General features: G+C 42.8%; 4 protein-coding genes across 4 annotated transcripts in view; 1 reads left to right on the plus strand and 3 right to left on the minus strand.

Annotated features, from left to right (window-relative positions):
- The window catches only part of reep1 (receptor accessory protein 1), a 15365-nt gene extending 9104 nt beyond the window's left edge, over window positions 1-6261 (plus strand). The window contains exons 5-7 of the mRNA XM_084311003.1: window positions 242-355; window positions 670-832; window positions 3836-6261. Coding sequence (XP_084167129.1) covers window positions 242-355; window positions 670-832; window positions 3836-3846 — 288 coding nt within the window. The 3' untranslated portion in view covers window positions 3847-6261. The remainder of the gene's footprint in view (window positions 1-241; window positions 356-669; window positions 833-3835) is intronic.
- A 409-nt stretch (window positions 6262-6670) lies between these two features.
- On the minus strand, window positions 6671-14021 carry mrpl35 (mitochondrial ribosomal protein L35). The gene is made up of 4 exons (XM_084309785.1): window positions 13957-14021; window positions 9412-9577; window positions 7204-7348; window positions 6671-7027 (listed from the first exon to the last, which is right to left on the minus strand). Exons 1-4 carry the CDS (start codon window positions 13985-13987, stop codon window positions 6839-6841), a joined length of 531 nt encoding a protein of 176 aa, XP_084165911.1. The 5' UTR covers window positions 13988-14021; the 3' UTR covers window positions 6671-6838.
- A 5030-nt stretch (window positions 14022-19051) lies between these two features.
- LOC311224810 (uncharacterized protein) lies at window positions 19052-29860 on the minus strand. Its single transcript, XM_084309936.1, has 9 exons — window positions 29678-29860; window positions 28501-28665; window positions 26638-26776; window positions 25437-25525; window positions 24666-24729; window positions 23350-23438; window positions 22703-22815; window positions 22413-22569; window positions 19052-20777 (listed from the first exon to the last, which is right to left on the minus strand). Exons 1-9 carry the CDS (start codon window positions 29724-29726, stop codon window positions 20617-20619), a joined length of 1026 nt encoding a protein of 341 aa, XP_084166062.1. The 5' UTR covers window positions 29727-29860; the 3' UTR covers window positions 19052-20616.
- Window positions 29861-31322: 1462 nt separating this feature from the next.
- cfap99 (cilia and flagella associated protein 99) lies at window positions 31323-60117 on the minus strand (the record flags this gene model as incomplete). Its single annotated transcript, XM_084311175.1, has 14 exons — window positions 31323-31400; window positions 33792-33984; window positions 41978-42183; window positions 42592-42743; window positions 42837-42978; window positions 46700-46904; window positions 47618-47706; window positions 48172-48258; window positions 48717-48797; window positions 49008-49185; window positions 58995-59107; window positions 59377-59471; window positions 59753-59897; window positions 59998-60117. The coding sequence occupies 14 exons, from the start codon at window positions 60115-60117 to the stop codon at window positions 31323-31325; spliced, it is 1884 nt and encodes a 627-aa protein (XP_084167301.1).
- Window positions 60118-60948: the final 831 nt, after the last annotated feature.

Here is a 60948-nt window from a genome sequence, read left to right on the forward strand (position 1 = left end):
CAGAGTTGAACGTTTCACCAGCCAACACACAGTTATCTGATGAAAGATGTAAACAATGCCGATTCATAAACACTGTCCACAGGTGAACTCTTTTACATGTGGAATTTGGAAAACAATGTATAGTCACATGTTTATCTGTCCCATTACAAAACATGGCATTGTCTTAACAATGGGTTTGTCTTTCCTGAAACCTGTCGAGAGTCGGAAGGTGAACATGTATGATTTTCCTCCTCTCTGCCAGGACATCGATGACTATCTCTGCCAAGCCAAGGACAAAAGCTATGACACCCTGGTGCATTTTGGGAGGAAAGGGCTCAATGTTGCAGCCACAGCTGCGGTCATGGCCGCGACAAAGGTAGTGCTGACTTTGAACATTTGATTGGTTCTGACCTGTGGGGGTCCGGCAGAGTGATGTTTTTCTGCCTTTTACATTGTGAAGAATTCAGCTTTTACTCTCTGTAGAGGATGTGTATGATCCAGTGTGTAGTATGTAGTAGTATGATATTTAGAAATTGTAGAATGTAAAAAATGTAAAAAAAAAGAATACACATATATTCTTTTATAGTTAGCTAAATTATTAATTGGTAAATTTGATAATTACCCAATTTTGGATGTGCTTTCCTTTTGACCTTGAAACTAAATTGAATGCCCGACATGATCCCATTCCAGAGCCAGGGAGTCCTGACCGACAGACTGAGGAGCTTCAGTATGCAGGACCTGTCTTCCTACCAGTCTGACCCCATAGACACCGACTCCGTCACCACTCAGCCTGCAGCAACGCAGCACCGGTCCAGACCCATGATGCGCAGCAAGTCCGAGGGTTACAGCAAGGGTGAGACTGTTGTAGAGATACACCACGCTGTACTACTAGACAGCAAAGCATAGGAAGTCACAACGGGGGGTCAGTTCATTATTGAACAGGATATCTTTCAAGGTTAATAAATGTTTTTGTTTGTTGCATTGTTCATTTTGGTGACTTTGTAAAGTGCCTGTGTCCTTTACATAAGCAACACTATTATATATGTTTCTGCCTTCCCGTTTAACGCCAGTACCTTCATTTTCCTCCCAACCCCTAATCTGCCTTCCTGTTTGGGACAGTCTCTAGCTGCAGGTCGGGCCCCACAGTCTGCCTTCCTGTTTGTCACAGTCTCTAGCTGCAGGTCAGACCCCACATGGCAGACAGGCAGACTGAGTTATAACCATTATTTACAAGTTCCACTGGTAGAAAGAATGGTTTTCAGGAAACTGTTTTCAAAACTATTAATTTGTGTCAAGATTAGTAATCCCCCCCCAAAAAAAGAAAGAAAGAAAGAAAGAAAGAAAGAAAGAAAGAAAGAAAGAAAGAAAGAAAGAAAGAAAGAAAGAAAGAAAGAAAGAAAGAAAGAAAGAAAGAAAGAAAGAAAGAAAGAAAGAAAGAAAGAAAGAAAGAAAGAAAGAAAGAAATGGAATTGTTCTTTACATCATATTTTGTTGATGATGCACTTATCCTTGACATAGCACCACTTTTACATTTGATAGAAACCTCTCTAGGAGATGAGGTATGGCATTATCATTATTATTAGTATTATTATTTATCATTTAAAAAGGAACACAATTTTCTGAGTGGATATATGTGGTGTTTATGTTACAACATAGTGGAAATGGATTCAGCGATCAGCTTCCCAACACTCTAAAGAAGAACAGTACTAAGATTTATGGAAGGCCCTTTGATCATGATGTTGTGTTTTGGCTTCGGTTTTGCATGGCGTATTCTGCACGAGACGGTGATGCAGTCGAGTGGACGTAATAGAGCAGACTGACGAGGGGCACGCGAGATCAGACCGTGGGGCTTGTTTGTGTTTTGAGAGAGGGGGGTCTTGTTTGGGGGCGAGGCTAGCCTTTATCTTCCTCGTCAGATGGTCTGCTCTGTGCAATGATCGGGCTTCTATGAGACATGAACGTCCATAACCCTGCAGAGACTTAAATCAGTAGCAGCATTTCAGCAATTACGGTAATATATTTGGCTGTGGTTTTCAGTGGAGTTGGCCAAGAATGGTATTCGTGTGTGCAAGCCTGTTTCTTCATTCCTCCGTGCCATCCCTTCTCACGGTGCAGGGCAGGACTTTGACATGACTGACTATGAAGTGTTGGCTGTGGACCGTTGTGCCATAGAGGAGCTGCTGTCCCAGCCTCTTTTGCCTTCCGAGTCCCTGACGGAGTATACAGTCCTCTCACTCTCCCCGACCCCCGAGCCCTCTCCATCATCCACACCTTCTCCGCCCTCCACACCTTCTCCTCCGCCCTCCGCACCACCCTCCACACCACCCCCCTCACCCCCAGCTACCCCAGAGCAACCCGAGGAGGTGGAGAAAGGGGTGCTTAAAGCATCGTGCTCACCACAGCTCAGGCTGATTAAGAGGAAAGCTCCTGAGGTACTGCCTGTAAATATGGCTGCTTCTAACTGCCTCTGTGGTGTGGTGATTAACACTCTGAGTCACTAATGGTAGTGATGTAGGCTACATTTAACTGACTCATCATCATGGACTCGATGCCATTAACGGGGCAAATTTCTTTATTTTTGGGGGGCAGTAGCAACTTAAAATTTGCATATGTAGAATGGAAAATGTGTGCAATGAATTCATGCTTTTGATTTGGATCCCTGTTGCATGTTTGCAGTGTTTGGCAATGAGGTTGTGAGGAGGACATGTATAATGAATGTCAGAAGGGGATACATGTATGGATATTTCTCATTGCATGTCACAGTTAACATGACCTGACTCTTTAACACATTCAAAGTAAGGATATTGCTCAATTTCCAGTTCTGTTTTCTCTACCATGCACGTTGGCAAATATTTCTAAATTCCATGTCAATTTATTTGGCATGTTAAATTTTGCACATAATTTCACACACATCCAAAAACTCTGAACAGTCTTGCACACATTCAGTTATTGAGAGTCAATTAGTTTGAATATGGCCACCAGTGATGTCATTGGGGACATTGAATAAAAAATGAATAATTACAACTCAATGAAATCAAGGTATTGCTATTTTTTCATAAACATAATTTCTTGGAGCTGTAATTAACATAACAAGGATTCAATGTCCCCGATGACATCACTGGTGGCCATATTCAAAATGAATTTACTCTCTTCTTTTTTTGATCCACTTTTTCTCCCATTTTCTATATTTTCTCCCATCCCAATTTCGTATCATCCAATTCAACCCTCCCCTGTCACGGACGCTGTTTCTTGCCTCCCACAAGCCGGCTGCAATGTGGACTAAGTCATACATAGCACAAGTCCCCTCCGGTACTTGAGGTAACAGCAGTCGCATCTTTTCACCTGCGCAGCTCGATCTCTCAGTGGCGAGGAGTAACGCGTGGGAGAGGCTCACGCTGCCCCCGACACTTCCTGATTCTACTGCACAGGCGCACCAACCGACCTGTAGGAGTCGCTGTCCACAACGCCCGATCCCCACCCATCAGTTTCCCACCCCCTAATACGGCCAATGTGTATTAGTATTAACGACCAGCTAAACTGAAAGCAAATGTGGAGCGCTGGGCTCGAACTGACGAGCCCACCGTCTCCAGCATTTCGTGGCGAGCGCCTTGCCCACTACGCCACGTAGCCGCCCAAAAAATGAATTTACTCTCAATAACTGTCAAATAAATGAATGTGTGCAAAACTGTTTATAGAGCTTTTGGATGTGTGTGAGATTATGTGCATGAAGTGCCCCTTTAATTTAAAACTGCATTCCAAAATAAATCAACTAGCATAGTCTCATCGATGCACTATGCAGCTAACTAACCCCCACCGTCTTTCTTTTGTCTCTCCCTCTGTCCCTCCCTCCTCCTAGCCTCCTCCTAGAGTCTTGAGGTCTCTCACAAGATCCAGGCGTGTCATTTCCTCAAACAATGAAGCCATGTGAAACAGTGTCCTCCAAGACTATACTTCAGCTGCCTTCGCTGCCAGGAAAAGAAGATGGGATGAAAAGAAAAAATACAGTATGGCCAAAAGCTTGTATGTATAAAGCAGCCTTGTTTTAGAATAAGGTATAACCAAAGTGACTTATGACGCCTCTATATATACACATATATGGCACATGATGAAAATAGTAGGTTATGGCTGGCTGGTGACACAGTAGTAGCAGGACACAAGAGTGAATGGGGTCCATGCTGACTGACCTTTTGAGTTTAATTCGTGGGGATTTCTTTTTTTTTTAATCATGTTTTTGGTAGATTTGATTGTTTTTACTACCGGGCAGTCCGGTAGAGAGAGAGAGAGAGAGAGAGAGAGAACGGGAGACAGAGCAGGGGGAAGACATTCAGCAAAGGACGCCGGGTCCGGGAATCGAACCCAGGTCGGCCGTGCCGCAACCCAGCACGTTACATGGTTCGCCACTTGAGCGCCGATTCGCGGGGATTATTGAATATGTTTTGTATTTATGTACAGTTTGTGTGGTTGTCATTTGACTGCTTTTATATCATGTTATTTTGGGAGACCATCGCATGTACGTATGTTTCTCCAGTCATTAGTCTACTGGCATTTTATTAAACAGAATGTATTGTTGTGACTGAATATTGTGGCTGGCATTGTCAGTGACATAGTCGTCGTCATCGGGGGAATGTGTTGCAAAGCCAAGGATCAAAAGTAAAGACTGCATGTAACCCCTTCTCTCACTCTGGTCTGTAGAGCTCTGAGCTAATGCAATCTGCACCGACAATTTCTCACTAGTACATAGTATTCAGATATATGTTCAGTCAAGTAATTAGTCCAGAACATAATCTAATGAGGTTACTTACTACCCTGTTGGCAATGGAAAAAGTCAGCAGTATGATAGAATTGTATATTGTCTTTACCTCTGCAGAAAAGCCTTAAAGAAAAATATTGGGGGGAAAACATCACACATTATATTTCCACAGGTAACCATACTGTATATGTACGTATGACTAATGCCAGGCTAACACAACTTTATTCTTTATTTTTTACACTTTGCACTATTAAAATGACAGTTACTGCCCTCAGTACACAGAAATGGCCAAAAACTATAACAATTTCCAACTGAATATAATCATGACTGATTTAACTTCATTGTTGTCTATCTTCTGTGTGATATCAATTGGTGTGTGTGCAATTATTACATCATTAAAATGTTATCACAAAGAAGGAAGATACAGCAACAGAATTATTCTTAGTGGAATAGAGTTATTTTGACAATCTAATGTCCTGTCGCGATTTAAGGCCTACAGCATATCAAGTGTGTTATTTCATTCATATTCAAAATAATCACATTAGGAACATGTTACTTTCAGGTGACAGCACACACTACGTGTTTAAAAGTAGGCTGTTGATCAATTTATTAGATATAAGATATAAAAACAGTTATTTTTCCATGTGTGAAATCACTGTGTAAATATTCTGCTGTCATCGGAGAGACTCTAGACCCAAGGTTCTTACTTTCTACTAGCTTCCTGGGTTTTTAATGCAAAAATATGTAAGTGACTGCATCATGTTTAAAATCTTACATGTAGTTATTGAGAGGTGTTTTGCCAAAAGCAAGAGGTTGATACACTTGTGTCTTTGTACGTTATGTACAGTATATTCACTGAGCCTGAAATCTTCTCTGCAACATTTTTACACAATGTATCACTGTGTCTGGGTGGTTGGCATTTGAGCAGCAGAATTTTAGCTGTCTGTATTAAATATATATATATACAGAAGTCTGAGGTTTGAAATGAAAGCTTCTCAGGTACTACAATCGTATTGTTTACACATCATTCACTCTAATGTTGTAGATACACTTGTTATGCACATGAGATGTCCTTTTAATGGGTGAAGGACAAAAAGAAGAGCAGAAAAATGCCTGCCTGTGGTAATCTGTGTTGCAACATTACTGGTTTCAGTGTTCGTGTTGAAATGTGATTTCCTTCTGTTCGAATACTATACGAAGTAAAACTGAGAAATATACAATATGATGTTCCTATGTAGCAGAGAGACGCATCATTGCATGATGTTTATTAGTTTGTATGAACAGGACTTTTTTTTTGTGTGAAGCAGTTCTTGGACTTATTGGATGCGTTGGTGATTTCTTTTTTTGTCTTATTATGCAAATACAAGAGTCCATTCACAAGATATCATTGATATTGATAATGATGGCAGGCCAGAATCTCAACAAACATTCAACCTTATTGATTGTGAACTAAGCAAAAAAAAAGAAAAAAACTGAAGGAGTGATGTGATTAAACAACTGATTATCAGATCATCTTGGTCTTTACATTTCAGTCAAGTACCTTTGTTGGTAAGTTGACAGAGGGCCATTAAATATGAAGTAAACTTTGACACTTGTTTGTATGTTTGTCTCTACACACTCACTTCAAAGACCAGTTCAAACTTCAAAGCATGCCATACGTACATACTAGGATATTTCTTATTGTGAAGACAAAGTGACAACCCACAACATTTACAGCAGCCAACAGTTATTATAAGGTGCAGTATATTTGCACTCACAAGTCTAATACAAATAAACTTACAGCCTTGTATTAAAGGGATAGTTCAGATCTTTGGAACCCGAGCCATATTTCTGACTTACAAATGATGATGTTAACCAGTAGAGTCCTTTCTCAGCACAATCCATGTTATTCTTCATACTAGGTCTAGCTAATTAGCCACAAACTAATGCAAATTCAATGGGGTCAAGCTCCTGTCTGTACAAGCCGACTAAAGCCCACTTGAATTTCCTTTGTGGAGTAAATTTCCCCAATTTAAAATCGAAACAATTGAGACATCCTTTTTCAGAGACATATAACTTTTATTACATGTTTCTCCAACAAAACATAAATTACCACACATAAATCAGCAACTACAGTTTTAAGTTCACCCGATCGTGGTACTTCAGGTAGGGGTCATTGAGGTACCAGTTTCTCCTCTTCCAGAATGAAGTTGTCATTTTATCCAAGAGCTTGCTCTGTGTCTTATTACAAATCACATGCTCCCTCAGGCGCTTCTTGCGTGCCGGCATCTTCTTCCATAGTTTCTTCTTGTATCCAGCCTGTGTGTAAAATCCAAGAAGGAATAACAAAGTCAAACCCCACTGTCATCAACACCAGAACACTTGGTTTTACAACGGCACCAAGACACATAACCGTACTAATAAGGATGACATGATGATGTATCGGCACTTAGATGTGTCATCTAAACTAGAGGAATGACTGGAGACTTTAGTACCATGCGTCTGACCCAGAGGCCGCAGTGCAGCCTCAGGAACCTGTCCGTCACCGATTTGATGGACTTCCTCTTGCCCTTCTTTATACTGTAATACGTGAGGTTCCTCCTCGGCTGCTGAACCAGGCCGGGAAGAAGCGGAGAGATGCTGCAAGAAAACAAGACGTTTAAGACACAACATTTGACGTTTATTAAGGTATACGTTTCAAGAATGTCCTCGACTAATCTTTCAGAGTGCATTCGAAAGAATCTTTCAGAGGACAGGACATTAATTGACCCATCTTCTCAAAACCCGCCTCTCTTTTCTTGATTCTCCAATCGCAACTGTTGCTTTGTTTTGTCAAAGGGAAGCAACGATTGTGATTGGAGGATCAAGAAAAGAGGGCGAGGCTCGAGATGGAATCAACCAAACAGGACGCCAGGGGACATGCTGCTCCACCCCTAGCAACTCTCTTCCCATTTCAACCGATCGAAGAAAAATTGCTATCAGGGAATGCACCTGTTTGTATAAATGCGCTACTAATAAAAAAAATAATGGTGGCTTGCTCGTAAATGTTCTCTTTTTCACCTAAAGCGTTTACTAAATTATGTTTCGGACAACATTTTATGTGAGAAATATGCAATGCCACTGCTGGAGCTTGTTTCATTACGCAGAACAATTTTTTTTACCCCCATCCAGACTCACCGCAACACTACCCACACACTGCACGTCTGCTTCTCCTACTCTCTACAGGAAAATAATAGAAAGCTGTCTCCGGATCTGGCGAACCATATGAGATGAGGATTCAGGGGGGTAGCTGTGGCCCTATGGTTAGAGGAGGACACTCTCGGGACGAGCAGGAAAATCTGGGCCAGAGTAGCAACACTCGTACCCTCCTCAAACCCTGCCCTCTGTCCTCCAGTCACAACTGTTCAATTACGACGGAGCTGCTCAGCGGCCGACACAATACCAGACTGTAGTCGTACTGGGCAGCTCCCCAAGTCTCAATATGTAACAGTGAGTGTGTGTGTCTGTGTGTGTGTGTGTGAAGCAGGGTAGTGCTGTAGAAAAACATAATGTTCAACAACAACAACAACAACAACAACAACTAAAAACATCACATGGAAAGAGACAAACTTCAGGCACTCTTGCGTGGATGAGGAACAACAATACCTAGATTTGAGTTTAAAAAAACAACAACTGTATTCTAACGTGGGAGGTTGTGTACAACGGTTAAAAAATAAAACAACCTTTTGGTTCCAGGGTACAAATGAAGGAATAATCATCAAGCAGACGCTTTAGAAACGTGACTGGAGGCGTCTTGATTGGTGAGTTAATACAGGTGGGGGACAACAATGGATTGCAATGCGAAACCACGTTAATGTCGGCACGCCTCACCGTTAGCGCCGCCTGATACCACGTTTCTGAAGGATCTTGTTGTAAACAGAAGTGGGAATCCATTCTAGATAAATGTTGCATGGACTTGATGGTGTCGCTCATTGTGGAAAGCAAGAAACAGAGGGAGGAGTTGAAAAGTCAACTTGAGACTCTAGGCCTGCCTTGTCCACCTCAAACACTTGTGAGCAACGACTCCCTTCTGAAGAGGAATTGACAACTGATCCGACACAAACTGGAAAACACAATCAAGTGAGGTAACTTTTTTTTTTTAATCCACTTTTTCTCCTTATTTTCTATTTTCCTCCCATCCCAATTTCGTGTTTCCAATTCTCCCCTCCCCTGTCTTGAACGTTGCTCGCATATGCCCCCCACTGGTCGGTTGTAGGGAGGATAGAAGCCTTGCATCACGTGTCCCCTCCGGTACACGAGGAGGCAGCCTGTCACATCTTTTCACCTGCCAGCGCGGACTCTCATTGGCGAGGTGTAACGTGTGGGAGGCTCACACTACCCCCGCCATTTCCTGTCTCTGCTGTGCAGGCGTCCCCCAACCGACCTGTAGGAGTCGCTGTCCACAAAGAGTCAGACACTATTATGCTGCTTACTTGCTCCCTTCAGTGAGTAAAGGCGTTGCTGCCTGGCATGGTGAAGCGCAGTCCTTCAAAAGCATTGTATAATGCGGAGCTACTCCACTAAAAAGACCCACACCTCTGGGTCTACAAAATACAAACCGTGAAAAGAGGTAGTGATGCTCGAGGGACTGCTTTGAAGGACTGTGTATCGCTACTTCTTCTCACAGTTTAAAAAAACAAATACTCCAATATGTAGATGCTTACCGCTGTAAGATACTCTGTTGGAGTGGCTGACACACTTGAGCAGACAGAGACGCCCAGGCGGGGGCTGCTGCAGTGGTTCTCTGGACAGTTTGAGGACGATGACTGATGGCAGAAAACGTACGGATCTTTACTGCCCTGGTGCAGAGAGCGAGTGGCCTCAGCAGCCCTGTTCAATAACACACAATAAAAAAAACATATTTAACTACATTACATTACATTTAGTAATTTAGCTGATGACTTACAAGTTCTGTACAACAAGTCAGCAGGAAGGGTACAACTCTGGCAGCGAAGGGTAAGTAACATTGTTCGACAAACAGTGTTGAACATGGGTGCTACAGTGCATAGTAGTATAGATAGACATATTAGCATAGTGGCTAGTAATATAGGCAAGGTAGATTCCTTAGTTAGCAAAGTAAATGATAGTAAAAGACTGTACGAATTCATAGTGAATTCTACACAGCCTACATAGTGAATTCTACATACACTGCACATGAGCATAATGTAATGTAAAGAAAGGAAGAGGAAGAGCAGGGAAAAGCAATACAGACACAATCAATCCTCAGGAGAACCTTCCGGGCCAAGCGGTGACACACAGTAATCACAACATCACATCTGTTATCATCAGATCTCACCAGTCATATTGAAATGACAAGTAGGCCTATAACCCACAAGATCCAGCTATAGTATAGATGTGAAATTACTTGTGTGTTGAGCATCACTTTAGAAAAGTGGAATCATGAGGATGGGATAGCAAACATATTCTGAATTCACAATCTGTCACATGAATTCACAAACATGACACCATAAGTTATTCCGACTGTCAAGTCCACAATGCTAAATTATGTTTCTTGTAATCTAACCTGTGTCGAATGGTCATGGTGTGGAACCATGGTAATGTCTAGGAGACTTGATTGATTGATTGAACATTTTATTAACAGATTGCAGAATGGGTACAATACAGTACAGCTCAATACACACAATTGTTAAGGGGATGCAGACCAGAGAAAGACTTTTTTACATCAGGGTCCCCCATTTTCAATTCATCATAACATATATGACATACATGACATACAGATACAGTACTGCTACATCTATACATTTATGATACCAGATTTACAAATACAGTATTGTTTGTGATACAAAAAGAGTTTAAAAAAGAGAGTATATACATTTGACGAAGAAACTGTACATTGGATGAGGTGGGGGGGGTGGGTAGGTGGGGTGGGGTGGGGTGGGTCGGGGGGACTGTACATAGGAGGTGGTTGGGTGTGTGGGGTGGGGTGGGTGGGTAGGCGGGGTGGGGGGTAACTGTACATTGGATTATCGACGAAACCTTACTTGTTCCCAAGAAGAGGGTCTCGTGTATTATTGGGTTATGACATTTACAGGGGCCAGTTTCGAATTGCAGTCTCCCGTAGGTGCTCCTTGAGAGTGGTTTTAAAAGTGGGTAGTGATTCACATTCCTTTACAGCTGTGGGTCGTTCCACATTGATGTGGCATAATTGCAAAACGTGTTTAGTCCCTTGTTTGAGCCGAATCTGGGTTTAGCATGATTTGTGGTGTGGAGCTCCCTCTGGTGTTGTGGTCGTGGTATTCACTGACCTTTGGGAAGTATTTTGACATGTACATGGGTACCTTAGTCGTGTAGTGTATCTTGTAGACCAGGCGATTCGAATGAATGATTTAGGACGATTTTGAAAAATTAAAATCGATTTAAAAAAATAAAATAAAAGAATTTTAGTCACCTTTTATTTTACAAAAGGTGATGTTTGGTGAAAGTTAGATTTGCACATTATTATTTTTGTATCCACTTTTGGATATTTCGTGTTTCCAATTCTCCCCTCCCATCTTGAGCGTTGCTCGCATATGCCCCCCACAGGCCGGTTGTAGGGAGGATAGAAGCCTTGCATCACGTGTCCCCTCCGATACACGAGAAGGCAGCCTGTCACATCTTTTCACCTGCCAGCGCGGACTCTCATTGGCGAGGTGTAACGTGTGGGAGGCTCACACTACCCCCGCCATTTCCTGTCTCTGCTGTGCAGGCGTCCCCCAACCGACCTGTAGGAGTCGCTGTCCACAATGTCCAGATTACCACCCATCAACTTCCACCCGCTAACTCTGCCAATTGAATTAGTATGACGGCCGGCCCAAGCCGGAGACAATGCCGACAGCCGGATTCGAACCCGGTGTCTCTTGCGTTGGTGACGAGCGCAATGTCCGCTGCGCCACCCAGCCGCCCTAGATTTGCACATTATTAATCCCAATAGGTTTATAGGGAGTAACCTTTTATATATATATTTTTTTAAGTGAAGATTGGTGAAAGTTAGGTTTGCACTTCAATCCCAATAGGGAAATTCATTTGTTTGATACATTTTTTTTGTCAAATAAAAGAGAGAAAAAAGAGAAAACAATCTATTAAAATCGTAAATGGTATTTTCTTTTTTTTCATCTGAGATATTTTTTTAGGCCATATCGCCCAGCCCTAACTCTAAGCCATCCTAGGTTGTCAAAGTGGGCAGGGGTGAGGTGGGTTCTACCGTTCTAGGAGTAAGGTCAAGCAGTAGTCTGACCAGTTTGTTTTGTGATGTTTGTAATTTTGTTTTTAGCGCCTTTGAGGTGCTTTGGTACCATGAGCATGAGGTGCAAGCATAGTCGTAGTACCCTTGAATGAGTGCTCCTGTTAGAGTCTTCAGGGTATTCTTGTTTACCAGAGGGGAGATCCGGTACAAGAATCTAGTTCGTTGGTTGAGTTTTTTTATTACATTGGATGCCATTTTGTCACAGGAAAGATTAGCCTCTAGGATGGCACCTAGGTATGTAATTGCATCTTTCTTTGTGACAATATTGTCACCCACTGTAACTGAGAAGCCGTCGGACTTGCTGAGTTTGTTATTTGAACCGAAGAGAATGGACTCTGTTTTACCCAGGTGTAATGATAGTTTGTTGCAGATTTTGCCTAGTTCCGAGCTGAGGGTTTTTTCAACCTGTAACTTGTTCTTGTCAGAGACCAGCAGGGCTGAGTCGTCTGCGAACAGGAACAAGTTGCAGTCACAAGCTGACGACATGTCATTTGCATAAATTAGGAACAGTAGCGGTCCTAGTATGCTTCCTTGTGGAACACCACAGCTCACTGGGAGGGGGGGGGGGGGGGGTAGGGTACCGTTTACCTCCACCATTAGTTCTCTCCCCTCCAGGTAGGATTGCATCCAGCTCACTGATAAGACTATCAAAACCAATTGCTTTTAGCTTGTCAATCAGAATGGAGTGATTGACAGTGTCAAAGGCCTTTTGTAGGTCCAGCATGACCATGCCGCAGTATTTGCCCATGTCCACCTCTTGTTTGATGTGGTCGTTCAAATAGAGAAGGCATGCGTCAGTGGAGTTGGATGTTCTGAAGCCAGATTGGAATTTGAAGATTAGATTTTTTCCGCAAGGTACTTACCAGAGCAAAATGTACTATACAATTAATTTAATACATAATTTGTAGCCTTTATGGTTGATACATTTACATTTATTTTGTCACATTTGCAGTGGCCTCTTGTCTCAGGACAGTGTATTCAAACTATGAGTTTGTGATCATACAAGTATCTAAAAAAAAAAAGATTGTCAAATAGAAATGTAGGCCTAATTTTGATTAATCAAGATATCTTCAATAATTCCTAACAAAGTCATCTGTGATCAACTTTCAAAATCAATTGTGGACAATAGTATCTCGCATTGCAGCCTTATTTAGAGGAAAATCCACAGACGGGCAACAAATCATATAAAAAGGGGAGAAATTATACAGATGAAGAGGATCCGTTAACTTTTTGTTGTTGTTCCCTATTAGAACAATTAGACGTTTTTTTTTTATTACAATTCCAGTGTGATTTTAAGCACGTTTTATATACTTTGGAAAATATTATTCATCATTATATCTTTAATAAATGGCTCTAAATGTCTGTCTTCCTAGGTGGAGATAGGTAGGATTAAAGCACTGATATTGAAGGTTTTGGTCATCTTGAAGTCTGAATCTGGATTGCTTTGAAATACCAGGACAAGGGTTGTCTGATCCTGCATCACAAAAGATGGGATTTATAAATCTGATACGATCAGACAGGGATTCAAAGTTATGAACTACAACTGGGCCCTGGGGTACATAGACATCATATCGCTTTTGTGAGCTCGTCAGTGAAGATCGACATTAACTCAAGTTATTGACTTCAAAATAACACTATAATTCCAGTTATAATTAGATGTATTAGGCGTTGTGTCCAGAGGCCGGATTATCATAACAACGTGGACAACGTAAGAGAGAGATCTCTCAGGTCGGATGCTCCACAATGTTGTTGTATGTTAGCACTAGACTGTATCTGAAGGGCAGCCTTGAATTCTTGCTTAGCTCGGTCGTTAGTAATGATAGCAGCACAGCTCTGATGAGCACAGCCTCATGCACGTGATATCGTCTGTCTATTTAAATATGCTACGAGTAGTTAAGTTATCACTGAATGAAGAAATAGAGCAAATATATCGAAATATGACATTTTAGCTAAATCACATACATACCAGGGATATTCCTTGCCATGGCGGCAGCCATGTTTCCTCTATCGCTAAACTACGGGGCACAGTTAGGACAATCAACACGAAATTGCGATTTTGGAATTGAGTGTAGCACTGCCAGTGACTAACTAGCAATCAATTTATTGACACATTTTATTGATTGAGTTTGAATATTGCCAATGAAAAATGCCTTAGGTGAGATTGTAAAAAAAAATGGAAGTGAAAATATCACTTGGCATGGTGGACAAACTTTAAACGCTCAATCCGAAATTGCAGTGACAGTGGCCCCACTACTGGCTGAATGAATGAATGAATGAAAACTTTATTTAACAGATTGCAGAATGGGTACAATACAGTACGGCTCAATACATACAATTGTTAAGGGGATGCAGACCTGAGAAAGACGTTTGTCTTGTTTCCATCAGGGTCCCCCATTTTCAATTCATATAGACATATATGACATACATGACATACAGATAGTCAGTACTGCTACATCTATACATTTATGACATACCAGATTTGCAAATACAGTACTGTTTGTGATACAGAAGGAGTCAAGAAAAGGGAGTATATACATTTGACGTAGAAACTGTACATTGGAGGTTGGGTGGGGTGGGTTGGGTACATTGGGATATTGACAACCATACTGGGTCATTTACATTGGAGGTGGTTGGGGGGGGGGGGGGCGGGGGGCACACTGTATAAACAAGTAACACTGTACATTGAGGGGGGGGGGGAGGAGACACTGTACAAACAAACACAATTGTACATTGAACTATTGACAAAACCATACTAGGTAAATGACTGTACATTGGAGGGGGTTGGAATGATTGGGTTAGGATATTTACAGGGGCCAGTGTTGAATTGCAGTCTCCCGTAGGTGTCCCTTGAGAGAGGTTTTGAAAGTGGGTAGTGATCCACATTCCTTTACAGCTTTGGGTAGGGCGTTCCACATTGATGTGGCATAATTGCGAAACGTGTTTAGTCCCTTATTTGAGCCGAATCTGGGTTTGACATGATTTGTGGAGCTCCCTCTGGTGTTGTGATCGTGGTATTCACTGACCTTTGGGAAGTATTTTGACATGTACATGGGTACCTTGGTCGTGTAGTGTATCTTGTAGACCAGGCCCATTGCAAGTTGTTGTACTCTGTCGTCTACTCTAAGCCATCCTAGGTTGTCGAAGTGGGCAGGGGTGAGGTGGGTTCTAGGAGTAAGGTCAAGCAGTAGTCTGACCAGTTTGTTTTGAGATGTTTGTAATTTTGTTTTTAGCGCCTTTGAGGTGCTTTGGTACCATGAGGTGCAAGCATAGTCGTAGTACCCCTGAATGAGTGCTCCTGCCAGAGTCTTCAGGGTGTTCTTGTTTACCAGAGAGGAGATCCGGTACAAGAATCGAGTTCGTTGGTTGACTTTTTTTATTACATTGGATGCCATTTTGTCACAGGAGAGATTAGCCTCTAGGATGGACCCCAGGTAGGTAATTTCATCTTTCCTTGTGACAATATTGTCACCCACTGTAACTGAGAAGCCGTCGGTCTTGCTGAGTTTGTTATTTGAACCGAAGAGAATGGACTCTGTTTTGCCCATGTGTAATGATAGTTTGTTATCAGCGAGCCATATGCAGATTCTGCCTAGTTCCGAGCTGAGGGTTTTTTCAACCTGTAACTTGTTCTTGTCAGAGACCAGCAGGGCTGAGTCGTCCGCAAACAGGAACAAGTTGCAGTCACAAGCTGACGACATGTCATTTGCATAAATTAGGAACAGTAGCGGTCCTAGTATGCTTCCTTGTGGAACACCACAGCTCACTGTGAGGGGGGGGGATAGGGTACCGTTTACCTCCACCATCTGTTCCCTCCCCTCAAGGTAGGATTGCATCCAGCTCACTGATAGACTATCAAAGCCAATTGCTTTTAGCTTGTCAATCAGAATGGAGTGATTGACCGTGTCAAAGGCCTTTTGTAGGTCCAGCATGACCATGCCGCAGTATTTGCCTGCGTCCACCTCTTGTTTGATGTGGTCATTCAAATAGAGAAGGCATGTGTCAGTGGAGTGGGATGTTCTGAAGCCAGATTGGAATTCGTAGATTAGATTTTTTTCCGCTAGGTACTTTTCGACCTGTTCGTAGACAATTTTTTCCATGACTTTCGAGATGGAGGTGAGAATAGAAACAGGGCGGTAGTTGCCTGGGTCTAATTTGCTGCCCTTTTTGTGCAGAGGGGTCACCCTCGCAATTTTGAAGTCCTTGGGGACGTGTCCCTGTTTTATGGAGAGGTTTATTATGTGTGTGATGATTGGTGTGATGGCGGCTGCTGAGTCTCTGAGGAATTTGGAGGGGATGTTGTCATGGCCAGTGGCCTTGTTAGGTTGGAGGGCGCTCAGTTTATTGAGTACCTCATCTGTTGTTACCATTTCCAGCTTGAAGTCGTCCTTGCGGACCCCTAGGTTTTTGTAGAAAGCTACTATGTGTTCTACCCCATAAAGCCCTGAGTGGGAGGGTAGTTTGTTTACCAGTGTTGTGGCTATGTTTGTGAAGAAAATGTTTAAGTAATTGGCTACATCCAGCTTGTCTGTGATGAGCGTGTTGTCAGTTTTTATGTTTATGTTTGAGAATCTGGTTTTAAGTTTTTTACTGCATCCTAGTTGATTATTGAGTAATTTCCAAAGTTCACGTGGTTTGTTTTTGTTTTCCTCAGTTTTGTCATTGATGAAATTCTTTTTTGCAGTTTTGATCATGGAGTTTACGTCGTTTCTTAGTCTGTTTCTTTCTAGTTTGAGTTCAGTCACGTGGGCTTGGAGTTCACTGCTCGTGCTTTTAGTAAGCTTTGACTGACTTTTACGAAACTCAGAGCATTTTTTGTCTCTGGTTTTCATAGCGGCCAGTATTTCGGAGTGCATCCACGGCTCAGCGCGATTTTTTACCCTGGTGGTTCTTAGGGGGGCCATGTCGTTTAGTATTGCTGAGAATTTGGTTTTGAAACCAAGCCATGTTTCGTCAACCAGTGTACCATTGAGTTCATCTGACCAGTCCAGACTCTCCAGTTCAAGGTTGAAGGCCTCGCTAGAGTAGGTTTTGAGGTCTCTAGATGTGACTGTTTTGTGGCAGCCAGCCTTTTGTTTTAGTTTTTTTCGGGTACAGAATATCATATAATGATCACTTAACCCACATGCTATAACCCCTTTATTTGAGATCTTGGACTTGTCGGAGGTCAGAATGAACTGGCTTTCTTTATTCTATTGATTACTGAATCATCTATCTATTACGGCTAAACATTCATTTTGAGGCTGTAAAATGCAGTGTTTGTAAACATAGGAGTAAAACCGATCTTTTGAGTTATGATGCTGCCCCCCTGTGGGTCAAGTTTAAACAGGCTAGCTTTCATAAACTCCGGTTGCTTAATGATTGCCTGGGGATTCTGCTGAGGAAGCCTAGGACTAGTACGCTGCAGCCTGCAGCGCCAGCGAAATGTTTTGTGGTGCTGGATTTAACTCCTTCCATGCTCTGCTGAGATTATGTACAAATGTATCTGTTGTCTGAATGTGTCTCAGAACAGGATCATCCTGTTGCTGACTCAACCTAATCTCAGTGACATCAAGTTCCAGTCCTGTATCTGGAAATATTGGTACAGTGCCCTGTTGTAGAGCTGCTATTGGTTTATGTTTTTTATTTATTGTGATATAATTTATTGATTATGTTTGTGTTTTTTACTCTGTGGACCCTGTCTGTTAATAAAGATTATTGATTGATTTATTGATTGATGGGCTATCAATTTTCTGTATATGATTATTATACCAAAAATATATACATGGTAATATAAACCCATCTCAGCTGTTTTTTGTTTGTTTTGTGACCACACTTGGGAGTTCCTTTGAGTTCATAGTTTGGTGATTGAGATATTGGAAGCATTTGTCAACATGTATTTGCAATACCAATTCAAGTCAATGGGGCTCCAGGGGCTGAAAACCATATTCTAAATATTCTGTCAGTAAAATAGCCCCTGTAAAAGGTTATTCTGTATATTTAAAGTTGTGTAACATTTAGGAAACTGGTTGAAAGTCCATCTGGGATTTGCAGGATTTGAGAAGAATTGCTTTACAGCACACATAGGCCTACTTACAACATCCAATATTTCAACAATCAAAACAATTTAAGTAGTTTTTGGGTCATGGACTGGACTCCTATGATAAATCGGATAATCTTCTTTAAACATTAAATATCCCTTTAACAGATGTAATGACCACTGATCTGGGTGCATTCAGGGTTTTCCATTGTTTATGCGCAGTGGGGTCTAAGGTACAGTAGGATGAAGAGGAATGTTATCCCCTTGTTTTGCACAATTATTAAATGCCTCCCTCTTGCCACAGAATTTAGAGGAAAACACAGAAAATAAAAATGTACCAATCCACCACTGGCCTTGTTAAATTGACCTATCTCAAACCCGGCCCTCCAATCACAACTGTGGCCTTCCTCAACGAGATTGGAGAATCAAGAAAAGAGGGCAGGGATTGAGGTCAATTTGAACAAATCAGCTACACCACTAGGGCATTGACTTTAAAGGTAGAATCTGTAATGCCATCAAATAGTGACCTTTAGGCAAAAGAGCCCTTTTTGTCTTGGTCTGATGTTTGGGTTGGAGTTGAGTGGGGATAGGGGAGGAGTTATGATGCTTGGCCGGGTAAAGGCCAAGGAGCCTACCCGCGTGGCCTATGTGCGGCTCGTCAAAAATTTAACTGCGCGTCGGTCGCATAGGTGTGATAGTCTAGCTTTTGCAGATAGACTGACGTTGAAGTCTAATTCAGCCTTCAGTCTCTGCCAAGACAGGTCTGGAGACATTCACAGTATAATAAGGTACTAAATTCCAACCAACACATCAGACCAAAACTAAATAATTTAAACAAACAAATATGTCAGAGCCTTTGCACATTCTCTTAAAAATGGCTAGGACTTCTAATTTTATACTGAAAGTACTAAATAGGGGTATGGTGCATGTTTACATTCAAGTTTGCATTGGTGAAAACAACCTCTCTTCATGGATGAAGAGAAACTACTCTACTACTAAACTACTAAACTTACAATTCCTTGAAGAAGTGAATTAAAGGTTAGGGCCAGGATGATACTTTTTATTAGTTTTTCTCTTAAAAACATACACATATCCTTTTAAATAACAGCTGACAAACACAGGCACTGATGAAACTACAAGTACCTTATCAAACACATAAAAACACTTGGTACAGTAACAATCTCATTTTGTTGTCAGTGTAAAGACAAAGAATTATAAAGCATAACAAAAGCACCCGCCAATCTACCAGGACATTGGGGGCAAAATAAATCAATTACATACAAACAAAAGTGCTTTTCATGAGACAGAAGTTCCCAGCGGGTCCTCAGAATAGAGCCATACCTCCATTAATCCATTGACCTACTTTACAGGAGGAATGTTTCTCTAGATAGAATGGCAGCAGTGTCAGTCAACAACAATTCACAAAACATAGACAATTATTATCTCTGCTCATCAATAAAGTATTTAAAAAAATGTACCACATAGGGATCCACTGATACGTTTGAGAAGGTCGGGGGTCCATTTGTAGAATACTTGGAAGGAGAGGCTGGGCATCCCAGTTGTCTGTCTGTCGTCAGTTTTTTCTTTTGATTGTTTTCTTTTTTTGTATTATTTCTTTTCTTTTCAATGTCACTGTTTTTAGTTGTTAAAAACATTTTTAATTTCCATAAAAATATTGTGGAAAAAAGGAAAGTACCACATAATAGATCTAGTGGCTTATCAAAAAGCCATTTACTTATAAACCAAGGCTTTGTCTCAGGATTTTACAGTCAGCCTTTCTTAAACAGTCCATTAGTCCATGTAGATTAAACAGTACATTACGCAGATGTAGATTTCACTTTGTTTTGTTTTGTTTTACCAGAAGTCATTAAGGCATAATAAATGGAGGGCTATATAATGGGACTTATATAGCGTTTTTCTAGAACTCAAAATTGGGCGATGGTTGTGAGAAACTGACAAACATGACACAAACACACAGAGAGGGGGGGGACTAAGAGAAGGCCATGGAGAAGAGATGGGTCTTTAGGCAGGATTGGAAAACTCTAATGTCTTGGGGGAGGCAGAAGGCTGTCCCCAAAACTGTGAAGGTTGGACTTGGGATCTTTTAGGACTGGGAGAGGATGTAGCTTATGAAAAGGAGTGGGCCAAGTACGGAACCCTGGGGAACACTTTGTGTGACTGTGAAATTAAGTGTGTTCTGTTGGAGAGGTAGGATCGAAGCCAGCTGAGCGTGGTGCCTTCAATACAGAGGTATTCAAGTCTAGTGAGCAGGATGTTGTGGCTCACAGTATCGTATAAGACTGAACTCAGGTCAAGGAGGATGAGGATGTTAAGGACTCCGGTGTCAGCAGAGGTGAGGAGGTCATCGAGTACTTTGAGGAGTGCAGTTTCTGTGCTGTGGAGTGGGCAAAAAGGGGAGATTGGAGATTGACCGGTAGTGGTTAAGGCAGGATGGATCAAGATCAAGTTTTTTGAGGATTGGGGTGACAGCGACAGTTTTGAAGGTGGCGGGGACAGTTCCATGGGACAGTGAGGAATTGAAGAGGTTGGTGAGGTAGGGGCATAGGACAGGGAGGCATATCTTCCGCAGGGAGGCGATCTACAGTATGTTCACCAGCCTGCGTATACAGGTTCTGCATCACATGGAATCCCGTAGTAGCGACAGTGGGGTCGTGCTTTGACTAACAGCGGAGCTCGAGCTAAAGACATCTCGTCACTATCGCGGTCTCTCTTTCGACGCAGCACCATCAGAATTATAAAGAGTAAGCCCACTGGGAAAGAGAGAGGGGGGGGGGCACAAGATTTTTTTAAACAGCATGCCAGTAAATACCATTTTATTACATGAGTAGGCAAAAAAACACAATCTAATCTTTTAATATTTATATTGTGAACCTTTTGACCTTTTGTTGCTTTTCCTGTCCAATGCCAGAAGAATAATGTGCAGAAAATATGAAACGTATTAAAATATTTATTATAATACCAAAATTGTACCACAAAATTTAAATGTTAGTAAGGTTGTGTTTTTGTTGACAAATGCTGCTGAAAACGCTGGAATTTCAGATTAATGTGTGCACCGAAATAAATAACAAAATCTGCACTGCATGTATGAAACACCTGAAACGACTATGGGCATTGCTTGTGATGAATAATGAAAAATAACCCGTTATGCATTAACACAAAGAATGTATGCAATGCACTGATGGTATACTTCACTTTAAAGTAAAAAAAAACGACATTATATTCAACATGTAAGTTTGATCTTTAAAGGGATATTTCACTTTAGTAGAACTTGTCAAAATCCATTAATCTTACCTCTATCTAAGGTACGAGTAAGCTAGCGACCACTGATGTCCCTGTCATCTGTTGTCAACACCTACGTGGCTTTCAAAGGGGCCCTCCAGCACAGAGACACGAGGTAGATGTTAAAAGACAGAGCAGAAGGAAGTAGCTGTCATAACAGAGGCTCTATCCTATGTGTGTGTGTGTGTATGGCAGATTTAACCTGTGCAGATTTTTACCTTGACCCAGGGCAGGTGTGGCTGCTTAAATCAGCCATCCCCCACACCACAACCACCATTCCTTCCAGGTGGCAGGCTCCACATTCGCTTCCATTTACTTTGAGGACAAAGTCTAACTATCATACTTCTGAAGTACTTTTATAGAGGTAAGCTTGCTGAAACTTGACACAAGTTAGACTAAAGTGAAATATCCCTTTTAAAGAATGCTTGCTATCAAGTAAGCAGGGTAGTTAGGTGCCAATTGGGTGCATCAATAACTGGACTGAACGGGAGCCTGTTCCCACATTAATATCCCACCAGGGCACTTCTTCTTATGCTTCAGTAATAGGGAGGTGTAGTGGTTATGTCATTGCTGTTTCCCGCACGGTCCACCCCTCTTGAAATGGCCATGTATTTCCAATGGACCCATTTCTAAATCGTCTCGTTTAAAACAAATAAACCATGAACATTGGCATGGTACCTTTCTGTGTGTATTCATCCACAATCTATAGCTCAACATGAAAAAAATTGCAATTAATCGTAAAGGTAGCAAAATAACAACGTTTATGTTTTCGTTCACTGAGGAACTACACTTGTCTCTGGCGCTGCTGACGGCGACAGCACTGAATGACAGGCGTTCTACTGGTAAGTGTAGTTATTTTTTAACGACAAATTAAAAACCTACCTTTACTACAACCAAAAATGCTTAAACAATAATAGTGATAGAAGGGAACTCATTTTGTGCAAAAATGGAAAGCTTGCCAATGTTCATGAGGCAGAATTGTTACAATAGCCGATAATCCATTTTCCTAATGATGAATCCCTATACGGGTGGACTGCGCGGGAAACTAAAGTGACGTCAGACTACACCTCCCTATAAAGTTTACTTCTTCCAACAATGACACCCACCTCCTCCTCCAATGACCAGCAGGGCAATAGTGACAGGGGCCAGTTCACAGGTTTCCCCTGCCTTGCGGAAGAATGTCTCCATGCAGTAGCCCGGAGCCGTGCTTCCCTCTGGACAGAAAGCATCACTCGGACACTGGATGGGGTTCACGTCTGGACTCTAGAGAAAAGGATATCATCCCCTGTTGTCAAACAGAAAATCCCTCAAAAGGGTACATGGAGCTACTATCTGCAAGGGAAGCATTCTGATTCCACCCCAGACAAATTTCCCCAGGAGGGAATGCGTCACTCACAGGACAGTAGTGGTTCTCGGGGCAGACGTCGCAGTCCTCCTGGCCCCAGTGGATCTGGAAGGAGCCACTGCCACATATTTGACACATACTCTGCTGGGGAGCCTTGAACATTCCTGTTCAAACAAACAAACAAACGTCGTTGGTATGGATGTATCTTGCATCCTATACTCTCTATCATTGTACACTATAGTATTCACAAAGAAATTGTATGTTGAAAGGGATGCCAACAGTATCAAGACTACTCAAATAGTAAGCTTCTAAGGCCCATTAGCTTTAGTTAAAGGAACACTCCAAAATGATGGGAAATGTGCTTACCGCCTTCTCCAGAGTCAGACAAGAAGATGGATACCAATTTTCTCTCTGTGCATTCAGACCGTCCGCAAGCTAGCCTATGTTAGCACAAATTAATGGAAGGGGATGTGAAGTGGCTAATCTATCTTAAAACTCTGGGAGATGTGTTTTGGGCCAACACCTAGGCTAGCCACTATGCATCTGCTTCCATTCATTTGTACTAAGCTAAGCTAGCTTGTAGCCGGATAACTTTCTACTGTACGCACAGAGAGGAAATTGGTATTTGTCTGACTGGAGAAGATGGTGAGGGCATTTCCCATAATGTTGGCATGTTGCTTTAAGAACATGTCAGTTACCTGGTCGGCATGGTGTGCACTCTCTGGCAGCAACCTGGAGAGACTCTGTGCCCCCTGGACAGGCCTGGCACTGGGCACAGCTAGTGGTGCTGGTAAAAGGGAAAGCTACTTGTTTAGGGACCAGTATAAGACCTGTAGAACTTGTAGATAACTTAATTTGAATCGGAGGAATATCCTATCCTATCCTATTATATCCTAACTTCAAAATGGCCAATGAGTTTCATTCATTCAAAGCACACAATTCCCTGGAATCATTAGTCGAATCGATTCTCATTTCAAAACAAACCACTCCGAGGTTCACTTGGAAGTGACCTGAGAACAGGTCTTTCAGGCAAACAAAGGAGTGGTTGTTTTGGTGCACGTTGCATATTCATTCTCACCTCCTTGACAAACTAACCAATCTAACACTCTAGAGTTAAAGGGGTACTTTGCCAAAAAAATCTATACTGATTTATTTTTCACATAATCCCTATAACACGAGGTATTGCACATTTTTCATTTACATCATTTCATGGAACTGTAATTGACACAACAAAGGATTCAATGTCCCCAATGACGTCACTGGTGGTCATATTTCAAACTGATTTATTACCAATAACTGTCAAACTAAATTAATGTATGCAAAACTGTTTAGTGTGTGGATGAATGGATGAATCGTTTATTTTTTAACAATATAAAATAATCAAATAACAATGAATAAATGCAAAGAATTGGCTGTGATTCTTTTAATAGGAATAGGAAGAAGCAAGATGCTTATCAGGTCCTACCCCTTAATACAATAAACCCTTAACAATATACAGTATATAAAAGATATATGAACCACTTAGTCTGCACTAAAATAACTTTTCAGCAGGGGTAACTCAAAATAACTTTCATAAACAAGGGTTTAAGAGAGTGGTGTTATAATGATTTTGAGGAAGACTGATTCTCCATGTTTGAGGGTGTGTGTCTAAGTTTGTGTACATGAGTGTGCACGTGTTTGCACATCTGTATGCTGGTGTGAGAGAGCAAGAGCATGTATATATGTGTGCGGGCCAGCATGCATGTGTGTGTGTGTGTGTGTGTGTGTGTGTGTGTGTGTGTGTGTGTGTGTGTGTGTGTGTGTGTGTGTGTGTGTGTGTGTGTGTGTGTGTGCGCGTGCGTGCGTGTGTGGTTGTAAACAGAACCATGAGATAGGAGCATGTGATGTTAGATCTTTACACAAGCAACAGGGCAATCGGAGGCAGGATTATGAAAGTTCTTACACACAGTAAGCTACATAGATCCCAGTACAAACAACAACAGAGAGGGCTGCCAGGCTGCTCAGGGCAACTTACTTGCAGAAGCTTCCCTGTGGACATGGATTGCATGACGTGGCATTCTGCTTCGATGAAAAGAACCCTGGAAATGGGAGACACAATTCAACTCAACACTTTCGGTCTATATTAGTAACACTTGTGAGAACAGAGTGGACACTTAAAAGTGTGTTGCACATAAAAGAACATTTTATGAACAAAATATTTGTATTGTTAATATAAACAACACCATAATAATGTAATCCCAAATGCATAAGATGGACATTCTTGACAGGGTTGTCGGCCAGTCCTTTGTGCCAACCGTGGGCATGGAGTGCTGCCAATAGTTGAACTAACGGCTGAACAACTTGAAAACTGCCTGACTCTTGATTACTAAACACTGCACGGACTCTGGCGCAGTGTGCTGCTACTATGTATACTACTATTATTTATAGAATATACTGCCATTCTACTATTATCATTATGTTCTACTCTTATCATTATTACTATTTCTGTGATTATCATGTACCTAACATGTACCTCCCCTCTCCCATGCTGCTATGACACCTGAATTTCCCCAAGGGGATTAATAAAGGAACACTTGACTTGACCTGATACCCATCTACTAGTAACTAGGTAATCAGGTCAAGTCAAGTGTTCCTTTATATAATATAATTAATTCAATAAACTATCCAACCTATCGATACAGTATATATAATTTCCTCAGCCTGTGGGTATGAAAAGGAAAAACGATGCAGTGCTATCTATTATGATATATTTTCCGTTTACAAGATGGCCACTGAATGAACATACCTGGGGAGCAACTTCTGCAGGTGTCTGCACCAGTGCTGTTGCCGAAGGACCCAGGAAGGCAGGACTGACACGCGGAGCTACCGGTGAAACTGGAAGTGGTAGATAGAAGACACATTTTCTAAGGTCTGTCTACAATTGCCCTACACTGTAATCATAATAATCTTAAATACCCACCTATAGTCTACCCATATACTCTGTTTGATAGAATGTACAACACTGCTGTATATACCGCATATACTCTGTATGATAGCATGTACAACACTGCTGTATATACCGCATTATATTAATATTTACCATATATATATATGGTAAATATTAATATAATGCGGTATATACAGCAGTGTTGAACATGCTATCATACAGAGTATATGCGGTATATACAGCAGTGTTGTACATACACATATATATATATATATATATATATATATATATATATATATATATATATATATATATATATATATATATATATATATATATATATATATCCATATCTGTAGATACTATATCTGTACATATCCCTTACCTACTCTTACTAGTTACACTGCTGGTCAGTATGACTAGGACCATACGGTCTTTATACCTGTATCACTGTACGTATTGGTATTACAACTCTGTACATACATCCAATTAGCACTACATCCACTAGTACTAATTAGTATATTTTATACCCAGTTTAATCACCTGTACATTGTATATTACTACTGTACTTTACTGTTACATTTGCACTCTGGTTGGATGCCAAACTTCTTTTCATTGTACTGCTGTATAATGACAATACATTTTAATCTAATCTAGACAGGATATGGTGTTTATATGCATCTACTGTACGTTCCAATCAACAGTATCCCTGTATACATGAGTTAATGGAAATATTATGATGGAAATTCATTGTACACACATCGCAAAACACACCGGTAAATGAGCTCAGGTGTTTACATGCCTCATGTCTCTCAGTTAATATCAGCATTATCCCAGCAATCATACAGTAGTATGGTTTCTCAGTCGTGAATGGAAATGCAGTGTATTCCGGCAGTTCTAAATGGGATATGAAGTTCACACGCCAGTTAAGGGATGGAATACTCAAATAACATTTGAGATGATCAACGCAATATGGAAGGTGAGAGAAATCCTTTTTGTAACGTTTTGCAAACGTTAAAAGCATTACGGCAGAATGGGTGCTTGCTCGACATGAGCTCACTTGTTGTAGAAGCCCTGGTTGCAGGGCAAACAACGTTGCTGTCCGGCCAGAGGTTGGTAGGACCCTATGGAGCACGGGAGGCAGGCCCCGGGGAACAGACACTGCCCCGAGACGGGGCAGCAGGAGCACAGCAGGGTTTCTGAGGAGGACCAGAAGAAGATCATGAAATACTACTTCTCTTTTTGCCTTCATAATACATATATAATACATATACATATATAATCTGCAGATCTAATCTATTATCTATAATATTAATCATGTTTGTAATGTAGCCCAAGATAATAACATAAATCAAACTGCTCTTATTTGATATAATTTCTTCATTTTACCCTCTGAAATAGCTTCTACTTGAACGTCCATTCTTACATTATTACAATGAGCAATGTCCTAATACTACCAGTCGTTAAAGATGAGAAAATTGTTACCATTAACATGCAATAAGCTACAACCTATAATTAAGTAGGACACAACTGTGTCTACTTAACATTCCACGGGGGTCAAACGTTCTCCTGGTTAAAAAAAGATTTATCCTAAAAATAGTTACTCCTAGATGTGGAGTAACAACAATGGCAACTACTACTACTACTACTGCATTATATCGCTAGATATAGATAACATTAGAGTGACGTGAAATAATTATCAAGTATAATAAGTGAGTCAAAGGAGCTGCTGCACGTCAAATAGAGCAGAGCATGTGTGTAACATTGTAACACACTAGCCTACTGCCCAGTCCCAGCCACAATATCTGCCACTTTAGTCGATTATCAGTCGGTTTGGTCTTGTCAACCAAGAGGTTGTTAGTCTATTAGCCGTCTTTAATATAAAGTTAAGTCTTATTCCTGAAAAACAATGAGCAGATGGTGAGCACTAGAATTAAAGGGGTCTTTCTGCATGATTGCATGTGGGGAAACAAAATGTGTTGATTATAAATGAACTACTTGATTAGTCGACAAAGTCCTATAACTTTCGACTCTCTGTAGTTGTGGATGGCTATCTGGACCTTGACAACCTAGGATGGCTTAGAGTAGAAGACAGAGTACAGCAACTTGCAATGGGCCTGGTCTACAAGATACACTACACGACTAAGATACCATGTACATGTCAAAATACTTCCCAAAGGTCAGTGAATACCACGACCACAACACCAGAGGGAGCTCCACAAATCATGTTAAACCCAGATTCGGCTCAAACAAGGGACTAAACACGTTTCGCAATTATGCCACATCAATGTGGAACGCCCTACCCAAAGCTGTAAAGGAATGTGAATCACTACCCACTTTCAAAACCACTCTCAAAGAACACCTACGGGAGACTGCAATTCGAAACTGGCCCCTGTAAATGTCCTAACCCAACCCCCTCCAATGTACAGTAAATGACCTAACCCAAGAATACACGAGACCCTCCTCTTGGAACCAAGTATGGTTTCGTCGATATTCCAATGTACAGTTTTGCTTGTACAATTGTACAGTTTCCCCCACCCCGCCTACCCAACCCCCCCACCCACCCAACCACCTCCAATGTACAGTCCCCCCCCCCAACCTACCCAACCTCCTCCAATGTTAGACAGTTTCTATACGTCAAATGTATATACTCCCTTTTTTAGACTCTTTTTGTATCACAAACAGAAACAGTACTGTATTTGCAAATCTGGTATGTCATAAATGTATAGATGTAGCAGTATCTATGTCGTGTATGTCATGTTATGATTAATTGAAAATGGGGGACCCTGATGTAAACAAGACGAAAGTCTTTCTCTGGTCTGCATCCCCATTAACAATTGTGTGTATTGAGCTGTACTGTACTGTTTACTGTACCCATTCTGCAATCTGTTAATAAAGTTTACAATCAATCAATCAAACTCACCTATGTCATAAGCAGACCCTGCGCCACAGGGCTCGCAGGTGGAGGTATTGAGTGCGATGCAGCCAGGGGACATGGTGGTGGGGATTGTGGGAGTTACAGTCACATTCCCACTGACTGTGCCGTTCGCCACAGCGGGGGCGACTGTGGTCTGGCTCGCCACGATGCCTGGGACAGAAGGGCCAACATTTAACTTTGACAAATTACAGTTTGAGGACTGACGGGGGGAGGTGACCGTTTCAAATCGGGAACAGTGGTGTTCAGTGTACTATACTCGGTGGATAATTGATTTGACCAGATAGTTATCAGAGATCACATGGCGGCTGACCCTGTAGCACAGGTCATGATCTTCTAGCACGAGGAGGTTCTGTTAGTCAGAAGTCAACAAACATGAATCACAAAAACAAGAATTTCCAGCAATTACAAAACACAAGGGATGGGTATAGTTTCCTGGCTCCACTTGATCTTGTGATACCTCATACCTTCCACCATAACATCATCTTGAATGACCATTTACTTAGGTATCAAAGTGCCTAACCTGACAGCAAGTTGGAGAAACATTCACAGGCACATCAGTTAAACAAAGTCCAAATTGTGTCTGTAATCATATTAGCCATGTGCTATCTGCTTTGCTGAATAAGTGACACCCTCTTCAAAAAATGCAATTAGAAAGCAGGTCATATGATTTCTCTGTTTGTCTCCAAGTGCTTTGGGCTGGCAACTTCTCCCTGAACCCAAAGCCACCATCCTCAATCATACTATCAGCTAATTACACTTTTGTTTTTTGTAAATCATAGGGTTGAGAAATCAAACCAATGACCATTCTCAAACTCACAGAAGGTATGGCAGTTTTAAAAACAAAACCGGCTCACCCATAATAGTCTGAAGCAAACCGTCTACAACGGACCCAGCAAACTAAACATGTTATGGGTTATGTGATTAAACTGTATTAATTCGTTTACGATACATTATACTTTCAAATGTCATCAGGCTCGATTCAAATTGAATCATTCTATTTAATATTGTAGCGCTTGAATCGTAAAGATGTGTCAACAATCAACATAACCTACATAGCCCAACGTGTATTTATTACCGACATTTTTTTGTTTAGTGCATTTTCACAGTAATGCAATTTCACCGGCTTCTTTTTTAAACCAGACAGTATACCTTCGGGGCTTACCTATAAGACAGGCGGCAGTAAGCGCAGGCAAAATTCCCCAACAGTCCATGCTCCAGCTGTTATAAATAAGTACTAATATCACCAAACTAACTTATATAATTTCATCCATGACAACTTGTCAAGTTGTCTTTGATTTTAGAGAAGTCGTCTGAGGATCATAGCTTGCTCCGGGTCCAGTCTTCTCTCACCAGTGTCATATGACAAAATACAAATCATGTGATTTTACTTATTGCAGAGCAGTGAGCTGAATGGGCTGGACCGACGACGACTTACTCATTTGTTTACGTGACACAACCTGTGGGGGGAGCTGGTGTTCGCAGTAATATGGCAAGCAGTTTTCTTTTCCAATAAAAGTTATGCAAAAGTAAAAATAGAATTAAATACATGTGACTGAATATACCTTTGACTATATTCCTATACAGACAAACGGCACAACATATCTTATATGTGTAAACATGTCACATTCCAATTAGATATGATTAAAGACCTATAAAATGGTAATAAATCACAACAATACATCTATATATTTATTTTTATTCAACTGAATGATTCATATTAAAAATGTACGGTTTAGCAACACTATTTTCTCAAACACACATACACATGACATTATGAACTTTCTAAACACAATATCTGGTATAGAGGAGGATAGTCTGATTGATTGAATTGATTGAAAACTTTATTAACAGATTGCAGAATGGGTACAGTACAGTACAGCTCAATACATACAATTGTTAAGGGGATGCAGACCAGAGAAAGACTTTCGTCTTGTTTACATCAGGGTCCCCCATTTTCAATTCATCGTAACATATATGACATACATGACATACAGATAGACAGTACTGCTACATCTATACATTTATGACATACCAGATTTGGAATTACAGTACTGTTTGTGATACAAAAAGAGTCCAGAAAAAAAGAGTATATACATTTGACGTAGAAACTGTACATTGGATTGGGTAGGTGGGGGTGGGGGGGGGACTGTACATTGGAGGTGGTTGGGTGGGGGGGGGGGGGGGGGGGTTGGGTAGGAGTGGGGGGGGGGGGGGATTGGGTAGGAGGGGTGGGGGGGGGGACTGTACAACTGTACAAACAAAACTGTACATTGGATTATTGACAAGACCATACTTGGTAATTTACTGTACATTGGAGGGGGTTGTGTTCGGACATTTACAGGGGCCAGTTTCGAGTTGCAGTCTCCCTTAGGTGTTTTTTGAGAGTGTTTTTGAAAGTGGGTAGTGATTCACATTCCTTTACAGCTTTGGGTAGGGCGTTCCACATTGATGTGGCATAATTGCGAAACGTGTTTAGTCCCTTGTTTGAGCCGAATCTGGGTTTAACATGATTTGTGGAGCTCCCTCTGGTGTTGTGATCGTGGTATTCACTGACCTTTCGGAAGTATTTTGACATGTACATGGGTACCTTGGTCGTGTAGTGTATCTTGTAGACCAGGCCCATTGCAAGTTGCTGTACTCTGTCGTCTACTCTAAGCCATCTTAGGTTGTCAAAGTGGGCAGGGGTGAGGTGGGTTCTAGGAGTAAGGTCAAGCAGTAGTCTGACCAGTTTGTTTTGAGATGTTTGTAATTTTGTTTTTAGCGCCTTTGAGGTGCTTTGGTACCATATACATCTATACATTTCTAAGTTATTCTCTGAGCAACAGAGACGCCAAGCATCGCTCCAATTCTCCCCATGTGTCTTGCGGCTGCTCCTCCAGGGTTTTCTGGTAACACACAGGTAGAATTTTCTGAAAAGAGTTTTAAAGAGTGTTAAATCTGACATTACAAAAAATCTATCAAAATCTATGTTGTTGCTAATCATTGACACATGCCTAGCCTGTAATAATCCCCCCCAGAAAAATGTACTTTGCATTTGATATATTGAAAATATTTTACTTTTTGTGTGTTTTTTTTAACAATAATTTGTGATGCCATCACACAAACTGGCATTTAAAGGGTACATTCAAAAATGTATTGAATATGTGTTTTCTTTTATTTTTTACAATAATTTGTGATGCCCATCACAAACACTGGCATTTAAAGGGTAAACATTCAAAAATGCCTGCACCAGAATGCAGGAAATTAAGTTTTTGTAACAAAATAATTGTGTGTGTGTGTGTGTGTGTGTGTGTGTGTGTGTGTGTGTGTGTGTGTGTGTGTGTGTGTGTGTGTGTGTGTGTGTGTGTGTGTGTGTGTGTGTGTGTGTGTGTGTGTGTGTGTGTGTGTGTGTGTGTGTGTGTGTGTGAGAGAATGAAGGACAATTGCTTGCTGTGTGAGAGAGAGAGAGATAGAGAGAGAATTAAGTACATTTGCTGAAATACAGTTGTTCTTAATTTTCTCACTTGCTATGTGAGAATGTTAGTTATTATGTTCTCAATGCCCCTTGCATTGTATGAGTTGTGTGGAAGAGTTTGCTAGTTCTAAATAATGCTATCCCTTTGTACATTGTGGCTGTGTCTGACAAAAGTTAACAATAAATAATGGTATTAGGAATACATTTGCCTCCTGCATGAACTGTGCATAGCTGAATACTGTATTTTAACACCAGTCATATGGTGGTACTTGGAAAGCCAGCTACGTTCTCAGGTGGTACTTGGTGTAAAAAGTTTGAGAACCACTGGGTTAAGGTTAGTTTGTCTTAGAGCATGGCGATAGAACGCCAGGTAGTTTGCAGGCTGTTTGACGTGGAAATGGGCAAAGACACAGCTCGTCACGCGATTGGGCAAACGCGTCAGTGGCCAATCAGAGAGCGTCAGTCAGTGCCAATCAGAGAGCGTCTGCCAGAAATGCGGCTAGGTTTAGAAATCACGCCACGCTGCCCCCATTACTTCCTAATTCTGCTGTACAGGCACAACGTCCAATCTCCACCCACCAGCTTTCCCACCCCTAACACTGCCAATTGTGTTAGTATGAACGACCAGCCAAGCTGGTAGCAACGCCAAGAGCTGGGCTCGAACCCAGCATCCCCTGCGTTAGTGGCGAGCGCCTTGCCCACTGCACCACTTAGCCGCCCCCATTCCAACAGTTTTGAGATGTAAGAGGGAAGTTTACAAATAAACAAATATTGTACCAATGACGGTTACGCCTTTCAACCAGCGAAGGCCATCCACACTTTTCATAAAGGACACAGTGGTGGATATCATATCTGTCACCAGTAATAAATCTGAGGGCAGAATGATGGACGAGTCCAGCGGTTTAAGAGTTGAAGCCGCAGCATGCCTATAAATCACATCACCATAGATGAAAAAAACGGCTTCAACAATCCTCTTTCTACTAATCACGGCAAAGCTATGGATCTATTTCTGTACAGGAAGCCAATTTTCTGTCGCAGCTTGGAAGCAAGAATATCCACATGGAACTTAAATGAAAATCAAGCCACAAACCAAGATATTTATACTCTGTGACTCTCTCAATGTTAGAACCGCTTACAGTAGATATATGTACTTCATCATAATCAACATTTCTGGCCCTGGAGAACGGCATACATTTAGTTTTACTACAGTAGCATTGAGGACTAATTTAAGATTGATAAAAGCTTCCTGAACATTAAAAGAAAGCAAGTTATCAGTGGCCAACTGAACAGTGTCAGCAATACAGTACACAATAGTATCGTATGTATATCGCATACAAATGGGCATGAGTCATTAAAATAAGAAACAATATTAATATAGATGGTAAAAAGGACAGGACCCAGCACTGAACCTTGCGGCACATCATTAGTTATGGACAAGAATTCCGATTGAGCAGGGCCCGATTTCACACAGACGTCTAGAAGATGGATAATCCTGAAACCAATTACATGCACCCCTATCCATGCCAATACTAGATCACCTTTTTAAAAGCAGGTTATCAACTGTATCAAAGGTTTTTGACAGATCTATAAAGGGAGCAGCAGTGTTTCCTATTATCTACAGCTGAAATGATGTCACAGGCTGTGGTACACCTTCACAAGTAACCACTGCACTCAGGGCACCAAAAACAGGCAACACCTGTGTGTTACGATGACTTGTGAAAATGAAGAAGACAGACGGAATAAAGAACAAGCTTATGACACACTTACCTATAGAACCCTTGTTTCTGAGTCATCAGTTAGGTACAGTATATTCCATACTCACTTTTTGCTGTTGGCAACTTTTGAGGTGCTGTTTAGTGATTTCTTGGGCTACTTCAGCCTTGTTCCTGTCATCCTGCCTCAGCCTCCGTCTCTCCTGCTGTTTCTCCTCCAGCTGCTTCTGTAGAGCCAACACCCTCTCATCCACAGTTACCATCTGCTGCCGCACAGCCAGCCTGGTTCTCTCATCCTCTTTCCTGCCACACACCCAAGTTTCAAGTTCAAGTTTGCTTTTATTTGTCATGTATAAAGTACATGTACATTACAGTGAAATGCTTGGTTCTGTATGAGCCCCTGAGAATGTGCTTCATACAGTAAAAAAAAAAAGTAAGTAAAAGGGGAATGAAGTCCCAACACTATACAAACTAAAGTAAAAACCAAAGTACAATGAAGTAAAAATGCAGACAACGAGGTACAAAAAAGCAAACTTAAAAAAAAGATATGCTAAATGCAGAAATGAGGTATGGATGTAGTGCAAATCTCTGTAATAAATAGATCAAATATGGTGTAGTGTTAAAGTGAGAGTTAAGGTGAGTAGAGTGTTTGTTTAAAGTGAGTGTGTGTGCAATGAGTGTAGATGCATTTCACTGTATGCTTGTATGCCGTGACAAATAAAACTCTTGACTCTTGACTTGGATGGGTTGATGTTACATAGTCATTGAGCATCCTGATGGCCTGGGGATAAAAGCTCCTTCTGAGTCTTTCTGTACTGGCCATGAGACTCCGGTAGCACTTGTCTGACTGCAGCAGTGCAAAGAGTCAGTTGTTTGGGTGACTAGTATTTTTTTTTTTATTATTATTATCTTTTCCCCCCTCCTTTTTCCATTTTTCTCCCATCCCAATGTTAGTCGTTATGCCAATTCCCAATCCCCTTCCTGGTCGTTGCGCACTCTACCCCCTACCGTCGGTCTGGGAGGGCGGAGACTATCACATGCTTCCTCCGACACATGTGTAGCCAGCCCACCGCTTCTTTTCACCTGGCAGCGCAGACTCTCACTGGGGGAGTGTAATGTGTGGAATGATCACACTATCTTCCAGATCCTTCCCTCGTTGTGCAGGCGCCCCGACCGAACTGTAGGAGTCGCTGTTTACAACGACCAGGACCCACCCCACTGGCTTTCCCACCCGCTGACACTGCCATTTGTGTCAGTATGGACGGTCGACCAAGCCGGAGGTACCGCAGCTGGATTCGATCCCACTGTCTTGCTTAGTCCGCTGCGCTACCCGGCCGCCCGCGGGGGTGACTAGAGTCTTTGACTATTCTTAGCCTTGGCCCTGCAACACTTGTAAATGTCCTGGAGATTGGGAAGCCCACTTCCAATTGTGCGTTCGCCTGATCGGGCCACCCTCTGCAGTTACCAGTTAGGATGCATGAAAGGGGGGGGGGGTCGTTTCTGATTAATTGATTGTCAATAACGGCATTCGTTATTACAACATACGCTGATCAGGGTGATGGCTATGAAAACAAGGCACAATCAAGCTGAAATTGACGTTAAATTTCTCTTAGCTGTGGCCGGTGGGATTCCAAAAAGAATATTCCAATTATTTGATTGTCATCTGGTAGATCGTATGTCCATTTGGCCCACGACATAACCCACCACAGCATAATGAATCTGGGGTCCAGAAAACGATTCAATGCGATCGGGTGAAGCCCTAGGTTCAGGTTAGCGCCTGGAGTGTTTAGCGTGTGGCACAGCCCAATACACAAGGTTTCAAATGGTGCTCGATACCGCCGCCTGGTAGGATGCGGCCAGTATTGCACTTTAGCGATCTCAGACTCAGCCCCATGATAACACCAGGCTCCCTGGATGGATAATGAATGGAAATATCGAATAAAAGAAATAACGAGCAAATAACGAGTATACTCGTTGTTGGCGTTCAATGATTGGTGGCCAATAACGAGTTTAATCGTTGTTGGCAGTGAATGAGTTAAGGATCTTCTGACTCACTTTAAACTTCCTTAAGCGCCTAAGAAAGTAGAGGCGCTGCCGTGTCTTCTTGTCAATGTGGTCCATGTAAAGTCCTCTGATATGTGGACTCCGAGGTACTTGAAACTGTTCACTCTCTCGACCGGTGCCCCATAGATGCTGAGACCTCCTAAAATCCATAATGATTTCTTTGGTTTAGCTGACGTTCAGGAAGAGGCTGTTCTCCTGGCACCACAGTGCCAGGTTATCTACCTCTCCCAGGTAGGCCCTCTCGTCGTGCAGAGATCAGGCCCACCACAGCTGTGTCGTCAGCAAACGTAATGATTGTGTTCAGGGCTCAAAATTGCGACCGAAATTGTATCTGTGCCACCTCAAAATATAATTGGGAGCATTCGTGCAAGTGAAAATAATTGTTCTGGTGCGAATTTTACTCAGGGTATTGTTTAAGCCAGTGGACAATATTTTCACGGACAGATGGCGGCGAACCTACGTAAATACAAATACGCCGGACCGGCCTCCAGTAGGCCCGACAAAGCCTCGACTTCCAGTCCCATTTCCAAGCCGCCGCTAACCACATCGCCATGGATGCCCGGCGTGGACACTGCAGCCTTCGAAGGCGGAGATTCTCCTCGCGCTAAAATCAGACTTCGCAGCGATAATAAAATCAGAATTGAAAGGTGCACTTTCCAAAGAGTTCAACCTTATCAGAAACGATCTGAAAGAGATGAAAGCGGAAATGCGAAGTTGTATTACGACACTCCACGAGGAGGTGGACAAAATGGGGGTCTCAATCAAGGACATGGAAGACGGTCTTTCGACGTGGTCAGACGAGGTGGTAACGTTACAAACCACAGTCAAAGACTTAAAGACAGAGGTGGCCGGTCTCAGGGGAAAGTGTGAGGACATGGAAGGAAGAATGAGGAGGTGTAACGTAAGGATACTAGGAGTAGCTGAGACGGATGGCTCAAGCTCCACAGCGGCGGTCTCAAAACTACTGACAGACGTGCTACAAATGGATGAGGTGCTGGTCGACCGCTCGCACAGAACACTGGGGCCGAAGAGGACAGACGGGAAGCCACGCGCCATTGTGGCTAAGCTTCACTACTACCAAGACTGTGTCGAGGTGCTGAACCGGGCGCGTGCCCAGGCTCCATTACAGATCAACGGAGTGACTATTGCAATCTTCCCGGACTATGCCATGAACGTCGCCAAAGCCAGAGCTGCGTTTACGGAGGTGAGGAAGTTACTACGCGGCCGAGAGGACACCCGGTACGGCATTCTTTTTCCAGCCCGATTTCGCATCATGTACAAGGGAGAAGATAGAGTTCATCGATGCAAGTGAAGCGATGGGCTACGTCAGAAAGAACACTGTGCATGCAGCAACGGGAGAGGTCGGGTAGGCTACCTTTGGTAGACACAATGCTAGCATTCTTAAAAAAATAAAAAAATAGGGGAGCTCCAGTAGCTCACCGCATATCTCGGCGCTATTTCTGCGTCGGGGAAAACCGTGCTCGTCACGGATCTGGGGGACACGAGTTCGATTCCCGGACCCGCCGTCATTTCTCAGAATGTCTTCCCCTGCTCTACATCCCATTTCAACCTGTTTCTGTTGGTCATACTTGACCAGAAAAGCGATAAACGCTAAAAAATAAAGTTTAAAAAAAAAAAAAAAAAAAAAAAAAGGATTCTCGAGATAGTTTTCTCTGCACATCACTATAATCTTTTTCGATCAGAAAGGGGAGATACTCGGATATTTATATGTTATATCTGTACCGTACAGATGTTGTGAATGATGTGTCATCTTGTCCTCAACGGGTTACTACTTGCTAAAAGGTCACTGTAAAATCTGCTATTTAACAATCTAGTGTAACGAGCCACCTACTCAGCTTCAAGAATTTACCACTGGTTATTATTAAGCTATATAATTCACTCAACATCCAGCGGATCTCTGATCCTATACTAACAGCCACTTATGATGTACAGGTGATGTGAACAGTGTATCATTTAGGCTCCAATAGGACAATATGTATACACATACAGACATATAAACATGTACACACAGGGCGGCTACGTGGCATAGTGGGCAAGGCGCTCGCCACGAATGCAGAGACGCTGGGCTCGCCTGTTCGAGCCCTGCAGCGCTCCACATTGCTTTCAGTTTAGCTGGTCGTTCATACTAATACACATTGGCCGTATTAGGGGGTGGGAAACTGATGGGTGGGGATCGGGCGTTGTGGACAGCGACTCCTACAGGTCGGTTGGTGCGCCTGCGCAGTAGAATCAGGAAGTGTCGGGGGCAGCGTGAGCCTCCCACGCGTTACTCCTCGCCACTGAGAGATCGAGCTGCGCAGGTGAAAAGATGCGACTGCTGTTACCTCCAGTACCGGAGGGGACTTGTGCTATGTATGACTTAGTCCACATTGCAGCCGGCTTGTGGGAGGCAAGAAACAGCGTTCGTGACAGGGGAGGGTTGAATTGGATGATACGAAATTGGGATGGGAGAAAATATAGAAAATGGGAGAAAAAGTGGATAAAAAAATAAATAAACATGTACACACACTTGTGCTATGTATGACTTAGTCCACATTGCAGCCGGCTTGTGGGAGGCAAGAAACAGCTTTCGTGACAGGGGAGGGTTGAATTGGATGATACGAAATTGGGATGGGAGAAAATATAGAAAATGGGAGAAAAAGTGGATAAAAGAATAAATAAACATGTACACACACGCTCACACCTACGCTGACGCACGCTCGCACACCTAATGGATACACTATCTAGACATATCACACACACGTAGGCGCATATTACGCGCATGCACACACACATATACAATTAAGCATTACATCACACGCAGGAGTGGTTTGTGACCAATAAACCATGCCTAGGGGTGGTCGTTAGGCCCGAGGCGCAGCCGAGGGTCGTTAGACCCCCCTAGGCATGGTTTATTGGTCACAAATCACGACTGCACGTGGTGTAAAGCTTTTATACAACTGCCAGATTCATCCAACCTTATTTCTATACAATAAACACACATTAATCGAAGATTTATTGAAAAAACCATCCGCCAGAAAAAGTAGTTCCCACAACTACAAAAAAGACAAGTTGCCTCCATGTGGAAGCAGCTTGAAGTGCATCCAACCAAACTAACACATCCAACTGTGTATTATTGGAATGATTGAGAGAAGTTGCCTCATGTGGAAGCAGCTTGAAGTGCATCCAACCAACTAACACATCCAACTGTGTATTATTGGAATGATTGATTGAAAATTTTATTACCAGATGCAGAATGGGTACAATACAGTACGGCTCAATACACACAATTGTTAAGGGAATGCAGACCTACTTTCCATAGAACTTCATTCTTAGATGCTTCTATATAAAGTAGGTAAAACAAATTAAAAGGTTTTCTTTGCCCTATAGGAAAAAAAACGTTTTCTTCGCCCTATTTTTTTATTTATTTCTTTTAGCCTAAACTTAACCAGTTGGAAACCAGGGGTACAGTAATAAAATTAGCAATCAACCAATCAATCAATTCAATAGACCATGCTCACTTAAAACAGCGCTGCTTCTCTCTCAGTCTGACTCCCCCGCTGTTGCAGACAGGAGTGTGTGTGTGTGTGTGTGTGTGCGTGTGTGTGCGTGTGTGTGTGTGTGTGTGTGTGTGTGTGTGTGTGTGTGTGTGTGTGTTTGTGGGTACGCCAGCGTCGGACAGTGTGAGAGTGAACGCTGCAGTCAGTGGGAAGGAAGTAGAAATTTAAATCAATCAATTAATCTATCAATCAATCCGCGATTTTTCTTTTGTTCTAGATTGACTCAAGACCCATCAATTACATCATCCAACATTGTTTAAAGGACTAACACATTCCCCTTGACAGAATCGCTTCATATTTAGTCGTTATGGTGCTTTCAACATAACCATTTGTTGTCCGCGATGTTGTTTTCTCCCGGAGTGAGCCGGGGAGGGTTATGTGATTCGGTTGTGGGCGGGTCCTGAGCCCAGGACCGTGGATTGTTGCCAATAAAGACGTGTGAATGGCCAATCAGAATCGAGAAATTTGCATGCCGTTGTATAAACACATTTACACACTACACAGACACATGGGCATAGACCCACACACTCACACCTCCACACTCATACACTTACACCCCGGCTGTGTCCGATACATCCACGCACACACACACATAGGTTCACGTGCACACAACTGCACAAACACTGAAGGGCACACGCCCAGACACACACCCATTTATAGACACATGGACACACGCACGTTCGCACACACACACACCCACACTCCCACGCCTCTTCCAATTTGTTCTAGATCACCCAACCAGGCACCCATTTCTGTGTTTAACGGGGCACGTTGGTTGGCCTTGTTTGGGAGTATGGTGTTCGGCCTTACTCCAGGGCCTGCTTAATGTGATGTTGTTAATGTTAATATATTACTGTTATGCTTACCGTTTACTGTTGCCACCTCTATTACCTTACCTGGTTGGGTGTATCTCACTGGGCAGCTGAAGATTTCATATAGTACCAAGATCTGAGTAAAACGTTTACCTTTACTTTTCTTTTCTTTCTCTTTATTATTTTCTTTTACCTAAGGGGCTCGACGAGGGCCTGAGCGGCTGGCTCTATAGAGAACCTCCAACACAAGCACTTTATGTGTGGATTAGTTTCTGAAGGGTATTTTGGGCACCTTGTTTTTTATAGGTGTCAGGGGGGGGGGGTTACCAGACTTGTACATTCAACATGCTTAATCGATCAGACGTCTGTTTTGCTTTTCACCTGCATTTGTGCTGAGCATGTATACTGTCAGAGGTTGTATCAAAAAATTCCACAATATTTGGGATCCTTTCCTAACTTTCTTTGAGGGTATGGAAGCGGATAATGTGACAAAGGCGATCTGACTGGCCTTCCTAGTCTCTCAGCTTGTTATTCTTTTATGTTCTTACTTTTCTTTTTTCTTACTTTTCTTTTTCTCTATCTACAGAATACGAATATGTCACTGCTGTCTGGTGATTTAAAAGCTAAAAGGAAAAACATTGATTAATAAATGCTTTAATGTATTTTAGAATGATTTTGTCTGGTATAGGGGTGGGGGGAGGGAGGGAGGAAGGGCCTTATTTTATTTTTCTTTTCTTTTGGCCCATGTGGGACCGCCTGTAAAAACTAAATCTTCAAATAAAAAAACCTTGTTCAAAAAAAAAGTTAGGTATCCGACGCACTTCCTGCGAGGACAGGAAGCCGTCATGAAATCGTTGTAGTCATATTAATTGTAGTCTTTTAGTCTTATTAACTAAAAGATTTTAACAAAATAAAAAGCAGCAGCACTATTGGATAACTGAGTCATGTTTGCTATGTATTTCTTTCTTTAGGGATAGGACATTTGTTTCACAGTTTTAGCATGATGTTTTATGGCTAGGTTAAACACAGGTTTTTGTTTTTAAGAGGGGGGGTTTGATTTGATTTGATTGAAGTTTATTTCAAATATGCAACACAACAAACAAACATCAAGTACAGATATAGCCTTAAGCCGTTCAAATAATAAATGTATACTTTTTTTTTAAATAATAATAATAAAAAAGAACCGATAAGAGTATCGATAAAGTACTGAACCGTTAAGCAGTATCGATAAGAGTAGTAGTATCGATAAAATCCTAACGATACCCATCCCTAATTACAGTACTGTTATATTGTTGTTTTTTTATCAATAAAAAATATATTACATATATATTGTTGGTGCTCCTTACATTTTGGTGGGTGCTCCTACATTTTTGCTGGTGCTCCCAACTTTTTGAAGTTGGGAGCACCAGTGCTACCAAGTAAAAATGTTAATTTCGAGCCCTAGTGTTGTTGTTGTGCTTTGCCATACAGTCATACGTGTGTAAAGTGAGTTGAGGAGGGGGCTCAGAACATAGCCCTGGGGGGCACCTGTGTTGAGTGATGGATGAGGAGGTGCAGTTACCTGCTCTCACCACTTGGGGTCTTCCTGTCAGGAAGTCCAAGACCGACCAAAACCAGCATCAATGTGTGAGTTTGTGTATGCATGTGTGTGAGTGTGAGTGTGAGTGTGAGTGTGAGTGTGTGTGTGTGTGTGTGTGTGTGTGTGTGTGTGTGTGTGTGTGTGTGTGTGTGTGTGTGTGTGTGTGTGTGTGTTCGTGTGCGTGCGTGCGCGTGTGTGTGTGTCAAATTCTCTCTGTCACAATGCCAGGTATTGCAAGACACTCCAGAGCTGGAGGCCAGAGGCAGGTTTTGTTGTCTGACCTGCATGCAGCAGCCTGGGCCAGGGCTTTCCTGTGGAGGTTGTTGATGTCCAGCTGTTCCAACAGGAGCAGCTCCTTGTTCTGTTTGTCCTCCACGATGCGCTCCCGTCGCTCTGACTGCTCCCGCTGCTTTGCCTTGTTCAGAATGGCCAGCCTCTCCTTCAGCTCAGCCAGAGACATCTCGCCCAACAAGTCGTGGCCTGCCGTCTTGAGACACAGGCAGAAATTAACATTGTGCTACTATGAATACAAACGAGTAAAAATACAAAAATATGTATTTTGCTTAACTTTGAGAGATGGGGTGTTAAAGGAGGAATTTGTGACTACTGTCTTTGTTTTGCTTTGTTTCCACCTCAGTCTGAAATGAATTGTCTGGACCTTTGATACAAGCACTTACAACAGGTGACAATTAAGACTGTAAAAAGAGTTTTTTTTTAATGTTATTTATTAGCCTCCAGATAAAGGTAGCTAGTCTTCCTTGGGACCACTGGAGATATATGTATGGGATAAAGAGAGTTTTGGAAAGCGTATATTTAATCTACATTCTGGGTTGTAGCTTAAATATGAAATATCAGGGAGAAACTTTAAGGAAAATACTACTCTTCTTCTACTCACCTCTGTGTCATCCACAAACTTGTGTCTGATGAGCTGAACGGACTGCATGGCATGGATCTCACGGATTAGCTCGAACCTTCTACTGAGCTCTGCCTGCGCGTCCTCCAGGGCCTGGCGAAGCAGCTCTCGATTCTGCACCGAGACTTCTTTTACTGTAGCAAACATTTGCATGAAACATGAGAACGCAAAATGTTATGGGGAGCTCTCCGAACATTGTGAGCCAGGTGCCAGGTGAGGTGACGTACCTATACGCTGCTTGAACTCGTGCAGTTTCCGCTTAGCTGCCTTGGAGTTCTTGTGTCCTTCTGATACCTCCTGCACCAAGTCTCTCATTTCTTTCTCCTCTTGTAACCTCGTCTTGGCATATTGCTTCATCAACTCCGCCATCTTGGAGACACAATAGACCAACCATTAAAAACCATACTCAACAGTGTATTCACACACAAACCACCCATTCACTCACACATTCACACAATGATGGCGGAGGCGACCATGCAAGATGTCAACCTGCTCATCGAGAGCATTAGGGGTTAAGTGGCTTGCTCAAGGACACTTTGACACGCTGCCCAGGAATCTAACCGGGAACCTTGTGATTACCAGACGACTGCTCTACTTCCTTCGCCGCAAATGAAACCATACAAGAAGAGGAGAGAGGCATATTCTTTTAGTTTTAACCCTCCTGGTTTCCTCAAATTGAATTTACACTATTTATCCTTGGGGTCATTTTGACCCCAGCAGTTTAAACCTCCAGAAGATTATCATAATCAAAACTGTTACCCAAATGTATGTTTCAGGTGTAGAATATATATTATGTGGCTATCGAAAAATCTACATAAAATCACACTGATTGACATAACATTTTAAAGAAAGATCTTGGCTGTGAGTTTGTTACGCTCTCGTCTGCCCTGTCTTGTTTCTCTGTCATCAAAGCATATGACACAAGATATAATATGGAATGTCTTTAGAGACATGGTGGCTGGAAATATTGCCCTTCCAGTGTCAGCATTCCAAAGACTTGTGTAGTAACTTCCTAGCTTAATCTTCGTACTCTGCGCTGTGTTTTAACCTTATAAAGCTCTTTGAAGTACTACTTAGCTACAAATGCAGATAACCATGTATGTGATGGTTTTCTGCTCGTACACCTTCAGAGAACACGGCGCGGCGGTTGAAGAAATCGAGTTCTGAGCAGTTTGAAAAGGAATCCGTGTTTAATAAGAAGGATTTCAATCAATACAAATCAAAGATTTGAAAGAACAATTGCAATAAAACCTGATGGAAGACCTCACTATGCCGAGGTTCACCAGACTTTAGGCTAAATATTCAATATCTATGGACATGTCTCGTCTCGGCTTCTTCAGATGGTAGGTTTTCGCGGCCGTCTCTTCTGCTGCGTGTTTTCCTCAGTCTGTTGGAGAGAGAAAGGGTGTGTGTTCTTTGTCGCTTCCTGGGTCTCTGTTCGGGTCGGTTGTTGTGCCTCTACTAGCACGGAGTCTGCTAATATCAAATTTAGGCTCCGCCTCTAATGTTACGGCAAGCGGGCGTTTTCCAACCTCTCCTCGAGTGTTCCTATTGGAGGACACGTACTCTCAACTCTCATTGGCTAACTCCTGATCGTGACGTTTTACATCGAATTGTGTCACGATGTGGTTTCAAATGGTCTTTTCTTTTGATCTGTGATGGTTATCTGCTCTTTTGTTTTCAGCAGAGACAAACTGGCATCTCAAATGGCAGTTTCATTGTTGGAACAGATGGCCTAGGGCCCTGGGTTGTAAAATCACCCATGTTATTGACTTTCCCAGGAAGGATCAAACGAGACACTATCTCTCACTCAATAAGCGTCTGCTTGTTTCAACCCCCCTCCACAGAGATTTGAGGAAGCCCGAACCAACAGCTGCATTACTAAGTCAGAGGTGTCTCGTTTCTTGTACTTTAGGAGGGGGGGGGGAGAAAAGTGTATGTATTGTACCTCTGTGTTTTCGCCATTCTGTGCTTCATGATATACAGTACAATAACCACCAGTTTGGCTGGAATTCTACTACACTTGCTGTTGCTTCTCCTTTCAATTTGTACTCCTGCTAAAATGAGAAACCCAATGTAGGCTTGCAAGTGGGTCCCATCCAACTCCTTCCAACTGTCCCCATACACGTGCCTCCCCTCTAAATTCGTCATGTCAAGTATATCCTTCTCAACTAATAGTGTTATGAAGAACTTGAATGCTGACTTTATGTCTTGGACATGGCTGACAGTGTATCTGGTGGGGCCTGGAACCATTTTTATGATATTAGCAGCATTAAGCCTACCCTGTTGTTCAAGTGCCGGACCATGATAACTTTCCTTTTTGGAAAGTAACGTGTCTGCTTGTGGTTGAGAGACAACAGGAGCATCTGCACTAAGTCTCATTCTCATCAGAGGAGGATGCCTCATAATCAGGGTCTCAGACGCATTCTCTTCAATGTCACTTTCACCGTCAAAGAGCTGTGACAAAACTTCACTGGCAGAAAACATTTTCTTCAAGGTCATTTTCAATTTAGAGACGACATGAAGTGAAACCACACAGAGCACCAAGAGAAATGCTTTAGAAGACTATGCAAGCATTTACGTTTGCTCCTCCCCTATGTTGCGTAAACTGCCAATGTCCTTTCGGGAATCATATGTAAAAAAAATGAAAAAAGTAGTAGAACGCGCTCACCTCACTAGACTTGACACTGGGTGCTGTAACCTCTGATATCATACATAAAAATAGGGAAACAATGTCCAGGCACGCACTCCAGGTTTTTCCAAATTTATTGGCAGCCTGTAATCATGACGTTTCGGTGTGAACACACCTTCTTCAGAATGGCTTGCAACAGAATGGTTCACACCGAAACGTCATGATTACAGGCTGCCAATACATTTGGAAAAACCTGGAGTGCGTGCCTGGACATTGTTTCCCTATTTTTATGGGAATCATATGTCCCCATGTTGCTGGAAATGTCAGATCTCTCACTATGTGGGTATTATGCCCCCTCGGGCCCTCCCCTCCCCGTGTTGCAGGAACCATATGCCCCACCCCTGTAAAGTTCTGGGTTCTCGGGTCTGGTTGACCTGAGATCCCGGCTACCATCCTGTCACCTGTGACTTTCCTCTCCCTTGATTGTATTATTGGTTGTCACCTGGTATTGGCTGTCACTCTGTGGAACGTGTGGAATGTCTGGTATGTTGCCCTCAAATAACTCCTGTCTTCTCTGTTCCTCGTCGGCTCTTCACACAATCTCCAGAACCACTACGCAGCGGTACCAAGAGACAAGTGCTGCAGTAACTAGCATTCTATCCTTTTGTTCTCTGTTGATCAGTACTCCTATTTACCTAAACTGCTCTACGGTTGTTCCTAATAAAGAGGATACCCGAATTGTGAAGAACGAACCTACTCTCTGTCTCCTTATTGCCAACCACTATTGGAACTCTACACTCTTACCTGGTGCCATCGTAACACACCCCCAATTCACTGGAAATATCAGAGTTCTCGCAAAGTGGGTTATATGCACACACACCCTCCCCATTTCACAGGAAATATCAGAGTTCTCATGGATAGTTTCCCCTCCCCATGTGAACTATGAGTGGTTCTCTCACTGCAGGTATGGTATGTTAAATTAGGGCCCTAAAGCAGAGGGATTTATTTTAAGATTATAAATTTGCATGTAAAGTCACCTCAATATCATCCTAAACAATCAAAACAAATATGTGTAAAATGTTGAATTTCTTTTTATGTTTTATACAGTTAAAACAGCCTGGGGTCAAATTGACCCCAAGGAAAACTGATGCGTACAAAGTGTGTACAGGACATTCAAAACATATCGTCATGTTAATTTTATGTTTACCCATGTCAACCATTTATTTAGATACGTTAAACATTGAATGGGGTAAAATTGACCCCAAGGATAACAAGGGCAAGGGGGTTAAGACTGTTTATTTAGTAAGGCATAGCAGTTAAGGATACACACGTGAGTGAGGTTGGAGCCAAAAGGTGCTGCTGCTCTAATTTGAATTGCCCCATGACCGCTATTTTAATCACTTCCAGGGTCCTGTTGACCTTTGAAAACCATTGTCGCCAATGGCGACTGACACCCACCTCCTCTTTCTTCAGCTGGGCAGTCTTCTGGTTAAGTACCATTATGCGGGTACGGGCCGTAGCAGCCTCCTCATAGCTGATTTGTCCGTCAAGATGCTTGCACTCGACATGGGCCAGCTCCTCCTCGAGGTCCCGCTCACGCATCTCCCTCTGCCACTGCAGGAATGATGAGGGTTCACCCTCCCCCCCAATCAAGCGGTCCATTCTTTGGTAAACACACGCACAACAGATATGGACAAAGAGACAACCGGACAGAGACAATGTCAAGTATAGGAACTTCTCATCCAAAGCATGCACACGCGCACACACACACACGCACGCACGCACGCACGCACGCACGCACGCACGCACGCACGCACGCACGCACGCACGCACGCACGCACGCACGCACGCACGCACGCACGCACGCACGCACGCACGCACGCACGCACGCACGCACGCACGCACGCACGCACGCACGCACGCACACACACACACACACACACACACACACACACACACACACACACACACACACACACACACACACACACACACACACACACACACACACACACACACACACACACACACACACACACACACACACACACACACACACACATCAACACTCCACAAAAGATCCACTAATAAACAGTGACAGAAAAATATTCAAAATTTTAAGTATGGACAGCCACGTGAATACAAAAATACAATATTATATTTGCTCAAATAGCACATAGAATACTTGGGCACAGAAAGAGGGCTCATCCCGTGTCAGACCTCTGATGTTGAAATTCATATTCAGTACTTTTTACTTGCTAGGAGCCCTTTACCTGGCAGCACACCGGAATTGAGGAGTGATATTATCTAGTTATTTATATACAACAGTATATAGTTATAACAGTTTATACTTGTTATTATAACATTATCATATACCTTTGCTGCTCTTCTTCCACCTTGCGGTTATATAGCGCCCCCTCCCTCAAGATGGCTGTGTTGTTAAGCTTGATGGGCCAGTTGTTAGTCTGATGGGGTCATTCAAATGCACACCTCAGTGGATATTCACTAAAAAATATTACTGACACATTATTCAAAACAAAAAAACTCTGTCCACATGACGTGGTTTAAACCCCGCACAGAGTGACATATATACATGTAGTACAATGCCAAAGCAGTAGGTGGCGATGTAGTTCAAACATGAAGGCAATTGCAACCAATCAGAAGGGTTTAGAATTAATACTGGAAACTGAACTGAAGCCTGAACACAAACATCCCTCCTTGCTCACAGCCAAATTAGCTAAAAATGATACATTCACTGTGTGTTCTGCCTCATTTGTTGATGAAACAAAACCAACATCAACACAATTTACCACCAAGAGCGGAGTTTAGTTTCACAAAAAGATCGCCGATTTTGTTAGCTTACGTGCTAACGTAATAATAAAGTAACGTTAAAGATGAACTTCTAAAAGCAATGGAAATAGCTGTGTTACCTTGTGAGTGGCTGGAGCTCCAGAGGAGTGAACCGAATTGAACTTGAGTTTGGATTCGAGGCTGTCCTGAATCTGGGATATTAAATTCTGCAAAACATGATGATTCGGCAGAAATGTGATTCATAGGCATAAAATAGTGGCACTGTGCTTGAATGTTTAAAAAAAAATTAAGGATAGACATTATAAAACTAAATACCTCCATAGTACAATACACCAGAAGGTTATTTACTCAATATTCTTGTAATCCTCACAGGCCTAAATATAAAACAATCAAATTCACATTGGGCACAATCTATTGCAAAAAAACTGGATAAAATAATCCCCACCTTTGTGTGCTCGGACTTCTGCGGGTTTGCACATTTGAACTGTTTGATATTTGCCTCATGCCGGATTTGCTTGGGTGAAAAAACAATACAAATGTTATAACAATGGCATAAGAGAAGTGTGGGCAAATAATGATAAGAATTATGATTATCTGTAAGGTACATTGAATAAACCAAGCACACGTTAAAGCATAATAACTCATGACAAGGGGAACGTTGTACCTCAGCCTTTTCACGGTTAATTAGTTTGATCTCCTCCATGACCTGCACTGCTTTTGGAGGCATGTAAGTGCTGCTTGGCACCTAAAGATACAATACAAGCATGATAGAACACAATTACACAACACAATGATACAACACAATGCCTATCATAGTGGCTTGTTTGTCATGCATTCTCTTTCCTTAATCTGATCTCTGTGATAGCTGATAGGGTATGTTACACAGGGCAAAAAAAGCCTGCTGCAGTTGGTAAACACAGTGTGACAAAAGATGAAAAGATGGAGGGAAACTGACTGGTTGGTGTTTTTCCTGCTGTTGAATGGGCTCGGGTACAGGGAGCGAGCGAGGTTTAGGTTTGGTGAGAGAGAACTCCTGGGGTTGTGTGGTTTTGGCGGGAGCTCTCTTGACCCGACTCCCTCCAGACATTCCGGCAGCAAGCTGATCCATCAAAATCTCCATCTCAGGGCACCATCTAGTGGAGACAATAGGCAGGCTTGTGCTTTCAAGTTTCAAGTTTCTTTAATAGTTGTCATACAGAAGTACAGAATACTTTTATACAAAATGCTTCTTACTGTTGCGCTCCAGAGACTGTGCAAGACAAGATAAGTATGAAATAAAATAACATAGTAAAATTAGAAGTAAAAAAAATGAGGTCACAGTGTTCAGTTTAGACATATGTACAATGTTCGATGCAGAATAGACGTAGTTACCATACAATATACAATACTGTGCAGTGTACTAATATACAATACTATATAGTGCAAGGCAGAAATGGAGAAATGGGACGAGGTGCAATTTAGGTACAATTCACAGTAGGTGTACGAGTTCATATACTGTAAGGCAGTAAGATAATAGTCAAGGCATGTCACTATGTCCACTAGACACTGGCCAGTTGGTGAAAAGGTGTATTTCATGAAATGGAATGGATTCAATTTTGCCTGCCAATTAAATTCCTCAGCGGTCATCATCATCATCAAACCTTTATTTGTATAGGCAAGTTAGTTAAGAACAAGTTCTTATTTTCAATAACGGCCTATTTGGGGGTAAAAAGCCCCCTAGGGGAAAGGGGATGGGGGATAAAATAAAATAAATAAAACACAAAGGAACATTATTAAAAAGGCAGAACATACAGAGCAACAACTGAACAGAACAACAACTGACAGACAACAGAACAATAGTGGCAGCATGGTGTTAGCACACGAAGAAGCAGCTACATGACTCGAGTGCTCTAGGGAGTTTGTTAAAGTTTCCTTAAACAATCGAATTGAGCGGTCAGGTGGCGTAGCAGATTGCGCTCGTCACCAATGCAAGAGACTGCGGTCTCGACTCCCGGAGTCAGCATTGCCTTGGCTTGGGCTGATCGCTATACTAACTTGTTTGGCTGGATTAGGGGGAGGGAAGCCGTGGGTGGGAGGCTGGCGTTGTGGACAGCGACGTCTACAGGTCGGGTCTGGGCGCTTGCTCAGCGGAGGCAGGACGTGAGAAAGGCAGCGTGACCTCCCACGCGTTACACTTCACCAATGAGAGCCCTCGCTGCCAGGTGAGAAGAGAGCCACTGGCTGTCGCCGCACGTGTCGGAGGAAGCGTGCGGATACTTCAGGGTTCCCTTGTACCGACCAGTAGGAGAACATGCGCACAACAACCAGGTAATTGGCACAACGACTAAATTTGGACGGGGAGAAAACAGAAAAATCTGAGAAAGAGATACAAAAAAAAAAAATATCGAATTGAAATAAACGTTTCCATATTTAAGGTTTTTTGTAGTGTGTTCCAGCTATCAGCTGCCGCGTATAAAGGAGGAACGGCCTTGTGAGGAGTTGGCATGGGGGGCATTTACCAGGATATGTGTGGCTGATCGGGTATGGTAATTCGGGAGTGGACGAGGGTGGACTAGGCGAGTAAGGTAAGGGGGAGTACGGCCTAGAAGTGTTTTATATACAAAGGCCAGCCAGTGGATGTTGCGTCTAATTTCCAGGGAGGGCCAGTTTACTAGGGACAGGGAGTAGCTTGCAGTGGTGGATCCTGTAGGGGGCATTGGACAAAGGAGTTTAGTACAGTGGTTCTCAAAGTGGGGTCCGGGGACCCCCAGGGGTCTTTGAGGGTGTTCCCAGCAATTTGGGTAATTTTGATATTGTAACCGAGTGGATTTGAACCTGGGACCATAGGATCCATTGGCAGTCGCACTAACCAGCTGAGTTAAAGGGCCAAACCCATTAGCAGGTGCTGGTTGATTGCAACCGACCCCCTGGAAGTGCATCCTTGCACATTCTTTTGTCCACATGTGCACTTTCCCGGGATTAAGGCACTGAGATCTCACCACCATTGCTGATACAGATTCACAGGGCAGTGAGATGCCACCGCAGCCACCAGTGTAACAGAGTGGTTTGAACCTGGAACCATAGGATCCACAGGTGGCCGCCCTAACCAGCTGAGCTAAAGGATCCAACTTGTTAGCAGGTGCTGGTTGACTGTGACCGACTCCTTAGTAGCAACAGTTGTGATTGGAGGATAAAGAAAAGAGGGCAGGGTTTGAGATAGGTCAAGACCTGAATAGAATTAATGACGTTCTCTTGCAGTGACTTGTCCTGAACTAGGCTATGCACTAATATGAAAATGTGAAAACAATACTGATAATACATTTTCTGTTATGACCAATAACTGATGTGGTCTAGTCTGTATAAAATAAAAGGTTCCTACGGTTATCCAATTTTATACATGGTGAAAGTGATAAGACATGAAAACACTGTAAATGGCTTTATTTTTGTTTCTGCAATCTATTTCAATGCTGCTGTGCATGTGCAAGTACCCCCAAAAAAAAAAAAAAAAAAGTGCAGTTAAGACAGATTATGTACTTTCAAATTTGAAGCATGCCAACTTTAAGAGGATGTAACCAGAGCAGCACAACTGGACTACTTTAACATAAACTTTAGAGGTCAAGGGATTGAGGTTTGAACGCTTCCAAGGACTGGAATACACTAACATCATGTAGAATCTGTCTCTACCTTATGGTTTATCTTTTTTTATTGGAAGAATTTATGCAGATTTATACATTTCAGTTATATTTCCAAATTATACAACTTCCATTTCCTTCCCCATTCCTATCCCCTAACCCCACCCCATCCCACCCAGTGAGGGCGACGACAAACATACATATAATTCACATAAATAAAAAAAAATTAAAATAATTAAACATAAATACAGATGTGACAGACAAAACTACGCAAAAAGAAATGAAGTAAAATTAAAAGAAATAAGAAAAAATATAAATAAGAAAGACAGTAGTAATAATAATATAAGTAATACTCTCCATTTTAGTAGCATAATTTCCAGATGGTAAAACAAATAAAATGGAAAGTAAATTTAACACCCTCAGCAGACCACCACAATGCCATCTCCCCAGCCATACGTGGGCTAGCAGTGTCAGGAAGGTAGGTGGGGGAAGGAGGGGGGTCATGGGGTCCAAAGTTTGGAAGGAGTCATATGGGTTTTGAAATGAAGTAGGAAGGGCTGCCATGTTTTGTGGAAGGTATCTGTGTGGCCTTGTGTTGTAAATCTGATTTTCTCTATATGTATGAGAGACATAACATCCCTCATCCAGTGTAAGTGTGAAGGGGGAGTGGCTGCCTTCCAGTTAATTAGGATGAGGCGTCTGGCAATGAGTGAGGCAAAGGCCATGGCATTGGATTGCCCAATAGATATCGCAGCGTTCTCCGGTGTCAGACCAAATAATGCAATAAGAGGGCATGGGTCAACATTCACAGAAAATATATCTGAATAAGATTTAAAAATGGAAGTCCAGAAAGGGGCCAGTGCTGGACAATGCCAAAACATATGGATAAGTGAGCCAGGGGCTTGGTGGCACCGGTCGCATGTGGGATCCATGCCAGGGTTTATCTTCGCAAGTCTAGTCTTTGACCAATATAGACGGTGGAGGAGCTTGAACTGTATCAGTGAATGGCGGGCACATATTGAAGAAGAGTGTGAGGTTTTGTCCGCTGCTCACCAACTTTCTCTGTTTTCTTTAAGCCTACTGTTAGAAATTCCCTTCTCACTCACTCTCTCTAGCCCCCACCCTCTCGTTCTTTACTCTCGTTTACTCTCAGTGGCCACACCTGGACTATTATCAATTACCTCTCGCACCTGTGGTGGCAGGCTAATTAGTTCCCCTGTGGGCTTTAAATACCAGGGCTCTTCCCCTCGTTTCGGGTGGGGTCGTGTTGTATTCATGCTGAGTCATATTCTCTAACATCTAGACTCTTTCGGGAGATCCTCTGGTCTACCAATGCTGTATATGGATTTCTCCAGCCTTGAGATGTTTTGCTCCAGCCTTCGTCTGCTGTCGCCGTAGCCTGTGGAGGAGACTGTTCTGCGCTCCCTGTAACTTCCACGGGAGGCACCCCAGCGTTCCACTGCAGACCCCAGCGCAGCTGTTCGTCCTGACGCACATCTAGACCAACGCGCATCTTCCGGACCCTCGGGCTTGGCACGCTCTCCAGTCACCAGCGCGCAACGCGCATCTGCAAGGGCTTGGCACGCTCTCCAGTCACCAGCGCGCAACGCGCATCTTCAAGGGCTTGGCACGCTCTCCAGTCTCCAGCGCGCAACGCGCATCTTCAAGGGCTTGGCACGCTCTCCAGTCTCCAGCGCGCAACGCGCATCTTCCAAAGATCCTCGTGCTTGGCACACTCCTCCTCGCAGACGCACCCCGATGCGTCTCTCGGTTCCGACGTGCACACCAAGGTGTGGCGCGCCACTCTGTTCCTCGGCTCCGACAGCGGCTACCCGGTGGACGACACCCTCGCCACCGCCACTGTTCCAGCACTCTGTTCCTCGGCTCCGACAGTCGGCTACCCGGTGGACGACACCCTCGCCACCGCCACTGTTCCAGCACTCTGTTCCTCGGCTCCGACAGCGGCTACCCGGTGGACGACACCCTCGCCACCGCCACTGTTCCAGCACTCTGTTCCTCGGCTCCGACAGCGGCTACCCGGTGGACGACACCCTCGCCACCGCCACTGTTCCAGCACTCTGTTCCTCGGCTCCAACAGTCGGCTACCCGGTGGACGACACCCTCGCCACCGCCACTGTTCCAGCACTCTGTTCCTCGGCTCGGACAGCCAGCCACCCGGTGGCGATGCCCTCGCCCCGCTGCTGTCCCTGTACCATTACGCATACGCCTGGGTGAGTTTTGATTGTGATGTCACTCACCCAGCGTAATGCCTCTTGCCCCCGTTCCCGCTGCTGTTTCCTGTACCATTACGCATACGCCTGGGTGAGTTTTGATTGTGATGTCACTCACCCAGCGTAATGCCTCTTGCCCCCGTTCCCGCTGCTGTTTCCTGTACCATTACGCATACGCCTGGGTGAGTTTTGATTGTGATGTCACTCACCCAGCGTAATGCCTCTTGCCCCCGTTCCCGCTGCTGTTTCCTGTACCATTACGCATACGCCTGGGTGAGTTTTGATTGTGATGTCACTCACCCAGCGTAATGCCTCTTGCCCCCGTCTCGCTGCTGTTCCTGTACCTTTACGCATACGCCTGGGTGAGTTTTGATTGTGATGTCACTCACCCAGCGTATTGCCTCCTTTAGTTCTCACTTAGTTAGTAGTTTGGACATTTCATCTCCCACTCTGTTTTTGTTCTCACTTAGATAGTATTTTTGGACATTACATCTCCCCCTGTGTGTTTGTCACACAAAGATATTATTACTTTGTTACTTTGTTTATTTGGACTGTTCTGCATCTGCTCTGTTTGTTCCCTTTTGAATATTAACCCTCTCCTCTGTTCTGCAGAGCGGCCCAGATGTTTTCCCACCAGTCCCCAGTTCCTCCCTGTCCCCAGCCCGCCTCCGCGGGTCTCTGTCCCCAGTTCCTCCCTGTTCCCCAGCCCGCCTCCGCGGGCCTCAGTCCCCTCTGTCCCTAGTCTCCCCTTTCTAGTTCCACCTAGTTCCTGGTCCCAAGTTCTCCCCTTCTAGTTCCACCTAGTTCCTTGTCCCTAGTTCTCCTAGTCCCCAGTTCTCCTGTTCCCTAGCTCTCCTTGTCCCGACTTCTCCTAGTCTCTAGTTCCTCTGTTTCCTTTAACCTTCCCCTAGTGTTCCTTTAACCTTCCCCTAGCGTTCCTTTAATGTTTCCCCTAGCGTTCATTAACCTTCCCTTAGTGTTCCCTTTTCCTGCCCGCCTCTTAAAGGCACCTAGTTTTTCCCCTCTTGTTATATTCCTGTATTTGTGTTCTCCCTTAAAGGGACAGTGCCCTTTTTCCCTGTCTCTCAATAAATATCTGTTTCTTGGCAAACCATCATACCTGTCTTGTGTTGTGCGATTGGGGTCGGTTACAAACCATAACAAAGAGTGTATTCGGGCAAGAGCATTTTCCCATTCTTTGTCTGTAAATTGATGATTTAGATCGGACTCCCAGTTTTGTCTTATAGCCAGTACTGAAGAAGGTAGGGATAGGGATATGATGTTATATAGTTTAGATATTGAGCCTTTGGTTGCAACCTTCACCTCCAAGATGCGGTCAATCACAGTTTTTGGAGGTATATGGGGGAACTGAGCAAATTTGTTCTTAACGAAATCACGTATCTGTAAATATCTGAAAAAATTAGTTTTTGGTAAGTTAAACTTTAGGGACAATTGTGTGAAAGACATAAATGAACTGTCTTGGTACAAATCATAAATGCTCAGAATGCCATTCTTAGACCAGTTGCTGAAGGCTTCATCCACCATAGAGGGAGGAAAAAGGATGTTTTTGTGGACAGGTGAGGATGGTGACATGGCGTGGAGACCAAAGTGTTTTCTGAACTGGGTCCAGATCCGGAGGGAGTGTTGTACTAAGGGGTTGTTGGTGTTCTGGGCGGTTGTGACTGGGAGTGAAGAGCAAACTAAGGATTGTAAAGATGTTCTAGATTAGAACAAGATGCCCTTTCCATGTCCACCCATGCCGGCACCCACTGACAAAGTCCGTAATGGGAATGACTCCAATAAAGAATACTGTGAATATTTGCAGCCCAATAGTAGGTCAAGAAATTGGGTAGTGCAAAGCCTCCCTGCAATTTAGGCTTCTGGAGAGCCGTTTTATTTATTCGGACTGGGCGTTTATTCCAGATAAAATCTGATATTGCCCTGTTGAGGGCTTTGAAAAATGACTTTGGAATGAAGGTTGGAATATTTTGAAATAAATACAGAAATTTCTGTAATGTGTTCATTTTCACAGTATTCACTCTGCCAACAAGTGATAAAGGAAGTGAGGACCATCTGATAAAATCCTGCTTAGTGCGCTCCAGTAGAGGGGTGAAGTTGGATGCTATGAGATTAGAATGTTTACGTGTTATCATTATGCCAAGGTAACGGAAGCAGCTTGGGGAAAGCTTGAAGGGAAACATAGAGGGGGGAGATTTCTAGCCAATGAGTTTATGGGGAAAAGTTCACTCTTGTTTTATTTTTTATCTACTTATTTCTCCCATTTTCTATTTTTCTCCCATCCCAATTCCGTATTGTCCCAATTCTACCCTCCCCTGTCTCGAACGCTGTTAGGCCATGCCTCCCACAGGTCGGCTGCAATGTGGACCAAGCCTTGCATCATGTGTCCCCTCCGGTACACGAGGAGGCAGCTGTCGCATCTTTTCACCTGAACAGCGCGATCTCTCAACGGCGAGGGTCTGCGCCATGTGAGGGACACGCCACCTTCGTTGCTTCCTGATTCTGCTGCGCAGGCGCACCAACCGACCTGTAGGAGTCGCTGTCCACAATGTCCGATCCCCACCCACCAGCTTCCCACCCCCTAACAGGGACGTGCACAGGACTTTAGAGGGGCAGGTGCTCAAAGGCTGAAAAGGGCACTACACTTGTGTGTATATATTAAGCGAGCGCGATTTGTAAGGGCCCTTTTCGGGCGGGGGGCCCCCTTTTTATGCTTTTTGGGGGGTTTTGGTGATCAAATATTGAATATTGAACTATAATAATCAGTGCAGGAGCTCACTTATCCTTGAAAGACACTTTTATCACTGACTTAAAAGGCCCATACATCTCCATAAATGTTCAGGGGGGAGGGAATAAGTGCTTACCCTACAGACCCCAAGAAGTGCTGTATATTCTGTATTGTTTAATATAAATGCATTTTTTATTCCAATCCCAATTTGTATTTGAGATTCCCAAATCCCATCGGACTTGACTTCTTTGTGTCCCTCAATGAGTGTAATACCAGCATTCAACAGCGGTTTCTATCATGATCATCATCACCACCCACGCTATGCATAAAATATATAGGTCCGCGGAGAGGCATGCTGAGGAGGCCGTGCAAACTGCAATGGAATATGGGGCATCTCTCTCTCTTTACCTAATATTTTGATTCTATCCTGACATTTTTCAGTTGGAAGGGCAGTCTATATGCGTAACAGTAAAAAAAAAATTATTTTTATTTTTTTTCAAAAAGGGCACTTTTTTGATGAGGCTCAAAAAGGCAGGTGCTCAGGCACCCCTTGGCCTCTATGTGTGCACGTGCCTGCCCCCTAATACTGCCAATTGTATTAGTATGAACGACCAGCCAAGCTGGTAGCAATGTCGAGAGCTGGGCTTGAACCCAGAATCTCCTGCATTAGTGGCGAGCGCCTTGCCCACTGCGCCACTTAGCCGCCAAGTTCACTCTTGTTTAAAGTAAATTTATAACCAGAAAAGAAAAGGACACGTGGAAGTGTGGCCGCTGGATCCACGATATACAGCAGGACATCGTCCGCATATAGCGAGATTCTTTGTTCCTGTCGATCTCTAATGATGCCTTGGACATGGCGGTCCAATGCGAAAGGTAATAGCTAGTGGCTCGATCGCTAACACAAATAATAGCGGAGAGAGAGGGCAACCCTGTCTTGTGCCGCGATGTAGGGGGAAATATTCCGAAGTCACATCATTTGTTCGAACTGATGCCACTGGAGAGGAGTTTGACCCAGGACATACATTTCTCGCCAAAACCGAATTTCTGCAAAGTATAGAATAAGTAGTCCCATTCAACCCGGTCAAAGGCCTTCTCTGCGTCAAGCGCAACAACGACCTCTGCAACGGGAGACTCTGTGGGGGAGTAAATTATATTCATAAGGCGCCGCAGGTTGAAAAAAGCCATTCTATCCTTCACAAAACCAGACTGATCTGAATGGATAATACTTGGTGTAACAGATTCCAGTCGCCGAGCAAGTACCTTTGCCAAGATCTTTGCTTCATTGTTGAGGAGGGAAATAGGACGATATGAGCCAGTCTTTCGGGTCCTTATCTTTTTTTAAGAGCAGGGATATTGAGGCTTGGTAGAGAGTCGGAGGAAGCGAGCGGGATTGAAATGATTCTTCAAACATTGAAGCCATAATGGGACATAACTGGGTGGAATATTTTTTTAAGAATTCCACAGGGAACCCGTCTGAGCCTGGGCTTTTCCCACTCTGCATCATAGTTAAAGCCTGTTGAATTTCATCAGCGCTAATGGGCTCTTCTCCAAAAGCATCATTGAATCATTGTCTATGACTGGTATATCCAAATCTGCAAAAAAACTATTCATGAGAGAGGGGTCTTTAGGGGAATCAGAGGTGAATAGTGAAGAATAAAATGTTTTGAATTGACTATTTATTTCCAATGGGTCCGTATAGATCTCTCCAGTGGCAGAATTAATTTGCGTGATCAAGTTCTGAGCGGTGCGGTGTCTTAGCTGTAGTGCCAGCACTTTGCTAGGTTTGTCACCAAATTCGAAAAAAGACTGGCGTGATTTGAGTAGAAGCTGCTCAGCATGACTGGTGGAGAGGTTAAATTCTGTCTGTAAAGTCACTCTTTCATTATAAAGTGAAGGTGTCGGAGAGACTGAATATGAATGATCCAATTTAAGAATTTGGTCTGAAAGTTCAGAGCGTCTGCTGTTGCGCAGTTTATTACGTCGAGCACAGTTTGAAATAATTTCTCCACGGAGAAAAGCTTTAAGAGCTTCCCAAATGATGGACATAGACATGCCAGGGGTAGAATTTACCTCAATAAAAAATGTGATCTTAGTGGACAGGAACGACAAGAATGAGTTCTCAGATAGCAAAGAAATTCAAATAAAAAAAACTCTACCTTTATATAAGTAGAGCTTCGAATGGAGGACTTTTACAGAGTATACTATTTTATCTGGGTATTTCTACTTTTACTTAAGTAAAGGAACTGTGTATTTCTTCCACCACTGCCTATATCTGCCCAGATGTGCTCATCTGGCCGATCAAAAACAACACAGATTTTGGCATAATATATATTGTGTATCACTATCCTGTTTACCTCAGCAAAGGGACAATCCAGTTTCTCTCCACATAGGCACCATCATAGATCCGACTCCACTCTTCTCGGATCCATGTGGTGAGGTTTGTGACACTGAAGAAGAACCTCAGGAACTAGAATGACATACACAGTTACTCAGCCCTCTCCTTAACCTACTTGTATCATTCTGCATGGTGGTAGCTCACCATGCTAGGGTGCATACCATACAATTACACCATCCTGGGATTGAATCTGGCCTAAGACCCTTGTTGCATGTTATCCCCCTTCTCTACATCCCTGATTTCCTGACACTCACGTTATCTAATAAAGCATAAATGCCCTCAAATGTAAAGGTATTGTATGCATTGGAGCTACTGAATCTTTCAAACTTGAGTTTCCTCACTTTTTCCATCTTCCTGATGTCCAGAGATTTGACAATGTTGCTGAAGTTCTGAAGTCCAAGGTCATCAAGGCAGAATATGGAGAGGTAACAGATGACTGAAGAATGACAGAAGCAAAAAAAAAGTCAACTTTGATAAGAGTAGGTGACTTTTGGCCCATCCTGCAACTAGAGGCCTTTGCAGGGCATTTTCACAGCTCTGTATTGTGACTCCATAAACAACATTGCCTGTACCGGACTGGACCCCAGCTGTTTGGACTGAAATACAACAGTATTTGAATTTGAACAGAGCTACCTGTACCCATAATACCACAAAAAAACTATCATAACAATCCAAAATATAATTTGTGAAGATGTCTTCAGCATATTGTCAACTTACTGGCAAACGGATTGTGATCTCTTCTGAATAAACCTTTCCCATTCTGTGCATAGAAGACATTGATGACAATGTCCAGTATTTTTTTGTACTCAACACATCCGGAAACGATGTCAAGTATGAACTTCTTATCCAAAGCATCCAGGTTCTGGAAGACATTTGTGAAGTGGTCATTAGAATATTAATAAAGTAATCCGCATGCATGCACGCACGCACACACAAAGAAGATTATGTTGGTCTAAACTTGCCTCCATTGCCTTTGAGGCATCTTCTGAAGATGTGAAGTCGTCCAAAGACTGCTTGGCTGTACTGAACTTATCAAGCAGCATGGTAGCTTCCTTAATAAGTGATCCATAGCGTGATGCCATTTCCGTCATTGTAATGCTAGTGCAAACGTGGTGATTGATTGTTGTAATGAGAGAGAAAATAAACGTCGCAGATGACGATGAATTGGGGTAATAATTAACAATACTTATCAATGGATAAGCAGAAAATTATTGTAAGCATATTTAGTAGTGAGCTGGCAACAACTCAACAATGGAGAAGCATACATTCTTAGCTGTAGCCATTTGCTCGTCGTTTAGCTCATACCTGTCAACCATCCCGCTTTTCCCGGGATTTTCCCGTATTTCAACCTTCCTTCCCGCCGTCATCCCGTTAAAATATTTTCCCCGTTTAAAAAAAAAAATTATTTTTACAAAATGGCTGCAGTGTAGATTGAACGTTAGCGCAGGACGTTAGACCGGAAGCAAGTTGCGACCCAAAGAAGAAGAAGCGCAACCAGATATCACAGAGAAGAGCTACCGGCAAAGTGGGGTTGTTCCCGGAGAGCTCACTCTCGGCCGTGGTTTCTCAGTGTATAATGTATGGTGCTCTCCCTCAACATGCGAGTAGGGTGAGACAACACCATTCTTTAGTCCAAATAATACCCTACTTTATACTATATTATTGTCATTCGTTTAATGTAAAGTCAGTCTTACATTGGCACTGCTTTAACGTTGCATTTACCCATAATCCATTGCTGTATTAGACCCATGTGCCAGTATAACTTTTGTAAAGTAATGAAGAGCAAATGTAAAGTTAATCAATACACAATGAAACAATATCTTTATCTATATCACATGTTAAAACTACTTTAATAAAAGAAGATTTCCAGGCGGCTAGGTGGCACAGTGGGCAAGGCGCTCGCCACCAACGCA

The sequence above is a fragment of the Notolepis coatsorum genome, assembly GCF_963971535.1.
Source record: "Notolepis coatsorum genome assembly, chromosome: 3".
NCBI classification, from domain to species: domain Eukaryota; kingdom Metazoa; phylum Chordata; class Actinopteri; order Aulopiformes; family Paralepididae; genus Notolepis; species Notolepis coatsorum.

Excerpts from the sequence above, each read along its gene's own strand:
- mrpl35 (XM_084309785.1), bottom strand. The coding sequence starts at position 13,987 with ATGGCTGCCGCCATGGCAAGGAATATCCCTG. Across the intron at positions 9,578-13,956 it reads CATGGCAAGGAATATCCCTG|GGCTGCTGAGGCCACTCGCT; the intron begins GTATGTATGTGA and ends GTTATTGAACAG. Across the intron at positions 7,349-9,411 it reads CAACAGAGTATCTTACAGCG|CATCTCTCCGCTTCTTCCCG; the intron begins GTAAGCATCTAC and ends GTTTTCTTGCAG.
- LOC311224810 (XM_084309936.1), bottom strand. The coding sequence starts at position 29,726 with ATGGACTGTTGGGGAATTTTGCCTGCGCTTACTGCCGCCTGTCTTATA. Across the intron at positions 25,526-26,637 it reads AACCAGGGCTTCTACAACAA|TTTCACCGGTAGCTCCGCGT; the intron begins GTGAGCTCATGT and ends TACCACTTCCAG. Across the intron at positions 22,816-23,349 it reads GTGCACACCATGCCGACCAG|GAATGTTCAAGGCTCCCCAG; the intron begins GTAACTGACATG and ends TTGTTTGAACAG.